At 39.2% G+C, this 50,711-nt stretch overlaps 4 protein-coding genes across 6 annotated transcripts; 2 read left to right on the forward strand and 2 right to left on the reverse strand.

Annotated features, from left to right (window-relative positions):
- The first annotated feature begins 4,182 nt into the window (after positions 1–4,182).
- On the forward strand, positions 4,183–11,327 carry LOC131242501 (uncharacterized). 2 transcript variants are annotated; one of them, XM_058241193.1, is made up of 4 exons: positions 4,183–6,481; positions 7,458–7,744; positions 8,436–8,552; positions 8,686–11,327. In XM_058241193.1, exons 2-4 carry the CDS (start codon positions 7,466–7,468, stop codon positions 10,198–10,200), a joined length of 1,911 nt encoding a protein of 636 aa, XP_058097176.1. In that variant the 5' UTR covers positions 4,183–6,481; positions 7,458–7,465; the 3' UTR covers positions 10,201–11,327. The 2 variants fall into 2 exon arrangements, with proteins under 2 accessions (XP_058097176.1, XP_058097184.1); XM_058241201.1 differs by lacking the exon at positions 4,183–6,481 and adding an exon at positions 7,002–7,154.
- A 2,927-nt stretch (positions 11,328–14,254) lies between these two features.
- LOC131242517 (phosphoglycerate kinase, cytosolic-like) lies at positions 14,255–24,553 on the forward strand. Its single transcript, XM_058241212.1, has 6 exons — positions 14,255–14,634; positions 18,454–18,531; positions 18,653–18,913; positions 19,927–20,244; positions 23,534–23,692; positions 24,160–24,553. The coding sequence occupies exons 1-6, from the start codon at positions 14,440–14,442 to the stop codon at positions 24,364–24,366; spliced, it is 1,218 nt and encodes a 405-aa protein (XP_058097195.1). The 5' UTR covers positions 14,255–14,439; the 3' UTR covers positions 24,367–24,553.
- Positions 24,554–31,236: 6,683 nt separating this feature from the next.
- On the reverse strand, positions 31,237–31,804 carry LOC131236786 (uncharacterized). Its single transcript, XM_058234260.1, has 2 exons — positions 31,647–31,804; positions 31,237–31,444 (listed from the first exon to the last, which is right to left on the reverse strand). Exons 1-2 carry the CDS (start codon positions 31,737–31,739, stop codon positions 31,325–31,327), a joined length of 213 nt encoding a protein of 70 aa, XP_058090243.1. The 5' UTR covers positions 31,740–31,804; the 3' UTR covers positions 31,237–31,324.
- Positions 31,805–34,672: 2,868 nt separating this feature from the next.
- On the reverse strand, positions 34,673–47,589 carry LOC131242523 (14 kDa zinc-binding protein). 2 transcript variants are annotated; one of them, XM_058241224.1, is made up of 6 exons: positions 47,432–47,589; positions 47,240–47,341; positions 38,081–38,167; positions 37,731–37,878; positions 35,004–35,121; positions 34,673–34,915 (listed from the first exon to the last, which is right to left on the reverse strand). In XM_058241224.1, exons 1-6 carry the CDS (start codon positions 47,500–47,502, stop codon positions 34,848–34,850), a joined length of 594 nt encoding a protein of 197 aa, XP_058097207.1. In that variant the 5' UTR covers positions 47,503–47,589; the 3' UTR covers positions 34,673–34,847. The 2 variants fall into 2 exon arrangements, with proteins under 2 accessions (XP_058097207.1, XP_058097216.1); XM_058241233.1 differs by lacking the exon at positions 38,081–38,167.
- Between the last annotated feature and the right edge of the window lie 3,122 nt (positions 47,590–50,711).

Consider the following 50,711-nt stretch of genomic DNA (forward strand, 5'->3'; position numbering starts at 1 on the left):
AAATTGTACAGATTTTATGAAACGTGCTATGGCTTGAATCCATAGTCAGTCCTATTTTTGAGAGCAGTTGGCAATTGAATCCAAATTTTCCATTATTTTCATGTCCGTAGTGCGAAAAGAGGGCCCGACTCCAAGTTGTTCAGTAATAGCGGCGTTGAGTTTCTCGACCCTTCGCCTCAACATCAATCATGACTGGGGGAGCCATTATCACTTAAAAGTAACAAAAAAGAAAATAAAATAAAAGAAATTAAATGATAACTGATTTCTGATGTGTCAGGATTGGATTGCTCACCAAGACAGAGCATATGTTGGGCAGGAAAGCTATAACAGGGGGGTGTATGAGAGAGAAGTTGTAGTTAGCAAGATGAACAAAAGGTAGGGGCTCCGTGCCTAGTAACCTTGTATGTGGGAGATTTGAGAGGGGAAGGAAGAACCTTGAAACTTCTCGGTAGAGAAGTTAATCGAGGATCTTGAATCCTGACCCTACTCCGGACAATTCAAACCACTACAACTTGATTGACTGGGTGTATGCCTAAGGTTGGGTGGGTTTGAAGGCTTATGATTAGGGTTGAAAGTCGGGCAGGTTCAACCCGACCGACTTGTGACTGACCCGACGTTGGGTTGGGTTCGGGCAGAATATTTCGGGTTCGGTCTCGGGCTTGGGCCGTAGAAACACCAACCCGACAAAATTTCGGTCGAGCTCGGGTTGAAGTCTCGGGTTGCCCGACCTAACCCGAACCCGATAATTATAATATAAATATATAATAAATTAACAGATAGTCTTCATTGCACATCATTTCCCGACGAGGGATTTCTCTCTCCCATGCGGCGCCGGGTTTTTCCCTCATGCGCCAGATTTTTCTTCCCCTTATTACATTAATATGGGATGCGGATATAGTGCGAAAGCCTTTCGCGTAAAGATCCTGTGCAATGATGTGATCTGGGGTCCACCGTGATATTTATGAAAAATCCAACCCGTCCACCCATTTTTCTAGCTCATTTTAGGACATTGGACCAAAAAAGAGGAGGATCCAAAACTCAACTGGGCCATAAAATATGAAACAGTGGGAAAAGGAATTTCTACCATTGAAACCTTTCTAGGCTCTGCCTTGATGTTTATATGCCATCCAAACCGTTTATAAGGCCATTTTTACCGGGATGAAGTAAAAACACTAAAAACTTATACCTATGAAACTTTTATAGCCATATAAATATTTCAACGGTGGTCACTAAATCTCCACTGTTTCCTCTCATGTGGCCCATTTGAGTTTTGGATCCATCTTACTTCTGGTTACTTGTCCTATCACTTGTCCTAAAATAAGCTTGAAAAACGGATGGACATGTTTGATTTCTAATAAACATGGCAGTGGGCCCCACCCAAAATCCTTATAGAGAAACTGATTGCGGAAGGCTTTTGCGGGAAATCCGCATCTGTTTGCATGCTCGGCGGCAGTGGAAATGGATTGGCTATTCCCAATGGCCAGTGGTCGATGCTCTATGGTCCCCAACATGATGTATGTGTCTCATCCATGCCGTCCATCCATTTTTCTAGATGATTTTATGGCATCAACCCAAAATTGAGGCAGATCAAAATCTCAGGTCGACCACACCATGGGAAAACAGTAGTGATTGAAGATCTACCATTAAAAATCTCCTAGGGCCCACAGTAATGTTTATCTGACATTAAACCTGTAGATTAGGTCATAGAGACCAAGATGAAGGCAAAAAACAAATATCAGCTTGATACAAAACCTTTGTAGCCCCAAGAAAGTTTTAAAAAGTTTTTAACAGTGGGATTTCAAGGATTTCAATCAACATTGTGTGGCCCCATATGAAATTTTGATCTACCTCAGTTTTGGGCCGATAGCATAAATTTATCTGAAAAAATGGATGGACGGCATGGATGAGACACATACATCATGTTGGGGCCCACAGAACACCTACCACTAGCCACTAGCCATTGAGTAGCCAATACGTTTCCACTGTATAACTTCTATCTATCCTGATTGCTTGATCCACCTTGTGACTTTTAACGTGTGGTGGTTCTTTGGCCCCACAATGATTGCATTTTACATCCGTACCATCCATCAATTTTTATGGATCATTCTAGAGCACGGCGCCAAAAACGAGGCACATTCAAAGCTCAAGTGGACCACACCACAAAAAGCAATACGGATTGAACAAACTACCGTTGAAACTTTCCTAGGGCCAAGCTTGATGCTAATTTTTCATCTGACCTGTTCATGATATCACACACACCTGGAATAAGTTAAAATACAAATATCAGGTTGATCAAAGTCTTCTATGGCCCCAAAAAGTTTTTAACGGTAGTCATTTAATCCCCGTTGCTTTCTGTGGTGTGGTCCACTTGAGCTTTGGATGTGTCTCATTTTGGGGCTCATGCTCAATAATAATATGTAAAAATTGATGGACAGTGTGGATGTAAAACCTAAATCACTACGGGCCCTAAGAAGTTTCACATGTTAAAAGTCATGGTGTGTAATAGGCAAACTATTTTTGAGAGAGAAATTCAAGCGTACGAGTGAGAGAGGGAGTCAAGGAGCTCGTTTGCGCTGGAGAGAGATTGAGAGAGAGCATCTCACAAGGTATGTAACTATGTATGACCATCAATCTATTATTCTCTCTTTCTCTCTGCATCATACAAAGGTTGGTTTGATTGTTTTTCTTTCTCTTTTTCTTTCTTTCTTTCTTTCTTTTTTTCCCCCTGCATTTGAAATTATTTTGATATTTTTCATGGTCATAATCAGCATATGCACTCAACACATGTAAAGATTTAGTTTTTTTTTGGTAATCATATCACGAAATATAAAATGCACATGATTAGTAATATTAATGACTTATTTTCAACATGTATCTTATGTACAGATTTTTATTTTATTTTTAATTCTTTTAATATCAGGATATATAAGTAGATGTCTGGAATGGGTAATATCAGGATATATAAGTAGATTTTTTTTCTTTCCAAAAGTAATCATATATGTACAACTTGGATCTTCTATTTTTTGGAGGTATGTTCTTGTATTTATAGTTTCTACTGTGCTTTCTTTCTTACTTGTGATATTATTTGAAAATTGATATGTTGTTGATATTTGATAATGCTTGATTGTTAAAGGAGTAGTTGTCTTATATTTGAGCTTGTTTGTTTAGAAAAAATAAAGTTCTTTGTGATAATTAACTACATATATAATTAATAAAATCATATGTACAAAAAATAAGGCATGTATTAAAATATAGTAGACTAATGTAATAACAAAAATATTAGCATGTATCAACCCGACCAACCCGACCGAGCCCGCTTGGGTTGGGCTTGGGTTGAGAATTTCCAACCCAAAGTTGGGTTGGGTTGGGTTAGGGTTGAGGTATAGTAACCCTGGCTTGGGCTAGGGTTGAGCACCAACCCGACCCAACTCGCCTGACTTTCAGCCCTACTTAGGATGGATGGATGAGGTTGAAAGGTTAGGATGGATGCTGTAGAAAATGGACTCTCTCTCTCTCTCTCTCTCTCTCTCTCTCTCTCTCTCTCTCTCTCTCTATGGAGAATCTCTCCCCTCTCTCCTTTGCCTAGTTGAGAATGAAGAGGTGAGGGGCTATTTATAGTTAAGTCAATGGCATTCTAGCAAATAGTGGGAAGTTGAGGGGTAAAAATCCTTCTGTCTATGTGGAGAATCTCTCCCCTCTCCCTTGCCTAGTTGAGAATGAAGAGGTGAGGGGGTATTTATAGTTGAGTCAATGGCATTCTAGCAAATAGTGGGAAGTTGAGGGGTAAAAATACCACATAGCATATGTTCTGGTTGGTTGTTAGACCTCTTGTGGATATGTGCACTCATAGATTGGCTGGAGGTGCGGTAAAAAGGAAGCCAGGGGCATGCATTTTGTCTGGTCGATATGTGACACTCTAGCGGAAATATAATTTCTTCTAGTGATCATATTAGCTTGGAATCATCCCTATGCACCTTTGTCTGGGGACTCGTGAACATCAACACTGTGGAATAGTTGACTTTCGGGGTGGTAGCGGAAATTAGATTTCTGTTATTTAGTTGTTCTTGAATTCCCATGCACCATTATGGGGTGTATGAACAACCTTACGGGCTTTAGAGTTGTGAAAATCCTCTCTCTCTCTCTCTCTCTCTCTCTCTCTCTCTCTCTCTCTCTCAGGTGGATCGGTGCCACTGCTGTTTATATTGGATGAACCAGTTGATATTTGCATTATCGCAAGGACCACCAGATGGATCTTGTGGCCGCATTAACCAATCAGACCATAGATTAGATCCAATTTGACATCAAACACAGATCTGCTCTAGAATTGTCATCAGACCAATCTGGAGATTCTGGACCCCCAATGTGGCCTGGATCTAAAATATGGATGGTTAGTTCCAACAGATCTTTGATCAGTACCCTGGGATGTATGTAATCTAGTGGCATGATCTTCAATCAGCCAGATCATGTCATCACACAGGACCCATTTGATGACGATGTGTTGCCCAGATGCAAGCAAACCTCTTCGTTATGTATTCTTCCCCAGCATTTACTGGGCTATCACACGCCTCCAAAGAGCTTTTCTTTCCTTGAACCACCATCACTACTTCGAAGGAACTTGATTTTTGTTCCTGATACCACTTACACGTTGATATTTATGCACATCTTTCTTTGCAATAAGGTAGAACTTGTGCCACGCCGTTGCCTTGTGGAATTCGCTAAGAATTTAACCTCCTTGTCACCAACTTTGATCCCCGATAAAAGAGATTTTCCAACGTTGCTTATGAGACTCAATGTTGCCTCAATCAGTCCAAATTGGGAAGTGTGGTGTCAAAACTCTTTGGTTGGGCATTCTCCAGTACGAGTTTATCATACTCTACTTCTTTGGAGGGCTTCCTTGTCACCACATTATAAGGTACAAACCTCCCATTTTGCAACATCATGGGTTAACCTGCCTTGCATCCATCAAGTTTTAATGTTCAGACCTAGTCAGGGATATGCATTAGTCTTTCCTATGCTTCTAACTATGCATCGAATTTTATTTTGTTGAAGTTAGGGATTGCATTGTATCGGTTTGTTTACTATGAGCTCCTCTAGCCTTCAGAGGCCTTTCATGAAATGTAGAGGCATCAACAGCCATTGAAGAGTTTACTATGCATCAAAGTCTAATTTTGTTGAAGTTCGTGATTGCATTGTATTGGTGTGTACCGTGGAACATGGTATGGCAAATCGATTACGTAACAGTAATGGAACATTACGCTTTATGGGGCCAAAACAGCTATAATGGCAGTTATAGAAAAATGGCCCATGATGGTCAGTAATGTGGTTGAAATAGATTTTTTTTTTTTCAAGGAAAAAAAAAGGGTCGTAAAGGCCATTACAGCCCGTGTCATAATGAACACAGTGGTGGTCTTTATGGCCACCATTATGGTTATGGAATACCTTGCTATGTACTACTCTTTATTTCTAGTGGCCCTTCATGAAATGTAGGCAATGTTTTAAATATCGTTATCGCATAATGTATCGCACCCTTGGGATATGGATACATATTGGTTATCGCATGAGATATATCGGTTGTATCGGGTAACGTATCACTGTTGTTGGGAAACAAGGGAATATTGGGAAATTGGTTGATTTTTTCAATGGAACTTCAAAGATTGTTGAAAAAGACATCAATACACACTTAGAAATCAAAACATTACCAAAAAAGGCACATAATAGGGGTTTCCTTTGTATGGGGTCCTAATATATGCGCTTTCCAATTGAACTAATGTAAGTATATTCGAAGTCTGTTCATATAATTTATAAATGTAAGAAGACATATATGGAAACACAAGCAATACATTCAAAAGCAAAAGAAGAATCACCAGATCAGGTTACATGTTTAATTTTGCGTTTAGATAAAAAGATTGCAATTGATTCATGAGAAATTGAGAAATTTCGATTTTTCTCAATTTTCCGCAACTTGACCCATCTCCCCTAAACCTCGAAATTGAAGTTTCAAATCTATGATTTTTCATGGAAAATATGAAGAATCATAGATTTGTAACAATTTGACACTTGTTTAACATGATTTACACAAAAACATGGATTGGAAATCGAAAATGCTCATTGGATTGAATAGGTGGGATATATTGGCACTACCTGTGCATTTCATATCACACAGGTGGGATATAAGATATATCGTGGGATATGTTGGCTGATATCGTTGATATTTAAAACACTGAATGTAGGGCACCAACAGCCATTGAAGATTTTATCCTGGGAGCAAGGAGTTAGAGATTTCCACTAATTCTCACTCTCTTGGTTTTCTGAATTTTAACCTTTCTGTCTTGCAGTGGTGAAGTGTAGATTATATATTGCAAGAATCTGGTACCTAGCTGGTGCTCTTGTTGACGCTTTTGGGTCTAGTAATTTCTAAATGTTGTGGACTTCTACAAGCTGTTTTCTGCTTTAACTGTTGCTCCTACTCCTGCTGATTCAGGTAAGTACAGGTTTGATGGATAGATGGTCTTTTGCACAGGTGTAGTTTTTTCTGATCCTGATCTTATGATGCCTATTCCTGGTAAGAGCTTTGCTTTTGTAGCTTTTGTCCTGCAGTATAGATGTTATCCTATTGGGTGCTTTACCAATTGTTTCGATCGTTCTTCTTATCGAATTTTCATACTTATACAGGCATGATTATCGTTAACTGTGAATGATGAATACCTTGTGCTGTAAGCTTTAACCATAGATACTTTCTCTTATTTTGTTCTTCTTGTTGTTTGACGTGCCGTTAGTACTTTGGTCGGACATAATAGGTATTAAGAGTCTGGTTGCTGTTTTTTTCTCTTACATTTATAACAAGAATTTATTAATGACCAAAAGAAGGATAAGTAGATTTGCAAAATGCATTATCATTTTTTGATGAACGAAATCAAAATTAGATAAGAGGCAAGAAAGAATTTCTTTCTTTCTTCTACCTTCTGTTTTTTTTTGGGGGGAGGGGGGGTGGAATGTTTGATCACAATGTGTTTATGGATTTACTATTACTGTTTGGAATATTTATTACTGATTTTTATCAAAAGTTCATTATGTTTTATTTTTGACAAGGCACATTCTTACATCACACCATGCTTTGTATGTTCTCTTGATAAAGACAAGAGTGCTGAAGCTTGGTAATTACATATTGCCTCTTATTTTCCTTTCCTTTTTTCCTTTTTATTTCTCCATGATTTACGAGATTGGGCTTGTAGTAGGGGATTCTGGTTCCTGTCACATTCTAGACTTCAGAAATATGGAATTGCGAGCAAGAAACCTTTATTGTGTCTAATACAAATATGGATTCTATTGGAGGATTTTTTTTTATTAATTTATTTTATTTATTTATTTTTTTAATGCATATGCAGTAGTGCACTTGAGACAACCTGTAGATGTACCAGATGCAATTATTGTTATTTAAATTGATGAGTTGTTTGCAGGGAAAACAATGGAATTTGAAGTAAAAAAGAATGTTGCTCGGGGTGGTTCATTTGTGGGTGCAATATTCATGTCCAATCGCGCAACAAAGGACGAATGTTTCATTCGGAGGATTTTTGGCCTTCCAGCTTCTCAAACTTCCTTTGTGAAGCGAGTTAAGATGGGAATGATGTTATTTCTATTCGAATTTGAGGAGAGAAAGCTATACGGGGTGTTTGAGGCATCCTCTGATGGTGCTATAAATATAGCACCTTGTGCATTCAATTCATATGGGAAATTTTCTGCACAGGTACGAATTGTTGGATTCGAGTTCCTTGTTTGTTCTCCTCTTAATTGCCTTTTCCAAAATAAGTTTGTTTTTCTTTTAGGAAAACACTTTCACACCTTACGTAGGTACCTACTGGGAGTAACTCTGTAACACGGGGAAACAAATCTACGTGCGTGAAATCCACCTGGTCCATCGGGTACAACACCCCTTGTTTGATCTTGATCCCAAAAAATAGGCTGATTAAATACTCAGGTGGGCCCCAGTTTAACATTATACAAAAATTCTTATGATATGGACCACCTGAGTTTTGGAATACTTGGATTTTTGGGTAATCCTTTCATCCTGATGAGGCACATGAGATGAATGGCTTGGATGGCATATAAATACCATGGTGGGCCCTACAGAAAACTAATGGTCGACATCCCATACTAACTTTTTCCCATGGTCTGGTCTATGTGAGTTTTGGATCATTATGATTTTTGGGTTCAATGGTGAAGATGAGGCAGCGTACCTGATGGACGCAGTGGATCTCATGAAAGTTCCACCCACATGGTGCTCGGTTAGTGGTAGGTTCCTAAGCAAGGTTTCTGTTCGGTACCTATGCTGGGTACTCTAGCGCAGTTCTTTCTTTTACCATGTAACATTTGCTTTGGCAATTCTCATCTTCCCATTGTTCTTTTACATCTGTCTTAGCTTTCTATTGTTTTATCAGATCCGATTCAAGATCATCTGGCATTGCCGTCCACTATCCGAACATGAATTCTGTGAAGCTATAAAGGATAACTACTACACACACAACAAATTCCACTTTTGTCTTTCTGATGAGCAGGTTTACCCTTCACCTAATCTATAGGATTACAGGAAACTTTTGTCAAATTCTCTGTCATTGCAGCTGCAGGTTAGCAACTGATTGTGTTTTCTCCACCTGTTTCTCTTCCCCCTCTTTCCTCTCTGGAATGCAGGTCCACAAGCTCCTTATGTTGTTTTATGAAAAGAGGAAAACTAAAATTCGCTCTTCATTTAGCTTTGGAACAGGCAATAAAGCAATGAAACAATACCAGAATTATGATGTCAGTAGTCTGCGAGTAACTGTAATGAATGATAGGGTTGAGAATGAACCTCACATGGACATTGATAAAGAACCAGTTAATTTGAGCAGGTATTCTGATTCATCTAGGCACTATCCTAGTCTCTCTCGGTATCATAAAAAGTCCATGCTGAATGCAGAAGGCTCTATGGGTGAAGGTGAACAAAGGTTCTCTTCAACTGTTCCTTGCTCATCTCAGCCCCTGACATCAGATTCCAGGCCTTCGACGTCTCATAAAGATGGTTCTGTTACGGGCAATCTTCATGCTAGCACTCTCAGGTCCTATGGCTTTCCACCTGGGCAGTCGTATTTTTCTTCAGGTGTCGATCGTAATAACTGTACTCCAGTGAAAGAACATGTGTATTCCAAGAGCCCAGCCAGTAGTTTATTCCCTTTGTCTAGAAGACGCTTGTACCCAGCTCACAAGGAACCAGATGCATTAAATTCGTCTTCCACCGCTGACTACCTGAGCTTGGAAGTCACTGCTGATGGTGATGATTGTGAAGCCTTGTCCTTCCCTGACCACTTCGAGCCCTCTGGCAATGACATTCCTATATCAGGGGCTAGATATTTCGACGCAAGGAGAATGTGCTCTTCTTCCTTTGGTTGTGAAGGCTTATCATGCAGTCCATCTTTGTCTGAGCATTATGACCGTCCATTCTTAACATGCAGTCCAGGCAATGGTACGTCACGCATACGTGATTGTAGACATCCCTCAGAATCTCAGTCTGAAGCTGACTATAGGGAAGGGGTCAGCCATCATCCTCCAAGGCATCATGATGACTGTTATGCAAATGTTGTGAACTATGGTCTCCGCTCTGATACATTAAACAAAAAAACAAGTGTATTTTCTCGATTGTCTCTGCAAGATGATGGGATCTATGAACCCCGTGCAGATGCATCTGTGGATGAACTCATGGGACTGTTGTATCAGAGGAGAAAGAGCTGGAGGAACACAAGGAAATTTAGACCACGGAATAACGACAAACCATTTGAGAGTGTAGCTCCAATGGAGAATGAAATGAGTGGTTTCAATGCTGTGGAGGATGACAAGGACGGGGACAACGGAGAAGCGGCACAAGAGATCTGTGAAAGCCTAATTTTGAATTTTAGGCGCAGGAGTGAAATCCTTAAAACAAAACGAGGTGAAAGCGATAGTAGAGACCATTTTGAGGGCAGGACACAAAAGAGAAGGAAACTGATGAGGCCATCATTTGGTAAGGAAGAGCCTTTTGATGGCAGTGCTGGCAAGTTCCTCAACATGGAAGCACTGCCATGTCAGAACTTGGTGAAGGAAGTGCTGAAAAAAGCAAAGGAGCAGTTGTTAGAAACACTGAAGGTGGCGATGGCAAGCAAACTGACTCATCCCAAGATGATTTTGAGATTGTAGTCTCATCCACAATTGTTGGGATTAGAGAGGATGATGGGAAAGTGGAATGCATAAGCGGTCATGTAAAGGAAGACTGCATTGCTGTAGGGCTGTTGCAAGAAGAGCTCAGTAAATCAGTTAAGAATGGCAATGTGCAAGGGATATCTTTGGAATCAAATATCAATCAGGCATCAGCTGAAGACATAAGTGCAGGAGGGTTATCATTCGAGGTATCACCTGAGGAAGTTGGGAACAAGAATACAAACTTGCTGGTCCGTAATGGCGAAGATGGGGCATCGGTAGAAAAGGCGAAAGGGCCATTATCAGAAGAAATGAGTTATGAGGATGCAATTCCCGCAGTCAGTAGTGATGACCAGGCATCAGTCAGAAACATCAAGGGCGACAGAAATGCAGAAGTTGGCGATGAGAGTGCAGATTTGCCTGTTTATGATGGCGAAGCTGAAGGTGAAACTAAAGATGCAAAACAGTCATTATCAGAAGAGTTTAGCAATGAGAATGTGATTTTGCCAGCTAGTAAAGATGATCAGTCATCAGTGGGACATGTCGGGGGCAATGGGAACGGAGAAGTCAGCCACGAGAAGATCAATTTGCCAGTTTATAATGGCGAGGTCGAAGGTAAAACATCGGGGGAGTTCGGTAAAAAGGAAGCCTTGTACCTCGATGATGGTCTTGGTGAAGAAGCCGAGTCGGAGGATTACATCCCTCTTGAGTGTGACTGAATGTGCATGATGCTGCAAGTAACTCTGAGAAGTAGTAAGTTTTTTATGTTCTTTCTTGAAATTTGGGATTTAGCTGACAATCTTAACCACACATTTTGTTAAAAGAAAAAGAGGCAGGTAGGTCCTATCGAGTACTCTGGCAGGTTGGTGGTAGCAACAGGGTCTCTGAGCTTTCCTTTCTTCAACGGGATTGAGAGTGATGTTTTACATCTTATTCCAGACAGCTTTCCTTTTCTTTTTTCTTTTGTGAAAATAGGCATTTTCTTTCTTTCGATTTTCAGTTGATTGAGGTGATGGCCTTCTAAGTAGGCTTTACAGATTCTATAAAATTTGTACATGCTTTTGATGTCTTTGACATTTTGTATGTTTTGTCCCCTGTCCCTGTTTGAGAAACTTCAGTTTCTGGTATGTTTAAAATCTTGTTTCTGGCTGAAGGTTTAAAGGTATTGGCTCTTCAGACGTCAAACTGTTGGATTGATGTTCGGTACGGATCTGCAATCCCACATTTTCGGAGCTGTGTGGTCCAATCACCCGTCAGTCCAGAAGAAAATTCATAAATGAAGGGTTGGGAGTTACTTGATTGTTGCATTTTTTTCATTGGCCTATCCATTCTTGTGTAGTTAACCAATTCATTGGTTGGGATTATTTTTATTTTTTCACCTTATCTGGTCACTCATCATGAATGGGTCATGCACCTAAAAATCTATTCTGTTGGAAAATCTCAGGGGTGTCCATCTGCAGGCTGCCAGTTGGATGGTCGAGATCATCTGATGGAAGGAATTTTTGTGGTATGACCCATGCATGGAGTCCACTACATGAATGATCTGGTAGTCAAGAGGCGGGCCCCACTGTATTCTGTGCTGAACGGAAGATGCTATTTACCTGGACTAGAATCATATAGATGAGCTGTGCTTGCCAATGTACACTTCAAACAGCGTTGGCATGTGTTTGACATCCTAGCTGTGTATCAGGTGGGACCCACTGTTTATATCATCTAGCCAAAAACTCATGCATGTGATTAACCGTTACATGAACCTGCATGGTCGAGACGAATGGACGGTCGTAAAGAAACTATTTAGTTCTCTGACGGTCTCCGTTAATCTTGTTTTCATGTGGCGTACCTGATAACTGACCAAACTTGGTTTTTGGCCAGACGTTCTACGAGGTGTGTCTCACCTAATCACGACTTGGATGTCATAAATCAGGCTAACTTCGGTAGACCATGGGTACATTGATGGTCTCATTTGCTTACGTTGGGATGGCCAATTCATCAATCTGGACCATCCATCAGATTTCCTCACCGAGCTGCCATGAGAAGTTCACTCTGATAAGAGGATCTTTTCTATCCAATCAATGTTGTAGAAATGAACCATTTGGATCAAAGATCCAACGGTCAATGTGAACATGAGTTCAGATTACATGTCTCCAAGGAAACATTCTGATCAAATGATAATCAGCACTCTCCTCTGATCAATATGATTTTATCATGGTGGTCATTGAAAATTGTGAAAGCTAATGGACGGCCTGGATTAATGAATTTAAGTACCCATGTGTCATGTTGGCCCAGGGTAAGAACATCTCTGTGCCCTTTACCAAACGATGAATCCCTCATCATTTTGACCCATGTCCAAGGTAAAATTGACCAACGGCTTGTATTCAATGTGCATTCGCAGCCTACTTTATTTGTGCACAACGCAGGGCTTGGACAAGCTCAGTGAACATTAGGCCCCACCATGTACATGGCCTAGATCACTCACACGTGTACCTAATAGGGGTGCACACGGGTCGGCTCCTTCTGGTTCTAGTCGTTATTTCTAACTGTTCTAGGAAAATTGGAACCAGAATAAGACCATTTGCACCCTAAAACTAAATCAAAACTGGATTGTAAAAACCAGTTCAAATCCAGATTAGTTCTGGGCTTTTTATAATCTAGCCTAATTGCATGTTTTTTTTTTTTAAAATTAATCTATACCATGTTCATTCATATTATGATCCATTTGATGAATGGATTAGATATTGAACAAGGTGTGCAAAAATAGATTTACGAAAAAAGATCAAAGGGCGCACTGTAAACCATAAATCATGGTCTAGGAATTAGGGTTTTATTTTTTATTTTTAAAAATATTTATTGTTTTGGATGGACTGTTCCAAAGTTGGTTCCATGGTTCGATTCCACGATTTGGTTCGGTTCTACCAAACCGAGAATCAAACTAACTAATCGGTTCTTTAATTCTTTAATTTTTAGAGCGGGAACTAAAACCGGTGCACTACAAAACCCGGCCAAACCGATCCGATTTACGGGTTCCACGTGCACCCCCCGATAAGTACTTATTGTTTTCTGCCTTCGTAAATAGGAATCATATGATGCGTCGCCCAAATCTTTGCAAATTTTACACAGGTCTCAAGAGTCGTAGAAAGTGGGATTCATGGTACACTAACTAGATCAATGGTCAGTTGCGTCCCACCGTAGATGGACCATGTACTAAGAATCTCTCAGCTCTCTGAGCAACCAATCTTGGGGATTTTTTCAGTTGAATGTCGACCGTTAGTGTACCTCCCCTCTTAACCTTCAACCCCTAATTTGTATTTCAAGGATGCAATTTCTAAGTGCCTGTGTATCATCTGGACACTACCAAAGTAAAATTTTCTCTTATCATATAAAACTTTGATACTCTGGCAGTGTGCTAGATGAAACACGGGCACTTAGATATCGCACGTGGCTTGCAATTAATTCAAATTAAACTGCAAAAGTAATGGGTCCAGTTTAGATACATCACAAACCACTAACTACGACCCTTTTATTATCCAAGCATCGGATTGTGGGGAAATTATTGGACGGTTCAAATGAAAAAGTATCCAACGGTCCTATTTCAGCAAACAGCTACCACTCATAAGATAAGAGGTGTTATATTTGTTCAACTAACCTCATTTTGGAGTTCTGACCATTTACAGGCGGCTCCACAATTTATGAGTGCCCTGAGTATCAACCATGAGACCCGGTCAGAGTATCAAATAACTCTCCCTTATACATGACGAGAAATCTCATTCTCGAAATTTCTTGGGATATTTCAAATTTTGAGGTTTGATATTATCAGAAAAATCTGGTAAAAAATAAACTATTCAAAAACGTTATTAAATAAATCTTAGACACAATAAATATGTATTTACATGCCTAATTACAGATTTTTTTTTACTATTTTTCGAGATATTATCGTGATAATAACGCGATATTTGGAATATTGCGGTAATATGGTATACTGCATTTATCGAGATATTTTCAAAATCTCGGCGATGTTTCCGCACAGCCCCTCATGAAAAGTTCCCACCCTTTCGCTTTCATTTCAGCTGGCGAGTTTCTACACTCTCGAGGCTTCCACAGGTACTGAAAATCGCAATTTTCGAAAATCGCATTCTCTCTCTCACACACATCTCGAATCTCCTTTTCTCTCAATTTCGTTTCTACAACAGACAGATCTGCGGAGAAATCGACGGTTGATTCGAGAAGAGAGCGCGATCTCTAATGGCGACGAAGCGGAGCGTTGGAGATCTCAAGGGAGGAGATCTCAAGGGCAAAAGAGTCTTTGTTCGAGTCGATCTGAACGTGCCATTGGATGATAATCTCAAGATCACCGACGATACGAGGGTCCGAGCGGCGGTCCCCACCATCAAGTATCTTGTGGGATATGGGGCCAAGGTCATCCTTTGCAGCCATCTGGTACGCAGATTGAATTTTCTAAAATTAGTATCTTTTCCTTTTCTTTTCTTCGTTGATCGGCTCCGGTGAAATTTTCCTTTTTTATTTTTTATTTTTGTTAAATTTCATACATATCAGCTTAGATTTTTTATTTTTTTTAATCTTTATGCGTTCGTTTGGTTGTCGATTTTTTGTTTTGAGATGATATGATTTGAACGTATTGTTTTTGAGGTTTTATAGATTGTCCGGACGAATATATTCGGGTTTTCAGTTTGTTGAGGTGGGGCCTATGGATCAGTGATCCAACACATTGATATGGTGGGGTCCACTGTCTCGCCCATGTACGGAATATCTCACGAGTTTTTAGTTTGTTCAGGTGGGGCCGCGGTTCAGTGATCTGAAACGTTGATATGCTGGGACTAACTGTCGATCGCCCATGAACTGAGAACCCTGTGATCTTTCAGTTTGTTCAAGTGGCCCACCATGGTTCACTGATCCAAACCTTTGATATGGTGGGACTCGCTGCGGATCGCCCATGGAATGGAAATCCGACAGGCTTTCAGTTTATTTAGGTGGGGCCCATGGGTCAGTGATCCAAAACGTTGATATGGTAGGAGTCTCTGTGGATCGCCTATGGACTTGGAACCCACGGGCTTTCAGTTTGCTCCAGTGGGCCGATGGTTCAGTGATCCAGAGTGTTGATATGGTGGGAGTTGGGATTCGCTGTAGATCGCGCATGAACTGGAAATTCCACAGGCTTTTAGTTTGTTCAAGTGGGGGCCCGTGAGTCAATGATGTAAGCCGTTGATATGGTGGGACCCAATGTGGAAAATCCCTGCCGGGATGATGTTAGCTCTAGAATATTTGGGATTTAAGTGGTTGAATGTGAACCATTGTTGTATTGTCTTTCTTAAAAGTTTGTGTTGGCCATTTGTTGGAAGATTTAAGATTTTTCCATCTGGGACTTTTTGGTGCATGGACTGTTAATCGTGGGTCCCACAGACTGCAAACCCGAACAGTAGTATGCAATTTCTCATTCGAATCATTGTATAACAGTCTTGTTTATTTATATATTTATATATTTTATATTTTTGTTGTTTGTTCTCTTCTTTAAAAATAAAAAATAAAAAATCATTTGTTTCTTTCTATTCTCTTTTTTTTTTTTGAACAGTTTCTAATTTATTCTCATTTGATTATTATATCATTTTGTAGTTTCTAGCAACACATGCAAATGGTCTTAGTTCCAGAGGGTTTCAATAGAGTGCAGGGCCAACCCCATAGCTATAACATGGGGGTGGTTTTTAGCCATAGGATTGCTTCTTAGATGCAATCTGCTTGGCAACTGACAAGCCAACCAGATAAGTGCGAATCACGTTTGGTGTTGAGCTCCCTTTCCCTTACTAAAATTCTTCCTAACCCAGACATTTTTTATGCTCACCACCTTTACTACCTGAAGTGGTTTTAAATATCATGCGTTGCGACTCAGTATTGTCTAGGTCATGTTGGTTTGGGTCCAAAACTTACAAGTCACAACACCGATACAGGACCAGAACAGAACGAGTCAGGGTGAGTTTTACTGGTTTTGGTCCCCAGGCAAGTTGCAGTCTGAAACCCATTCTTAAATCCATTCATGAGCTAGATCCATGCCCTTATCATGCAGGTCCTACTGTGTGGATTCCCTAGCCCAAAATTAAGCTGGATTACACATCCGGTAGGTCACATGTGCACCGTAGGAATGGATGGATGAAAGAAATTGATCGATTGTTCTTGTTAAACATACATGTAAGAGATACCCAATGAGTGGACTGGCTTGAGGTTTAGGGTTCCCTACCCACCATCTTGAAGCACGAGGCACAAATGCAGTACTTATGCCAATGTGGCGCATTAAAAATAATAATAATAATAATAAATAAATAAAAAAGAAGAAGAAGAAGAAGAAGATCTGGACCATTCTTGTGTGGCCCTCATGGTGAATGCTCCTTAGTCCAAATATCTACTTCGTCCAGGCTGAAAGTAGACAGATGAATGGTTAGAATAATAATAATAACCAGAAGTCTACATTAAGGGTTCATTTTTTGCTCATCTGATGATTGCCAACCTGAATTTTAGGATAGGAAAGGAGACTATCTAAACATTTTGGATCTTGAACAGACATGTGACTTAGGCATGTGCAGGGCTCTTGCATTTGACGATTGAAAAAGAGGCTTCTGGAAATAGCATTCTTCCTTTTGGGACCGGAAAGACCACCTCTACATGTCTTTATAGGTTTCCTGGTTATTGTGCCACATCAGATCGCATCTAAAGCAGAAAATTGCCCCTGGGTTGTAATTATGGCATGCAGCCTTACTCTTTATTGAAACCCTTTTCCAAACACCTGGAACCAAGAGAGCATAATTCGTGCATAACCATTGTTCAAAATAATCTGATACCGAGTTGACTCAATGTCAAAGGGGAATGAAACGAGCCACCATGCAAGTTGCTCTTTGAAACCAGAACCAGTTGGGGCGATTTGTAGTGGTTTTGGTCTACAGGAACTGATATTTAAAACCACATGTAAAAATGTGTTTTTAGCACGGTGAGCTCATTAATGATGAAGCATCTTCCCCACAGTCCCACCACTAGAAGTGTTCTATTTTTCCGTAATTATGAGTAACAAAATTGAAGAGAGAATAAAGAGATAGAAAGAAGGGGTGTACCTTGCTTGAAACATGTAGCGAATGAGAATTGGAATGCGTTAGGAATATTTTTTGGAGGGAAACGGATCATTTTGTTGGGGGAGGTATGGGACATATATTAAAAATTGAGGGTGTCATAGTTCTCATAGAAAACATATCTGCCTCCAAATTTTCTTTCAGTGAAAGTGTGCCCGCTTCTTGATGGGAGCAAAAAGTGATCGCCTCAAATTTAGGGCCTGTTTTTGTAGAGAATCCGTAATATGGAAATGGAAAACCCCTATGGAATACTCTGGAAATTGAAAACTGTGGAATCCAACAGTAATACTGTCATTTTGTTATGAGTGTTACATTCCATGGAAATGTTAAAAGGTCAACAGTCAACCATGGAAAGATATATATATATATATATATATATATACATTTGACAGTTTTTTTTTTTTTTTTGGTGGGGGGTAAGGAATAGATTCCCCCCTCTTTTTTGGTTTCTCAGACAGAGGAAACCGTCACATCAGCTGAATTTGTATTCTTTTCAAGGGTTTTTCATGGTTTCCTCTCTAAACAAGCAGGCCCTACTGTCTTTTGTTCTCTCTTCCAATGTGGAACACCTAAACATCACATTCCAGCGAGGAAGAAATGGCCTGTGAAACAAAATTGACAACCGTGGTGATCTTAATTCTTGGGTGACATCACTTGCAAGTTCTGTATAGTTTTGATTTCCAAAATAATATTGACCTGGCCAGTTTACGGTTTCGTGTTATCATGTTACAGTTTATGATTTGAACCATTCTATGACCAAGCACTGGGGTTTCTTGATTTGAATGTGTAAAATCGATGTAATCATTGTCGATAAATGCTTTTCCAGTTACTTATTTGTTGTTGTTGTTGTTTGTTTGTCTTCTTCTTCTCCTTCTTCTTCTTCTTCTTCTTCTTTTTTTTATTTTAATTTTATTTTTTTATAAATGTTTCTGCATTCGAAATGGTGATTTTTTTCACTCACTTCCTTTTGTCATTTGTTGTTGTTTCTTTTGTTTTCGTTTTCGTTTTTGTTTTTGTTTTTGTTTTTTTTAAAAATGTTTCTGCATTCAAAATGGTGATTTTTTTCCCTCGCTTCCTTTTGTCATCGGATTAACTCTTGGGTCTGAGTTTTCTCTTTTTTGGGTTCCAGGGACGCCCAAAAGGTGTTACCCCAAAGTACAGCTTGAAGCCTCTTGTGCCTAGGCTATCTGAACTCCTCAGCATCAAGGTATTCTTTATTTTACCCTCAGTTCAAGTCAATTTTTCAGTCTTCGGTTTCGATATTTGCTTTGTTTATAAGGGGAGGATATTCCCTTCATTTATTCCTGAGTATTGTGCATGCTGGACAGGTTGAGATTGCTGATGACTGTATTGGTGAGGGAGTTGAAAAAATGGTGGCTGCATTGCCAGAAGGAGGTGTATTACTTCTTGAAAATGTGAGATTTTACAAGGAAGAGGAGAAGAATGATCCGGAGTTTGCGAAGAAGCTAGCTTCGCTTGCAGACCTCTATGTGAATGATGCATTTGGCACTGCGCACAGAGCGCATGCTTCCACAGAGGGAGTTACCAAGTTCTTGAAGCCAGCTGTTGCCGGCTTCCTTATGCATAAGGTATGGTTGATTTTGGTCCTTGTTTTCATCTTCTCATTCAAGTTCCGTGCTGAACAAACAACTATGAAGAATGCCCTACAGTTTGATATACAGTCCTTCCTGTCTTATCAGTCTCATTATTAATTAATCCCAGCAGAGCGTGCAAATAGATCAAGTGGCCTATTTACTGTCTTATGGATCCACCAAGGCTTTCTCAGATCTGACCATCAAAGTGTGACTGGGTCCTTGTTTTCTCGACTTTTGTAGGCTTGGTGGATTTGGTTTATTTCATATGGTTCAATACCTGTCACCTTTGAAAAATTATATAGAAATGAGAGGTTTGCTAATCGCATGTGTTTATAAGAAGTCCATCTACATGCCACCAATTGTGAAAACAGAGCATACAGGTGAGAGATTGGATGGGTCCTGCCTACCATGTAGATGGCCTTACACAAAAATCAGGCTTATCTGCTGATCCCGTGGGCCACATTTTATGAAACAAATTGACTGCCCAAAAAACTCAGCCAAGTATTTCTAAGCTATCTATTTGACGAGTAGAGACCAGCCTGATGCTTGGTCCCCGCCATGCATACAGCAGAACTTGCCTAATGGCTGTCTTGGATCTCTCACCTGTATGCAACTCAGGCACATGCTGTGACATGTAGATGGGCATGTGAGTTAGCAGACCTCATCAAAATGAATTTTGAATTAAATAATTAATGTGTTTCTAATGCTGGTCATGAAAATTTGCACTGCACTTGGAACATGACCGTGTTCAGTTTACAAATTGATGCTATGTGCTGGTTGTAGCTGGCAATTTTCAACTGATATTAAAATTGAACTTTGAAGGCAAAGGTTGAAAACTGACATGCTATGAGCCCAGCTTACCTATCCACCAAAAAAAAAAGAGGTGTAGCTGGTACAATTTGCTATGAGTGCTGGCTTTTAATGGATGCTGCCTCCTGAAGTTCTCATCAAGCTTAAGCATTTTCTCTTAAGTTTTCATCTAGCTTAAGCTCGTTCTCTTACTTCAGGAACTTGATTACCTTGTTGGAGCTGTGTCGAATCCCAAGAGGCCATTTGCTGCCATTGTTGGCGGCTCAAAGGTGTCATCGAAGATTGGGGTGATAGAGTCTCTGTTGGAGAAGGTTGATATTCTTCTACTCGGTGGAGGAATGATCTTCACATTTTACAAGGCACAAGGGCACTCGGTTGGGTCATCTCTTGTCGAGGAAGACAAGCTAAGTCTTGCAACATCACTTCTTGAGAAAGCTAAGGCCAAAGGGGTCTCTCTTTTGCTGCCGACTGATGTGGTTGTGGCTGACAAGTTTGCTGCTGATGCAAACAGCAAGGTTTATTCCTATGCCCTTCTATGTTTTAAATGGAGGCTTCAGACCAGTTGGGGGGTTGGATTTGATGAATTAAGAAAATTGAAGGAAAATTGTCTTCTTCTTTTTTTCATTGCACAGCTCCCAAAGGTACACAGGAGATTCCTGTACTCTGATACAGACCATGGCTGAAAAATCAGTCCAGCTTGACAATCCTTACTGATGGTCTAAAGGTATAAAACCACCCCCTATTTTGGGGGTTTGTTCTGATCGAGGAGTTAGGATCGTTCGAGCTGCCTGCTTTCAGGTTTTGGTCCAGATCTGGTGGGTCCCACAGATGAGTTATCTGGATCCTCAACATGTATACTGTGTCCCTATGGGAGATCTCATGTGTAGAAACTCACTTACATTCAAAATCCATTTTTCTTTTAGTTATGGTTATCTGATCTGGGTTGTGCGGATTGCAGAAGTTGAATTAGCTCTTATGATTCACTGTTTGATAAAAAGTTCCGTAACTTTTTCAAAGTGGTTTGATATCACATATAAATTATAATGCTTTGGATGAATCTGTTTTCTGGGTAACTGTACACATTTCAAACCCGAAATGTTTGACTGAACCGATTCTGAGCAAGTTCTACACATGTATTGGATCTGTTTTAATCTGAGATTGGCATGATAGTTACAAAGCCATGATTCGGGAAATTTTCTATGAGTATTTTTTTTTCCCCGAAAGATAAAAAATTAGACCATTTGAAAGATACAAATGATTTCACCTTTTAAAAAAATTAGACCATGTCTCTATATCGTCCCAATTATATTGAACGTCTCCAAAGAGGCTCTATGAAGCAATTATTCACAATTTCAGAAGATTTTGAGGAAAAGAAAAGGAAAAAGAAAAAAAAGAGGGGTGTGCCTCTTCTTCTTCCCTTTTTCCCTATTATGCAGCTGTGTACTGTCGACTGGGGATGGGGCAACTAAACTACAAAGAAAGAGGGTTACATGAAAGAGTTTCTTGGGTGTTCTTCGTTTTTCATCTTTTTTCTTCTTTTAATCACTGTTATGGGGCAGTAAAGGCTGTTGCGTAAAGGTAATGGTGGCAACCGTTACACGTTACGAGGTCATAACAGTTGTTATGTAAAAAAAAAAAAAACAAAACCTGTAACTGTCATTAATGCCCCATTACGCCTCCCATAAAGACCATAATAGGCCCGTAATGGTCTGTTACTTGGCAGATATAGGTCATTGTTTCAAATAAAGTTCGTAGCTTAGCGGTAGCGTACGCTACATACCATAGCTAAATAGCGTACGCTACAGGTATGCAGCGTGTAGCGTTTGTAGCATATGCTACAGTTTTTGTTTTTTGTTTTTTTTAAATTATTTTATTTTAAGTTTTGTTTGTTAAAATTTGTGTAAATTTCATATTATCAAAAAGCTTAAAATGTAAAGTTAAAGTCAAACTTTTGTTGTTTACTTTCACTTAAAATGGTGGCTATCCATTGTTAAAGTTGGTGTGAAACTCGCACACTAAAAAACCTTTAAAACTAAACTTAAAAGAAAAAAGGGCTTCGAAAGAGGGTATTCAAAAACCCCTCTTTTTATCGATGACATTTGTCTTGTACTTAATACTCTTACCCTATGGAATTTTTATTTCTTTTTCATACTTATGAGTTGTGACTTGTGGTTTCAATTAGACATTATTAATTAAAGTGGTTTGCTTAGAAAGTTGTTGATGTGATAATTATTTAATTGGGTTTATAACTTTCTATATGTATATTGCTTTTTGATAAATGATAATTAATAACTTGTTTGAACATGCTTGTACTCGAAAAAATGAATCATCTATATATATATATATATATATACATATATATATATATATATATATATATATATATATATATATATATATATATATATGGGAAATGTTACTATAAGGTTGACCTCATGGGAACTTTTCATGAGGTTGAGCTGAGTGGGCCCCACCGTGATGTGTGTCGAACATCAACACCATGCATTTGATGGGTCCCGTTTAGATTATAGGATATCTCAAAAATCAGCTGTATATGGAATTCAGGTGGGTCATACCATCTAAAAACATGTGAAGACATGCGTAAAACATATAAAAGCACTTGGTGGGGCCACTTGAGTTTTGGATGCGGCTTAAACTTGGTTTGACCCCTCATCCAAGTGGGACACAATGGATGGGCTGGTTTTGTGAACAACATCTCAGTGGACCTAATAAATTATTATGAATGTTTTAATGGGAGGGTAACCCCTCTCAACTGTTGTATTTGGTGTGGCCCACCCAAGTCATGGATTGACTTGATTTTTAAGCCTGTTGCCCACCATGGAATGGTGCATCTGGCTGATGGGGTAGATGTTAGACCTCATAGTACCATTTCCATATATATATATATATATATATATATAGAGAGAGAGAGAGAGAGAGAGAGGAATGCTCACCTGCGCACCTTCTTACGTGAGCACCCATGCGCACCTTTGCACATGTGTCATGGGCACAAAATCTGAACGGTCAACGTGATGTGGCACCCCTTGAAACCTCACAAATCCAACTTTCAGCCCAATACAAAAATCTGATGGCCATGGCAAAAGGAAACAGTTTCCTCCCTTGATTTGCATTTCTCTTTGCTATGGCCCACTAGAGTTTTGGATTGGGCTGAAAATTGGGCCCATAGAGTTTCAAGGGGTGCCACATCATGTGGACCCTTCAGATTTTGTGCCCATGACATGTGTGCAAAGGTGTGCACGGGTGCTTACGTAAGAAGGTGCGCAGGTGAGCATCTCTCTCTCTCTCTCTCTCTCTCTCTCTCTCTCTATATATATATATATATATATATTAATTCTCTTACTATTTAACATATTTTCCCATTTTAAATTGAAAAATAGAAGTGTTGTGTACACTATACACTACGAAGGGTTGAATGCTACGCAACACGCTACCGCTATTTAAAACACTGATATAGGTATTTCGGATTTTTTTTTAATGTTACGGGCCAAATATAGGTTTTTCATTTTATTTTTTTTCAACAAAAAAAAGAGACCATAACAGCCATTTCGACCCGTATCGTAAAGGTGACAGTGGTGGCCGTTGTGGCCACTGTTACCGTTACGGGAATACCTTGTTACCGAGTAATTTGTGGACTGTTTAAGGAAAATATTTTCCTTTTTAATTCGTGAAAAGAAGTAGATGGAGAACTTTTATTATGTGTGGCACAGCTCTATCATTCATTCATTTATGTAGAATTGTGTTGGGCTTTTTTGAGTAAGAGGAAAATATATTTGCGTGTTGCAGGTTGTACCAGCATCTGGCATCCCAGATGGTTGGATGGGACTTGACATTGGACCTGATTCAATGAAGACATTCAGTGAATCACTGGACTCCACCAAAACCATTATTTGGAACGGACCTATGGGAGTCTTTGAATTTGAGAAGTTTGCATTTGGAACTGAGGTGCGCAGGCAGTAACTTTGAGTAGAGTCTTTGAATTTGAGAAGTTTGCATTTGGAACTGAGGTGCATGGGCAGTAACTTTGACTTCATGATCCCTGCAATATGGAATCACTTCTGCCCAGTCAGAGAAACCCATAGCTCATACCTGCCAAATCAGCACATGTATGCGAGATCCTAGCTCTAACGGCAAACTCACAATGTATATGCCCGGCCCAAAAATAAGGCAGATCTATTCATCAGGCAAGCCACACATGTATGATTGGTTAGAAAGAATGTCTGGCCGTCCATATGCAACATGCACAAATGGTGAGTTGACCACAGCATCTACAGAGTGGAGCTATCCTGATGAAATGGTTTGAGTATCACATGCACATATGAGCCATGAGGGCGGGCCAAGTTCACTCCACATCTCTCTAACTATGAAGATAGATTAGCATCGCAAGCGAGAGTAACGTTCTATGTTTGCAGGAAATTGCAAAGAAGTTGGCGGATCTCAGTGGAAAAGGGGTGACAACCATCATAGGAGGTGGTGATTCTGTTGCAGCTGTGGAGAAGGTGGGGCTCACTGACAAAATGAGCCACATCTCAACAGGGGGTGGTGCTAGCTTGGAGTTGTTGGAGGGCAAGTCACTACCAGGAGTCCTCGCCCTCAATGATGCCACTCCTGCCCACTGAGGCAAGTCATGTTCCTTTTTTCCCCCCGGAATATGGCATCATCTTTGTCTGGGCTTTGGTAGAGGTTTTCATGCTTTAGGAGCATGCAGGCTTTGCTTATGTGCAATAACAGAACTTCCCCAGGTGTGAGGGATGAATTGCTTGGGAAGAAAATCAACTATTAATAATTTTATTAAGACCATGCCACCATATCTAATTTGTTCTTCATAGAAACCGTGGGCGGAGTTCAAAAACAAAGCTGACTTACAAAAATGCTGCAGCCGTGTCAGATGACTGATCGAACTGTTTTTCTATCAAGCATGTTAGAGGAATCCACGATACCTTCACCTTTTTCCCCCCTTCTTTTCGTCTGTCATCAACATACCCTCGTCCAAGCTTTCTCCATATTATCGTTGTAAGGCTACTATTAGGCGGTTTTGATATGACTGTTGAATTATTAAGATTGAGCGATCCAGTGGACCCCACTACAGTTGTGATCGATACAGATAGGTTTGAAGCGGGACGCTTGAACCGTGGTCACTATACACAATTATTAAGTCGGATATGGAAACCTACCGTGTGGGGACTTCAGAGGAGAGAAGTGTGATGAGTAAGCTTGTCCGCCCTCTTCTCTATAAATACACGTCTTGGTACTCTTATCCACACAAACAAAAAACCCTAGTCCTATTGAAAGGTTTTTCCCAAAGGATGTAAAGTGTGGAAGATCAAGATCTCCTCTCGACAATATCATGGCATTAGAAATGTTTTCCCAACAAGGTACGTGTTTAAGATTATAATTTAGAATCTTCATTATTGATATGCATAAATGATCCATTAATTCCATTATTCAGATTATAATCCTTTCATAAGGGGCTCTTTGGGGTGAAGGATTAGAAGCCGGGATTTTTGTAATTCACATGAGATCTTCCAATTTGGTACGTGCGGGGTATCCAAGACGGGCAATGTGGGCCATAACATAAGATGGACTGGCACGAGAATCAGTCTTATTTGGTCATTCTACCCACATGTATAGATGGATGCGTAGACTTTTGGCAATTTCTTCTACATACCTTGTTTTTGTACAAGGGTAGCCTTATCGATGGACAGGCATGATTTCTGTGCTTGGTCACGCTCAAAGAGGAGCCCACCTTATGCATGCTCAGACGACTTTGCACGTGAGACGGTTGATACATAAGCCAGGAGATGTCTGGGAATTCACCATACCTAAGGGTGTGTTTGGATGCACTATTGAATTGAATTGTAAATTTATCAGTGATTAGTCTACAAAGGTGCAAATACCCAAATTGTTACTCGTTCTTCAATAGCTTCATAAGTAGTGTTTGGGCCCCAAACAGCAATTACATTACTTTCAAGTTGATGCTGGAGAGAAAACAACTGCAATTTCAGGTCTGCTACTTTTATGGATGCTGTAGATATGCCACTTGCAATGAATGTGAACCAGAATTGGTTTGCAAGAGGTGGAAGATGGGTGAATAGGCCCTTTTGAAAAGGAAGCTGATCGATACTTAACACATGTGAAATGCATTTAATAATCAAACCATCCAAGGCACCCAACCTAATTTGGAGAGCTCAAGATATTAATGCCCATGTGTTGGTCTGGAACCCTTCTCGTGCAAATGTCAAAGGGACGGTTTAGATAAAATAGCCAATGGTCCACAGTAACTGGCCAAATGTGGCCCACCTGGTAAGTGAAACTGGCCTGACACCTGTATATGATTGTATTTGGTAGTGGATTAGGTGCGCCCATGGGGCCACTTTAGTCTTTTTTTCCGTGTCGTTTTAGGGCATGAGACGAAAAAAACGAAGCAGATCCAAATCTCAGGTGGACCATTCTGAGGAAAACAGTGGTGATTGAGCTTTAAAATCTTTTTGTGGGCCACAAGTTTTGGATAAGCTGATATTTGTTTTTTCACTTCATCTAGGTTTTTGTGACCCCATCAACAGGTTAGATGGAAAATAAACACTACGGAGACATCATGATGAGCCCTAGGAAGTTTTTAAGATTTGGATGTGTTTCATTTTTGGGTTTGTGCCCTAAAATCGGGTTTGTGCCCTAAAATCACCTGGACGTTGTGGATATAGAAGATATACATCAAGGTGGGCCCACGGTAAGGGTTGCACTTAATCTTCTCCCTTTTACTCCATTCGTGCTGTGGATTGAGTTGCAGGAGTCTACTGAGTATATGGCCAACGCTCTGCCTCATCCCAAAGCGAAGAGATGCTGCAAATTAGGGGTGCACATGGAACGGTAGAACTGGTAAACCAGACTGGAACTGACCAGACCACATGGTTTGGTCCGGTTCCGGTTCCAAAAATCAAAGAATCGGGTAGTTTGGTTCGGTTCTTGGTTTGCGGTTCTATAGAACCGAACCGGACCATAAAACCGAACCCGGGAACCAGACCCCTTGGTCAATAAATATTTAATTTTTAAAAAAAAACATAAAATACTAGACCATTCAGCAGATGGATCACAACACGAATAGATACTGGCAGCAAAATCATTAAACAAACCATGACAAGATTAGTCAATGTGAAAATTTTCAGTAGAGGAGCTTGGGCTGGATTATAAAATAAAAAATCATACAATAAGGTTGTATTATCAAAAGCCCAGAACCGTATAACTGAACCGAATTTTTACTGTCGGGTTCCAATTCGGTTCCAGGGTGCAAATGGTCTGGTTCACGTTCTAATTTTCCTGGAACCATTGGACCGTTTCGGTTCCAGTTTCACCCCAAAACCGGACCAAACCGAACCGTGTACCACCCCTACTGCAAATGTATTCGCCTCTTTTGCCACACCATGCAGTGACCGTTCATCTGTAAGGTCCCAGTGTGGATGGCCCACATGGAAAAACCTCACTTACGAGAGAGCAAACCGTCTTAAGAACATTGAGTTGGAAAGCACGGTCCAGAAAACAGTGTCCACCTCACCTTTGGATGGGGCCAGGGACTCTGATCACTGATATTTTCCCGTGTGGTCTTGCAATGAATGGTCAAGATCATCACGTGGTGATGCAGCTTAGCGAACCTCCTTGACAAATATAAGACGAAAGTATCTGGTGCTAGATGCCGGTACACGTGGAATAAAAATGTGGCCGTTGATCTATCAGCTACTAGCATGGGTGGGCCAATAAGTTATAGTGCTCTTGGTTGCAGGGGACACTAAGAGAATCCAACCAGTCAATCTTGACCACCCATTAGGTCCAGTACACACTTCATTGGCTACCATGCAAAAAGTATATTGAAGAAGCACACTTTGACCATTCAATTTATAGCCTATAAAATGGACGGCCTAGATCCACTTTGACCGTTCAATCGATGGATTATAAAATGGACGTCTCAACAATTTATACCGTTTATTTTGGTCATCATATTTCACTTGTGGTTCCAACTAATCATTTTTGCATTGGTTTGCATCCCAAGTTATAAAATGGTTGGCCACGAGGAAACTTGGCCCACCTCAAAAAATCAATGAGTCACTAAGGCCTGTTTGGATACCACCAAATAAGTAACTTTTTCTACTTACAATTGTAGATAAGTAACTTATTTGAGATAAGTAAGTTTGGTGTATGATCGATTACAAGTAGCTCTTTTATTTAAAGATAATCACTTCCCATTTCGATCAACAAGGCTCATTGAGTGTGCTCATTAACCTAATTGACTCAATGCAACTTTTTTTTTTTTTCCCACACGCGCTCACACCCCACACACTCACACCACAGTGATTTTTCACCACAATTGGTACATGAACCCATGACCTTGTGTTGAAACTCTTGTGAGTCTACCATTGAAGCATGAATAAGGACCCAATTGACTCAATGCAACTTGTGGTTACTTGACCCGGTTGGATTGATGCGGCCTAAGAGACTCAAATTTCGCAACCTCTATCACTGAAGGGACCCCGGTCCTCGTACCACCAGCCGTTGATTGTCTTAGGCCTTGTTTGGTTGCCATTCCATTCTTGAACAAAATAAATTTAAAACCTATTTCTATGAAAACTTAGATTGGTCTATTTTCGTTCTACAAATCTAATTTTATTAAAAATGTTGTTTGGATGATACTATCTATTTGATTCGTTTTTCTTACAATGCTGTTTTGACATCTGATTGAAAAAAATTATCTAATAATGATGCATTAATTAATGCCGCTATAAAAAATATCACCTATGATCCCATTTTCGGCATACATGAGTAAGGGCCCGTTTGGCCAGGTAGATTAGGAGGGATTGAATGGTATTAGGGTGGATGGCATGGATTTCTAGGTAATGATGGTGTTGTCAGTGGATTGTCTGGAGATCCATGGGATTACTATATCCCTGGATTGCTACATCCAGTCCGTTTGGCGCGCCCGGCCAATCCCGAGATTAAACCTTCTCACCCCTTCCAATCACTCAAACCAAACACGTCCGCAGGCAAATTTGAAAAGATTAGGGTGGATTGGATGGGATTTAAAGGTAATGATGGTGTTATGACTGGATTGTCTTAAGATCCATGGAATTGGGATCAGATCACCGACTCTGTTTGGCACGCCAGGCCAATCCCGGGATTTGACTTCCAATCCCTTCCAATACCATCCAATCCCTTCCAATCCGATCGGCCAAACGGGCCCTAAATGTAGTTTGGCGGTTTACCAAACATGCCCTTAGTTTTGTTAAATTATATCATTAACTATTTTATACATATATAATTTATATCATTAACTACAAATTGTTATTGAAAAAAATCCTCATAATTCTAAATTTATCAAAGAATTCTCTCAATATGCCTTTTGCCTGTGCAGTGCTTCTCCAAAAAAGAAGTTACCAAAGTCCCTTCACATATTGTTTTTCTTAAAAAGTTATTGAAGTAAAAAAAATTTAGGGCTCACATGATATGTATATGCAACCTTTCAAACATATGCACCCAACCATGATAATCAATTGAACCAAAAATCTTTCTTATTAAATTACTTAACGGGTTGTACATCAAAAATGATAATCAATTGAACCAAAAATCTTTCTTATTAAATTACTTAACGGGTTGTACATGCATTTTGATGCTTTTAAGTAATGTATATTATTTTCTCTAGTATGGCTCACCTTATGTAAATATCATAAGGGATTAAATCTATTGGACAGGTTGGATACCATATACTTATCAAGTAGGCTCCAAAAGTCTCCACTTTACTATTTTTTAAAATACACACACACACACACACACACACACACACACACACACATATATATATATATATATATATATATATATATATAATTTTAAAAATATATATAGTGGATATTATAGTAATTCCACTTCTTATAAAGAGATTGCTTAGAAGCATTATTTGGTAAAATTCTAATTTTTGAGGAGGTTTTCAGTAAAAACCTCATAGTTATAACTATTTTCGATATTAATATCTATTTTAGATATCCGGTGAGTTACCTGAAAGAGTAAAGGGGGCGCGGCTTGGTGGGATCCTTGACTGTGGGGGCCGTGATGTACGTGTCTTATATCCACGCTGTCATCCCAAAAAGGAAGCAGATCCAAATCTCAGCTGGACCATAATACAGGAAACAGTGACAATCGACCGTTAAAAACTTCTCGTGGGCCACAAAACACCTTTCAACAAGTTCGATGGCGAATAAACATTTCGGTGGCCCCATGAATGTTTTAATGGTGGGGATTTAATCATGACTGTTTCCTGTGTTATGGTCCACCTAATATTTGTATCAGCTTCATTTTTGGAATCATGCCTTAAAATGAGTTGTCAAAATGGATGGACGGTGTGGATGTAAGGTACACACATCAAAGTGGGCCCCACAGTTAGGGATCCACCCAAACCACGCCATGGGTCTTTGATTCGACTTAGATGCGGCTGGACATTTGAGTCTAGTAGAGCTTTCGGGTTTTCAAACTATGATTTGATCATTTGATTGGTAGTCCATAAATGTGAGCTAGACCTAATGGACGGTTTAGATGAATCATCTCCATATTTTCAAATAAAGGTCGGACTGCAGAGGGGGCTCAACATTTTTGGGGGCCTTGGCTAGTCATAAAAATGAGGCTTTTTAGTTAAAAAAATAAAAAAATTAATAAATTCAAAATTAAACCATAAATTTGCTTCTTGCCTTTTTAGATGCAAAAGTACTAATTAAACTTTTGTATTCAAGTTTACCCAATAAATCAGTTTCGATAGATAAAATTGTTAAACCGTTTAATCTATCTGAAACATAATTGTTCATAAATAATTTTTTATAATATATAGTTTTGAAAAACTTCTTTCTACAGATGCAACGGTAACAAGTATGGAAAGTAGTATTTTATATGCAATAGAACAATTTGGAAAACAGTCTAGTTCTTTTATTAGATTAAGTATTTCAATTGGAGTATTAATTTCGGTTGTATTGTGCGATTGTTTTGCTGTTTAATAAAAAGAACAATCCACTAATAATAATCTAATTAGACATTGATGTGCCACTGTACCGTTAGAAAAATGAAGTTAGAATTTAATTTAGAAAATTGATGTTAGAATTTAATTTTTTGAGAACTTAATTAACAATAAGGTAGGTAGTTGTGATCCTAAGTTTTAGGAGAAGAATTTATTGAGAATGATGCTATTATTTTGAACAAATACGATGGAGTTAAACTGTTATTATTGATAGTGCTAGTTTCTAAGATTTGTTTTTTTATTTTCAATTTCAAATAAAATTTTTAATTTTGCTATAATATAGGGCCTTCATAATTAGGGGGGGCGCAATTGCCTCACCTGCCTACCCCTTTGAGCCGCCCACTACATCTTGTAGTGCTACCATTGGATATCTCCAAAGAAAGAAAATTAAAAGTTAAAAATAAAAAATACAATTGGAAGAAATCTGCTAATTAGAAAAGTAAAAAATAAAAAATCATATTAGGTGAAATTCGCATGCTTGTTGCTTTTGCTTTTTCTTTTCAAGAGAAATAAAGAAAGGAAACAAAGTCGAGTCAATCTCTACTTCCTTGTTGTTTTTCAGCTTTTCTTCTAGCTCGTCGCTTTCTCGAGCTCAGTGAGGACTTGAATCCACCACTTTCAGAATCCGATTCGTCCAACTCTCTAAATGATTTCTGCCCAAAATATTATGAAAAAGACGATGAAAAACAAGGATTTTTTAACCTAAGAGAGAGAAAAAAAATACAATTAAAAGAGAAGGGTGTGTTTGGTTGCACCAAATTCAATGAAATTTCATGATATTTGGTGGAACCGAACACACTCAAAAAAGAAAACAGAATTCAAGTGAATTGGAAAGAGAAAAATAAGAGAATTAACCTCTCTGATCTCAGCGAAGCTGACGGCGTAGAAGACAACAGCAGCAGCTGCAAAGATTCCCAACACAGGAAGTGCGACTTGCATTGCATCCATTCTCTCCCTCTCTCTCTCTTTTCTTCTTCTTCTTCTTTTTTAATTTAATTTAATTTATTTTTTTCTGTCTTGAGGGAGCTTCCAACGCATTGGGAGATGATCGTCGATAGGCTATAAAGTATGAAAAGATAAGAGGGAAATCTTTGATACTCTGGCCTTGTGACGGATGATACTCAGGCACTGAAAAATTGCACACTTGCTGTACGATTGATTCAATTTTAATTTGAAAATATTATCTTATCAGTTTAGATTTAGATGCATCGTTAACCAAAAATGGTTCTTTGGTTATCTAAACCATCGGATTGGCGGACATTTATTAGACGGTTGAGATGAGAAATATCTAATCGGTCCCATTTCATCAAACAAGAGTCTACGGACCACAGGTTAGGATTGTTCAGCCAATCTTATTTTGGAAGTTTGAAGTAGTGATAGTGAATTCCATTATTTAATTCGTTTAATTTGAATTAGTGTATATCACATGTAAGATTTCTAAGTGCATGTGTATCGAGCATTCTACTCTGTCAGAGTATAAAATAAGTCCCTGTAAGGATAATTGAGAAGTGGCTATGAAGAGTGCACACGTTGAAATAAGGCACACGTGTGCAAGATCAGAGTCGCTCATGTGGCAATCCCAACTATGTAGATGGCATATCTGCAAACCCCGGGCTATACGATCATTGAGTGGACCCCACCTGTGCAGAATAAATGAATGTGGCTAAGGAAAATTGACTCGTGGTTTGAATTCTGTGTATCCGTGCGGCCCACCTCCTGATCATACTTTCCCCATTTTCGGTGCATCAAATCTGAACAATGAAGATTTGCCAGAGCCGACAGATCTTTGATGCATTTGTCTCCTATCCATGAGTTTGGAACCGTTGATTAAACTCAACAGTCGTTTTGCTTTGCACTGTGGCCCACAAAGCATTTGGACCAAATACTAACAAAGAGGCACATGTGGTAGCATGTAGAGGGGCTGTCCATGTACGATTCCTTTTCGTAACCCACATACATCAACTGTACACATAATCCAAGCCACTCATCAAGCGGTTATTCCAGTAATACCCATGCAGTGGGCCACACATTCATGCAAGTTCGTTAGGGGGCATTTGGCGCAGGGAATTAGATGGGGTGGGATAAAATTGCATTTGGTCCCATGTAAATTCCATCCATCATTTGGGGAAGATGAGAAAGGTTGGGATGGAATTGCATTTGGTCCCATGCGAATTTTCCGTGGATTTTGAAATCCTCAAAATCCACTATACGTGTGGGCCCCACATCATGCATGTGTTTATCCATGCCTTCCATCCACATACATTCTGGTTATATATGTGTTCAAGTGAACAACGTTGTGAATTTGGTCTGTTGATTACAATTCCATGGTCCACCAAACAGGATTTTGCTTAATCCAATGTTTTTCCATAACAAGAAATTTATACCAAACATGGGATTGGATGGCTAAAATACCATAGTATTTCAGACATGCAATCACTGGGCAATAAATATGTGAATCCCATCTAATACAATTCAATAGCATTTTAATCCACGAACCAAACACGCCCTTAGTGTCTTTTGATCATCCAATGAATCCAGTCGCCCCATTTTAGGGCTCCAAACAAACCATTATTGGGGCTGTCAATGGAACAGGCCTGGAGCTGACTCCACCCGGAATTGAACTGTCAGAATAGGACCGTTCACAGAGCTAACATGGCCGGTTGGTCTCATTCCACGGTAATATAGTAACGAATTGCCAACTCAGCTGAGTCAACTTGAACTACCTAGGGCTGCAAAGTTCAATCAGTCTATCAAGGTCCTTGGATCAGGTTAGTTCAGGTTGGAAATAATCACATGTATTTGGGTCGGTTTGGGAATCATCACATCTATTTGGTTTGGGTCCTCTTGAAATACGGCCAGGCAATTATTTCCAACCTTAGATAGTCTCTCTCTCTCTCTCTCTCTCTCTCTCTCTCTCTCTCTCTCTCTATTTAGCCATTTTTCAAGAAAGGTATTATGCTTATTCTATTCCACTTACTGGAGACAGAATGTCATTCTTTTTCTCGGTTTCAAATGGATTCATTCAACAACCCATGGACCATTATATCTTCGGGTAGTAAAGGTTGTTACCTAAACGTAACGGTGGCAATCATATACACTACAAGGTCATTACATCCATTACTGAAAAAATGACCCATAACGGCCATTATGAAAAAAAAAATAAAAAATGACCTGTAATGGCCCATTGCACCCCTGTAAAAGCCATAGCGGTCCATTATGGAGTTAAAAAACAGGTTTTTCAGGTTTTTCAATTTGAAAAAAAACATAAAAAACAGAGACCGTATATCATAAAAGTCACAATGATGGCCATTATGGCTACCGTCACCGTTACGGACTACCTTGCAGGGACAGTGTCTTCCCAGATAGCCTGTTCCAAACAACTTTTCTTGCATCCAAACGGTGCCCCAATGTATGCTCAGTGCATTTGGGCCTTGTTTTGGTTGGTTTTTTTTTCCGCCTTCTTTGGAGTCATTAGTCAACTTTCAAGGATACAACTAGATTTCATGGTTTTGTTACCTTTGTATCAAAAAGGAATCTCTTGTTAACAGACTTTTCCCCTTGGACACTACACATGGGATTCCCATGCACAAAGCTCACGCTCACAGGCCTTCATCTGGTTAGTTTCAAGGACAGGCCATAAGCTAAAAGTGACAATGGTCTGATCATCCTAACTGCAAGCTTAGAAACTTCCAAGGACTAGTGATGGAAAGAAAATGACAAACCAACGTCACAAGTTAACTGCAGTTGGGACCATCTTGCCACTGTGATTTTCAGGGTACATCCTCTGTTAGATGAAAGGTCTTATCTTCCACACGAACACGTAAGGAGTGTGTGGGCCCATGCCAGTTGGTTGGTAAAAGAAAAGAGGTGCCACAAAAATCGACCATCTAGATGGGCAGGAATAGAAACTCTTAAATGAAGAAATTTGTATAGTAAATGATTGTAGGAATGGAAGATAAAGATCTGAGAGAGAGAGAGAGAGAGAGAGAGAGAGAGAGAGAGAGAGAGAGAGAGAGGAAATAAAATAAAAAACCTCAGGGGCAATCAAAGGGATTTTCAACCAGGTGGCCACTTCATCGGTCTCTTGCCGAGTATATGCAGATGAAGATGATAAACAGATTGACCTGGAATGACAAAAGACTGTTAAGCATGGAAGAATATCACTTGTGAGAAATTCACAATCAGATGAGAGATCATGATGAGTTTATATACATGCATCTGGACCGTTGTTGATGACAACACGAAACCCGTCCTGGATACCTTCCTTCTCCGCCACTATTTTAGCAGCGTACAGAAGATGACCCAAGATCTCTGCATGTCTTGGTTCCGCCTGAAGAAGTAGAAATGCCAAGGAGCATGGTGTTACAGTTTCAAAGAATATACCAATTTAATGCCTCAAAGCTTATACATTACTATACAGATAATGGAGGAGTTTTACAAGACAAAAAACGCTAAACAAAGCACCAAAGTATCAATGTTTGCAAGTCATCAATTTATGCAATGGATTCATTGAGCTCCGACCAAAAACTCAAACAGGACCTTCCTGTTCTTTACCATTATACCAAGAAAAGTGGGAAATGGAATCCAGCCTAATCTAGTTTCTTTGTGCCACCTTAAATGGAACCAGATGTTTTCTGATCAGGTTGTAGAAACAGTTCCAATCTGGCGGTGCTTTCAAACCGTTGTTGAAAGGTGATCCTTGCATGCATAAGGCTCTCAAACTCATAAACAGGATGCGCCTGATAATAATACAGACAACAATGCTACCACAAGATTTCCTATGAGAAGGAAAGGATGGGGATCGCAAGTCTCATCTGATAAACTGGGATGTGGTGTGAAAATCAGAAGAGGGAGTGCTGGCATTGATCGACTTAATGGCAAAATTGGGCATTATTATCGAAATGGTAGTGGCAGTTCAGTAATGAATGAGAAGCCCTATGTAGGAAAGTAACCACAATCAATGATTTATTTATCAGTATCGCATCATATGTGTAACCCTTGAGATGCAGAAACATATCAGTTTCACATGGGAAATATTGCATGTATCATGGAATGTATAGCAATCTGAGGGAAACACTGGCGATACATTGGGATAATAATGGAATTTTTCAATGAAACTTTAGGAGATGTTAAAGAAATGATTACGAACTTAGATCTCAAAACATGACAAAAAAATTAACTATGCCTAATGGGCTTCCATTGTGTAGGGGACCAAACTAAGCATTGTCCAACAACAGTGATGCAATTATATCAAAATGAGTTCACATCATTCAAATCTCATAGAATACAAGTAACCAAATACAAATAATATATCTAAAAACAAAAAAGAAAAGCAAAAATACACCTCGGACTTGTTCCTATTGGAGTTACGAGGCAGCCAGAAGTCGTCATCCCTATTGGAGCAGCTATAATATTGTCGCTCCACATAACAACAGTACTGTGCTCAGCTCATGAGCTAATGATACTAGTTTATATGCTCTCTAACGTATCTTTGGTACTCATTCTCTCAAAACTGCACCAGTCTGCCCACCAGTGGATACTGGGTGGACACCGTAACTGTGACCACCAGCTGTGGCTGCAGCTGCGTGCCTCCACACACTTATGAGTATCCTGGATTTCTAACTATTTTCTTCTTAATCTATTAAAAAACTTATCTAAACACATTTAGTCTATGAATTTTTGGATTTCAACAAAATTTGCTCATTTTCATCGAATTTAGCAGAATTTTTATATCAATGATGCAGCATTTTTATAAAGAATCCTTGCGCGATATACTATGAAATTGATACATATTGTGATATATCGCAAGATACATGCCCCCCCCCTGCGAATCTCGTATTGTTTCCTATGATACCAATCGTATTAGCCAACACCATCAGCACATTGAACACTGATCCTAACAAACTACAACAGTAATTTAGCAGAATACAACTGTTTTCCCGCTCAAATCAACAAGAAACAGAAATTGGCAAAATAATCAGGGTTCCGAAGCTGTTGGAATGCAGCAATAGTTTCCCAGCCTTAAGTGAAATCCAACTCCCACAATGTCATGCAGGATGTTACTGGAACACAGAGACACTTCCTACGCGTTTCAGTGCTCTTCACTTGTGGTTTAGGGCTCAAGTGTTCCTTTCCCACTTCTCCAAATATACTAGTGCTAAGTTACTCACATCAAAAGCTTGATGCTAGTAGTAGTTCAATGGGAACCCTGGACAGCCAGGACGGGGGGTGAATAAGGTATTACCAAGGCAGAATCATTCCCCTCTTTTCAGGGCCACTCAGCATTGGTGATTCAAACAAAACTACATTGGAAGTGATAAGGACAGTCTAAAGCTAATCCATGATCATTGTCGAGGGCGATTCCAAGAGCATTATTACACAGGTTTCTAGGTCTAGGCCAACTCTGGGGCAGCTGCAGCAGTTCACTGTAAATGAAATAAAGGTTTGGTCTATTTGCCCAAAAAAGAAAAAAGAAACAAGGACAGATCTCTCCATATTATGTTTCTTGTAATATTATTCCAGGAAAGGATAACTCTTTGGCCCATCATTTGGCCAAGGAAGGAGTGGCCTGGAGTTCCTTGTATATTGGTGACACTTATCGATTACCTTAACGGATAATGTCCCCATTCTCTTTGAATCTATATCTGGTGATTATTGAGGAAAAACACAAAAATGTCTTATATATTGAGAAAATCTTGATGCTCCCTTGATTTTGTTGCTCCCTAAATAAAATTTTTTTGTCATTCATCACAAAGAAAGAAAGAAATACACCTTCCAACTATGTAAGTCCAGGAGTGCTTGAAGACTAGCCTAGATGCTATCTTTCAATTTATGCATATACAAAGAGAAGATCTCCTTCAAAGAATATGCACCATCTTGCCGAGCTCAACAAATAGTGAGAAACAAAATGATATAGAGAGAGAGAAACATAATGAATACCTTGCTGAGTTGTGTTAGTCCATCCCTGAATTTTGGAATAACTAAAACATGAACAGGAGCCTGTGGACTGATATCCCGAAATGCCAACACCTTCTCATCCTCATATACTATGGTCGAAGGGATTTCCTTTGCTATGATTTTGTCAAATCTGTAAGGAGAAAGGAAAAACTTTCATTCCATAGCAAAGCTGCATGACGGAATTTAGTGTGAATCAAAACACATCCGCTCATAAGCATCCAAATTTGAGGCTAAAAGAAACTAATGTTCTCTGAAACACTAAGATAACTACTGAAGCAACATCACCGATATAGGAGACAAAACCAGCATCTCTAAGTAAACGTGAGAACTACATGGTTGGACCTCCACTGTCCGCACTGGCTGCAGCTGCTTTGGCAGAAGCTTCTTCATCAGCAGCAGCACTAATGCGATGTATGGATCTGAATTGCAGAATTGGATGTGTAAGAAAGATGCTGACAAACTTCAAGCTCATACTCCAAAATCAGTTCGCAGAATAGAGAAAATCTGAATAGTTTTGATATGAATTTAACAACACAAATATACTATTTTATTTATTAGTATTTTTATATATATATAAAGTTAAAAACTTCCATGCATCTTCAAAATCCCAAAATAAAACAGTTGGCTTAACAAGAATCAGACTGGAAGCAGCAAGAAGAGAGGGAGCAAAGAAAACTTGAGTTACAGCCTTACAGGGAGCCAACTCCAAAGGTACCCCAAGGAAAAGAAGGTTTTTCAAGTAAAACCAGATGCTCACCTCACCACTATATATACACATTCACCTAGTAAAAATCTTCATATAACACTCAAGTTGATACATAAACCAAAGGCAAAACCATCAATGTTCATGCACATCTAAACCATATGTTTCCGTGTGTAAAATGAGTGAGATGCATACACTTGCTTAAATATATGCATCTCGCACTTTTGACATATGATACATGAGAACCTGTTTAATTAATGAAATGATAACAACAAATCATACATGGATACATGCGATGTGGGTCCCACTAAAGACACATGGAATGTGGATCCCACTAACACCAATAGACATGACACATGGAGCAACCCCATCTCACTTCGAGACAAACAAACTAATGTCAGTGTGGCGGCACACTTAACAATCCCCATTCAACGCAATCGACATAAATCCCTTGAACACAATGATAAATAGAACACATGTAGGTTGCTTTTGAACCTTTATCATTTACAATACATGCATTTCTATTTTTTATGATATCAACATTACAAACTAAAATGCCATTAAATTCAAAATAAAATATAACATATATCATTTCTCTTCCTATCGTGATGACATTTTGAATCGATAGATCGGGCACTCATAGCTTCCAATCGTGATGACATCTTGAATCGACAAATCGGGCACTCAAAGCTTCCCTTCATCAATTTGATTATACATTTGTCACGGAAGAGGAACGTGCATGACAGATATAAGATAACGATCCCCGCAGAAAATTCATCTTGAAATATTACAAACTTGCTCCCATCCCATCCATAACTCTTACTCCAGACATGGCCCGCTCTAGCACTCTAACCAAAGATCTCGAAACTGGGAACATAGTGGACCATTTGGACTAATCCAAAGAGGGCCAACTCTCTGCAAATCCGAGCCATTAATTCTCCATGTTTTGCAACATTGAAAGTGTTGATACATGGACTCCTACAGCGATCACCAACTCCAGCCCAGATTCCCTGACCCTCACAGCCATGTAATTGGCCCAAACAACCCATGCAAGCCGCCAACCCTACATGGGTCCACGGATCAACAGTCACATGTGACATCATAAAGCTGATATGGGCTGTTGACACATCAGGCCATGAGTAATAGCGAAGATTGTTGATGAAACTTTCACTAGATCTTGTTAATGCATCAAGCCTATGGAATGTGGGTCTCACTAAAGATTAATGTGTCAAATAGCATATGCAGTACTGTGCGACCCATGGGGGATGTGCACATATGCGATCCCACAATCGCATATGCTATCGCACAAGCCCCCAAAAATTTTGAAAAAAAAAAAGGAAAAATATATTTTTTAAAAAAATTATAAAAAACTATGTAAAAATATTACAAGTGTAGACAATTTTTCAAATAGTTTTATTGCCAATTTCATCAAAATTTTGTTATATTTATTACATCAATTTGACTAGTACTATTGGACAATAACAAGTTAGCTAAGCAGTAGCAAGTACTTGAGTGAATGCATATATTCAAAAATGTGAAGAAAAAAAAAACTTAAAAATTGTATTGATGTAATTTCAAAGAATAATAATTCAAAATAGAAATCCATTATACAAATTCAAAATTGGCTCAATGCCATTGCCGTTGGTATCCCATATTGTGTAACAAGAATATACTATACATATTGATCCTTAATCTATTATGGCACATGTCCATCATCAATGGCATTATCATCATTGCCATCATCATCAATATGATCCTCATAACATCTCTGTCATCATTAGCATCATCATCATTGCCATAATCATAAAAAGTCCCCAAAGGTCATAAATATGACCTTTGGGAGCACATTGCACAAATATGACATATGCATTCATGTACTTTTGTATGCAACCACATAGTCCCAACGGTAAAATATCGCATATGCTAGTATGATATACATTTGAAAATTGGCATATGCGATTGCAATTGCATTTCACAATACTGCTAAAGACCAGTGGAAAAAACACACGAGGCATCCACCATTTCACTTGGACAAACATGCAGACTTGTGCCAATGTAGTGTCACACCTAACAATCACAGTATGATTATCATCATCGCCGCCACCATCGTCGTTGGCATCATAGCTTTGTCCGAGGTCCCAAGTATTTTAGGTCGTCAAGACTAGACCTGTTTCACCCATCATTCCTAAGGCCCTATCCTTTATAATCATAAGTGGAGAAGCCTTCACAGGCCATGACAATAGAAACATTGGTAATGTCTTCAGTCATAAGATAGCAACTATTTGGTTTCACGGATGAGAAATTCCATCATAGTCTTGCCACTATAGTCATGCACACATTCAATGTATGAATCTGTCAATCCAAAAGATTCGGAATACTCCACCATTTTCCATTTGAGAAGACAGATAAATAGAGTTTATCCACTACCCAATTAGTAGGGTTGTACTCAAATCTGACAATGCTCAACCTGATTTAATCATATCTATGCCCATCCCCTCCCCTCACACTCAACCCAATTTACGTGAATTTAAGCCTAGATCTTGGGCCAAATTAATAAATTAGTCAAAGTTGTGCCCCTCCATTCCTCCCTTACCCTCCCACTCAGCCCCATTTAATTAGATTTGTCCCTAGATTTTGGGGCCAAGAAATAAACAGGCCCCTTCCCTCCCACTTCTTTGTCCTTTTCTCTATTTATCTCTCCCTGTCTTTATCCGTCTATCTATGTTCTAATCACCAAAAGACCCTACCAACGAGGAAGAGGGAACAGAGAAGAAGAAAAGCAAAGATGAGAATGAAGAAGAGGAGGGCATGTACATCCCATCTACAGCTCTAATCTTTTCTTCAAATTATCACTTGGTCTATCATTTCTACACGTGACTAATCCATCGTTGGTATACTGGGGCAACGAACGATGGACCAAGCTCCTCAAACTCCCACATTCGAGATTTAACCACTCCAATGTGAGCTGCTTTAGTTTCAAGCTAGATTGTTTTCCTCCACCACCACCAGAATGATACATGAATCCAAGTAGATTCGAATCTGCTTCATGCATGATACTAGGATCTGAACCTGACAGGATCCAAATCTGATCCCTAAGTTAGGATCTAGGTATAATGGTATCAGCCCTAACCAATTAGTATCCCAAGAATCACACTAGCCAAGCTATGCTAACCATCCAGTTTTGGGACCATACCATAGACCATCCTTACTTTAACCATCCATTACGCCCACCGATCCGAACAAAGGATTGCTCTCTCTCTCTCTCTCTCTCTCTCTCTCTCAAGAAAAGCCCAAAGGCAACTATACCAAAAAGCTCAAACCCAAGTGAAAAGGAGAACAGCACCCAACAATTAAACAGCACATTCTGAAACATCTAGCTTCACCATCTTACGACCTCCGTAGCTGACCTGCAAATATTCCAAAAGCATTGGTCATTCCGTTCACCCCAAAGAGTCAAGGATTGGCCAACCAAACTAACCTCCATTTCTCTACTCCTCTAGGACATCCCCTGCATCAGGAACAAAACCTCAATGGTCCCCAGAAAAATGCAAGAGACTTTGAGGAGGTCAAAGAAGCCCTCCCACACTGTTCTAGCAAATGGGTGGTGACTGAATAAGCAATCCAACCAATTCAGTGTCATGTAAGCATGAGCTACAAGAATTGATAATAACCATCAACCGCTTCCAAAGATTGTCAATTGTGAGCACCATATTCCTTCCCACCAACAAAGCGAAAGCCGCAACCTTAGAAGGGGCTCCATAGTGCCACACAAAACAAAGGATTGCCTTGTCAATCTGATTTTTGGGTAATGCTCCAGCCATAGCGATAATGTTCAAAACATCATTATTGTTATATGTACTAGAAACATGGGATGCATAAACATGTATCAATATACTGATAATATTGCAGATACCAGGGAATCTATCGCTATCTGATGGAAAGACTAGGGAAACGTCAGGGAAGAGGTAGAATTTTTCAGTGCATCTATCGTTATCTGATGGAAACACTAGGGAAATGTTAGGGAAAAGGTAGAAATTTTCAGTGAATCTATTGCTATCTAATGGAAACACTGGGGAAACATTAGGGAAAAGGTAGAATTTTTCAGTGAGAACTTCAAGAGATGTTAAAGACACATGATTACACATTTAGAACTCAAAAATTATTATAAAAAAAACAATTATACGTAACAGGTTTCCATTGTAAGCACGTGTTGTTGGAAAAGAATATTTAATTAATGGATATGCTTTTAATGCACTCATTTTAAGAAATAATGCAATAACTTCAACACATATCATGTACAAATTTAAAACACAGCTAGAAAGAGATCCTACCCCCACAAAACAGGAAAAAAAAGGGGTTTTTATGGCTTTTATTTTATGGAATTTCACAAGCATTAACATTGGTATCAGGAATATTACAATAATATCAACGATAGCTTCGCATCGATGATACAGTGTATTTATTTCAAAGGCTTGCCACTGATATCTCACGATTTGAAAATATCACGCGATATGGGCGATATTATTGACAATATCGTACAATACAGTGTATAATATATATATATATATATATATATCGTTGCCCTACAATACAAATAATAATGGCCAATATTATTGATAATATCAGCGATACCAGGAGCACTGCATAATGTGACCCATGATTCTAGATAAGCTACATACGCATCGCGTGGAAAGAATGAGATTATCATATATATATAAACCCTCTGTTCTAGGAGATTTTTATTGAATCCCCCATCCTAAAGTAGGGCCAATCAGATTGACAATCTAGATCACTGAAGCATGGGCCCATGTGTACAAATTGATGCATCAGTACCTTATAATTCCTCTTTTGTCAAGTCCCCTATATAACTGAACCATGGCCTCCTAGTTGTACAAAATAAAACCAGTAAACTAAGCTTATTCTAGGGTCCTTTTATTGCCAATTCGAAAAGGGTCTTTTGCACATAGCCCCTTCCTTTTCACTATGTTATAAAAAAACCTCCATTTTACTTATTTGTTAAAATAAGAATAAAAAATCCTCTCCTTTACGGTATTCACTTGCAAACTACATCAAATTACTTTTAACCAAAATTTCAAAAAGACGCTTTTACCCTTGTGCATAAAGGGGAAAGTCATCAAGTAGGCCCCTAAATTAGAGATCCAGACCTTTCAGCCAGTATTTTTCTTCTGATTATTAGTTTGTAAACCTGTATCTTAGATTAGAAAATCAGTAATTAATAATTAGGATTTGTTTATTATCTTTTGTACGGCTAATCCTAGATTAGGAATCTACTAATTTTAGCTTGTATCTCCTCTGTAAGAGGATTTCTTTTCCTTCAATGGAATATTGAAAAACTATCCACTTTATATGGTATCAGAGAGTCACCATTAAAGCCTCTTTGCTATTCTTGTCAGAATCTGGCTTCTCATCACTGGCAACTCTTCTGCCACCACACAAACATCTTTCGTTGTCACCACCACCCACATTCAACAGAATGGTGTTGCCGAATGCAAACATCAACACATCCTTAAAGTTGCATGTGCCCTCCGCTTTCATGTTCACTTTCCCCTTGACTTTTAAGGAGAATGCATCCTTACTGCCACATACCTTATTAACTGCATGCGCACCCCTCTCCTTTCCACCAATACTCCATTTCATGTGCTCTTTAAGAAACCCCCCTCTTACAACCATCTCTATGTTTTTAGATATCTTTGCTATGCTTTCACAATTGCAATTCATCGGAATAAATTGCAACCATGTGCCAAAAGATGCATCTTTGTTGGTTATCCTTTTGCTCAAAAGGGATATCGAGTTTTCAATCTCAATTCATGCGAGGTTTTCACAACCCACGATGTTATTTTCCATGAGGACAGTTTTCCTTATGTTGATATATCCACAACACCCCCAATTCTCCCCATACCCCTACCAATTGAAGAGTCACCATCAATCCCTACATCTCTCAATCCCCCATTCCGCTCCCTCACCCGTTGCCACGGTATCTTCATTTCCCAATATGTCTTTACCAAAGGAGACATCCTCTTCCACACCCGCCACTACATCCCCTCCTATCCCACCTCAAGCAGAACCCATCATATCCTCCTCTTCCACCCTTTGCTGTTCCAAACATCATAGATGTCCTCCTGCCTGGCTTCGTGATTTCAAGTGTTCTCTACTTCACCAAAGGCTAGTCCTTTTCCTTTAGCTAATTTTCTCTCTGATGATAATTTTTTCCCCTCCACATAAGGCCTTTCTTTCTAGCATTTCATCTCTTGTTTAACTTGCAAGTTACTCTCTAGTTGTGAAAGATCTTAATTGTTGTGATGCCATTGGCTGCTGAAATACCAGCACTTGAGCAGAACAATACATGGTCACTTACTCCAATACCAGCTAAGAAAACTCCCATTGGTTGTAAATGGGTTTATAAACTCAAGTTTTGTTCTGAGGGCACTCTTGAATATTATAAAGCCCGTCTTGTTGCGAAGGGCTACACCCAACAAAAGAGCCTTGATTATTATAAGATGTATGCCCCGGTTGCAAAGATGGTTACTGTCCGATGTCTCCTTGTTGTTGCTGCCATTCAACGATGGCCTCTTTATCAATTAGATGTCCACAATGCCTTCTTACACGGCAACTTAGAAGAAGTTTATATGCCTCTCCCACCGGATTTTTCTCGACATGGGAAGTCTCATGTTTGTCGCCTTGACAAATCCTTTTATAGACTCAAACAGGCCTCCAGAAAATAGTTCGCTAAGTTCTTTGGTGCCTTGAAAAGTGTTGGGTATATTCGGTCCAAGGCCAATTACTCCCTCTTCACTCAGCATAACAGTAACTCTTTTACTATCATTTTAGTCTATGTTGACGATATCATTGTCACTAGGAACAATGGAAAGCTCATCGTTGATTTGAAGCTTTTCTTTTTCTTTTTCTTTTTTTCTATTCTTTTTTTTTTTTTTAAGATAATTAAAACCTTATTGAAAACGCGAAAAAGGAAAACAAAGCACAAGGGAAGGGGTGCCAATGGGGCGACCCAAGCTCAAAGAAGAAAATCGATACAACAATCCCCCCTGAAATTAGAGTAGGAAGCCTATTCGATAACCAACGCTTTCGCCCTTGAAGAGATGACACTCCTTGGTTTGGAAATGTTGTTGAAGCATCTTGCATTCCTTTCTTCCCACAAGGGCCCACTAAACCGCAAGTAAGGCCATCTTCCATAGTCTTGTCTTGCTCTTTCCTAACCCCACTCCTTGCCAAGCCAGAAGCAAAGCATCCACTAATTTAAAGCTTTTCTTACAAAATCAATTTCACAACAAAGACCTCAGATCACTCAAATTTTTCTTGGGAATTAAAGTTGCTCGCTCATGACAAGGCCTCTACTTTACCCAACGAAAATACACTTACGATCTTGTCTAATGTCGGTTCACTTAGTGCCCGTCCTACCGACTTGGTTACGGATCAAAATTCCAAAGTCAAGGATGAAGAAGGGAACCTTCTCACAGATCCAACTCAATATTGTCGTTTGGTTGGATGTCGTATTGATCTCACCATTGCTAGACCAGATCTTGTATATTTCGTACAAATCTTTAGTCAATTCATGAGCAAACCATGACGACCACATTGGATGCTACCCTTCATGTTATTTATTTCCTGAAAGGATCTCTAGGCCAAGGCTTGCTCATGTCTTATCAAGTCCCTTTCTCCTAAAAGGCTATTGTGATTATGATTGGGCTAATTGACCCATGACACGACGCACTCTCAACGGTTATTTCACTTTTGCTCAGCAATTCTCCTTTATCATGGAAAACAAAGAAGCAATCTATGGTGTCTCGCTCCTCAGCTGAGGCTGAATATTGCTCCATGGCAACTACCAATTGTGAAATCACTTGGCTTCTTCATCTCCTTCACAATCTTCATGTTTGCAATATTCAATCGACCTTACTGTTTTACGACAATCAAACCGCCCTTCACATTGCCACCAATCCCGTTTTTCATGAAAGAAACAAACACACTGAGCTTGATTGTCACCTGATTCGTGAAAAGATCCGGTCTGGTTTAATTCGACTTCGTATGTTCCATGCAGAGTTCAACTCGCCAATTTATTCACTAAACCATTGGGCAAGGAATCCTTCTACTGGTTGAGCTCCAAGTTGGGCGTTCTCAATCCTCACTCTCCAATTTGAGGGGGAGTATTAGATTCTAAATCTGTATCATAGATTAGAAAATCTGTAACTAAAAATTAGGATCTGTTTATTGTCTTTGTATAACTAATCCTCAATTAGGAATCTATTAATTTTAGCTTATATCTCCTCTATAAGAGGATCTCTTCTCTTTCAATGGAATATAGAAAATATCTCCACTTTACACTGCTTCCTCTTATTCTTCTTCTTCTCGAGACAGGCAGCAATAGATGAATCAAGAGAGAGAACGAGGGATTTAGAGAAGGAGCAAGAGAGTGACATTTTGGAGAGGGAAATTTTTGGGGGATGGAGATCAAGAGATCTTTGGATTTGGAAGATGGTGAGGTAGGGTAAAGTATGGTTTTTTGTTTAAGTATGTTGTTTAAATTGGGGGCAGAATGGCCCTTTTCTCTCTAAACCAAAACTAGGTTGATTCAAAAGCCACCAAAAGGAGTGTATTATATAATGCTGAAAATTAAGGGGTTAATTACAAATACTGGAAAGGGAGAGGGTTATTTACAGTATAGCAAATGGAAAGGTGGCCATATGAAAGGGAAAAAAAGAAGAGCAGGAACTGAAATTTGAAATGCCATGTAACCGAGAAAAGCCAATACCTGTTCGAATGGAGGAGAGGAAGAATAGGGATTCTGCAATGACTGTTCGGGAAACCGAGAGATGTCTTCGCAGTCGTGAGAGCTCGAAGTGCATGAGAATGCCTGGATCGAAGACAGATACAGAGAGAGTTTTAAAATAGAATAGATTCCTGAGGAGAATAGATTCTGAAATAGCAGTAGAAAGGGGATGACCTTAAAAGCAGGAAGGGATTGGCTGCCGCTGCTGCCATGGATTTTGAAGCAGAGAAAGGAAAGGAAATCATCTTCTCTCATCAATCCTACAACCCTTCACCTAATTCTTTTGAAAGACTTCTTTGAAATGCGATGAAAGATTAGATCGGAGTGGTTTTGCCTCTGTCGCGACTAACCATCGAGTGTATGTCGCCTCCCATTGTGGCTCACGTATTGAGGCTCGTCCGATGATCGCAACCGTCCAGGTTGGAAGCGGATTTCGTCCTGCCCCCACCTGAACGATGATCCGTCCAGGCAGGGCTCTGCGGGGCCCACCGTGATGTACGGGTTTTATCCACTCCGTCCATCCATTTTGAAAGATAAAGTTTTAACCTGAGAAAAACGAGGCAGATCTAACGCTCAATTGGACCACAGAATGAGTATTCGCTCGCCATTAAAAACTTCTTGGGAGTTGCAGAAGTTTTGGATCAAGCTTATATTTGTGTTTGCCATTCATCCAGGTTGATGTGACCTTTGAACGGGTTGGATGAGAAATAAACATCACGGTGGGCCCCATGAATATTTTAACGGTTGACATCATTATCACCGCTGCTTCCCCTGGTGTGGTCCATTTGAGCATTGGATCTGCCTTTTCTTTGCCTGATAAACTAAAATGGTCTGGAAAAAATGGATGAACGGCATGGATCAAACCCATACACCACGGTGGACTTCAGCTGAACCCTGTTTGCACCCATTTCTGTCGGTCCAGGTCGTGATGTGCATACGCCACTGCGAGAGTTATATCTTCAGTATATGAATTTACAACCATAAAAAGAAAATTGGCTCCCATTCAACTCTAAAAATCAAAGGTTAATATCATGGTTGTAATCGTCCATAAATGGTCAGAAAGAGTACTTCTACGTGTTTCCAAACAAAAATTACGTGCGAGCCGCTACGATGTATGTATTTTATCTACGCCCATCCTTTATTTTTTTTTCAGATTATTACAAAATGAGCTTTAAAATAAGGCAGATCCAAGGCTCAAAAAAGCCTAATCAAAAAATATATAGTGGATATGTAACACCCATTGTTGAAAACTTCTAAGGAACTAAAGAAGTTTGGATAAGTTGATATTTGTATTTTACCCTCATCCATGTTTGTGCGACATTTACGAACAGATTGGATATCCAACAAATATCATGGTGAGCCCTATATGAGTTTTAGCAGTAAGTGTGGTCCATTTGAGTTTTGGATATGCCTCATATTTTGGATAATTTGTCCATGTCTTTGGTACGAGCATCCCATGTAAGTACTGGAGACTGCTCTGATTGATTACTCATATGACCATAAAAAATAATAACGTATAAATCACGGTGGGCTGCTAAGATTTTACCACCTATACACAATAACAACATTAGGCAAACCGACTTAGTAGGAAAACAACTATTGAAGTAATCATCATCGAATCAAGCCTCATTTGAGAAGTCATACTTTAAAGTGAGAAATATCAAAGGAAGTAATAATTATCCACTTGCATTTATTTATTGGGGATTATAACAAATCAAATAGGCCTTCAATGGAGCATGATTATGCTAGAAAAATAAGAAATTTTGTACACAATGGAGGATAGAGGAAAAATATAATGAGATGACCAAATATATCAAGTTTAGGGTTGTACACGAACCGAGTGAGTTTGGTTAGCTCGCTTGACTCGACTTGAAAAAGCTCGATTCGACTTGGTTCAAAACTGTATTCGAGTTGACCTTTTGAGCTCAAAAAAGTTTCAAACCGAGCTCGACTCGACTTGGATCGAACCCAACTCGAATTGAACTGGATCGAACCAATTCAGTGACTCAATTACTTTGATATTGATGTTGCTCACAAAGTGTTTGATGAAATGACTCAATGAAGTGTGGCTAGTGGTAAGGAAGGTATGTATATGAAACAAATACTCTCTTCTTCTTCTTTTTCTTGATTTTTATATTGCTTATAAGGTATTTGATGAAATACTTATAAAACCACTGTTGTTGTTTTACATATAGGGAGATTTTGAAAGTGCAGTTCATGTGTTTGTAAAAATGCTGCATAGGTGAACTCGGCTTGAACTGGTTCGAGCTGTTGGCCGAACTGAGCTGAGCTGGCCAGTCAGGCTCAAGGATCGAGCGGAGTTTAAGCCAGGGTCGGCAAGTGGCTAAGCCGAGCTGAGTTGTGCCTAGCTCGACTCGGTTCAACTCGTGCATGCCTCTAACCGAGTTAAAGGCTTGACTTAAATAGTCAACATCTCAAGACATATTTGCTGCCATTTTTCTATCAATTCTAGCAAGTGCAAATGTAAGAAATCTACAAATTGTCTTAAGGATACAATAAACTCTCAATCCAAATCTTAACTCAAAAAATTATACATTTAAGTGTTGAACAGATCTTTAGATTTGACACCGATATACCTTTAATACGTTCAGAAAAGATATAGCAAGAGGTCAGATTAAGAATACTTACAAAGAAGATGATATTATCTTAAGAATGAAGGGTGTATTTTTTGGATGATAGTATTCAGGATTTATAGTAATTGAAGAGTCATGGAGTTTTTCCCGAAGAGATGTTAATGTGCCTTTTCAAAAATTTCATACCCATTTACGGCAAATAATTATCTTCCATGAAATGACACGACTCTCTGTCTTATGATAATTATTTCTGTACCATCTCAGACAGAAATAGTTATCCAACAATATCAAATTGTAGCCACATGTTATAATCATCTTAATTGTTGCCGCATAAGCAACACGTGGCATAGGTGCCATATATACAACTATGTCACAATTACTCTCAATCGGATCCTAGTTCAATTCAAGTTGCCCCATGGCTCAAAATAATTTGAACAAGTGTCAAAAAGACTAAGGCTCTCTTAGCTCCATATGATTTATTAAGGAGATTTGAACCCTGATTGCAGAAGCAAAAACTTATTATCTCATTATCTGACTACACACTCTGTTTAAGAAAAAATAAAATAATTATTAATATATTTATTTACTTATTAAAATAAAATTTTATTTTCGAAATTTATATTTTATTAAAAAAAACACCACATATTACACTATAATAGCTTACCTAGGATGGTTGAAATCGAGGATTGGACAAATTTAAATTATTGAACATCTTGCCTTTTTGGACCCAATTGATGACCGCTTAAACTAGATTTTTTGGTGATGAGAGACAAAATGAAAGATTGCTCATGAGAAATCAATGTGTGCCGATTAGGCGTAGGCCCTACAAGGACAAAAGCATCATTTTCTCATGAGAATCT

This window comes from Magnolia sinica, chromosome 1, assembly GCF_029962835.1.
Source record: "Magnolia sinica isolate HGM2019 chromosome 1, MsV1, whole genome shotgun sequence".
In the NCBI taxonomy this organism is placed as follows: domain Eukaryota; kingdom Viridiplantae; phylum Streptophyta; class Magnoliopsida; order Magnoliales; family Magnoliaceae; genus Magnolia; species Magnolia sinica.

What these genes read in the sequence shown, in the direction of transcription:
- LOC131242501 (XM_058241193.1), top strand. Translation starts at nt 7,466, where the DNA reads ATGGAATTTGAAGTAAAAAAGAATGTTGCTCGGGGTGGTTCATTTGTG. An exon ending in ATGGGAAATTTTCTGCACAG is followed by an intron (nt 7,745 to 8,435) that starts GTACGAATTGTT and finishes TTGTTTTATCAG; the next exon opens with ATCCGATTCAAGATCATCTG. An exon ending in TTTGTCTTTCTGATGAGCAG is followed by an intron (nt 8,553 to 8,685) that starts GTTTACCCTTCA and finishes TCTGGAATGCAG; the next exon opens with GTCCACAAGCTCCTTATGTT.
- LOC131242517 (XM_058241212.1), top strand. Translation starts at nt 14,440, where the DNA reads ATGGCGACGAAGCGGAGCGTTGGAGATCTCAAGGGAGGAGATCTCAAG. An exon ending in CTGCTGATGCAAACAGCAAG is followed by an intron (nt 20,245 to 23,533) that starts GTTTATTCCTAT and finishes TGCGTGTTGCAG; the next exon opens with GTTGTACCAGCATCTGGCAT. An exon ending in AGTTTGCATTTGGAACTGAG is followed by an intron (nt 23,693 to 24,159) that starts GTGCGCAGGCAG and finishes CTATGTTTGCAG; the next exon opens with GAAATTGCAAAGAAGTTGGC.
- LOC131236786 (XM_058234260.1), bottom strand. Translation starts at nt 31,739, where the DNA reads ATGGATGCAATGCAAGTCGCACTTCCTGTGTTGGGAATCTTTGCAGCT. An exon ending in GCTTCGCTGAGATCAGAGAG is followed by an intron (nt 31,445 to 31,646) that starts GTTAATTCTCTT and finishes TATTTTGGGCAG; the next exon opens with AAATCATTTAGAGAGTTGGA.
- LOC131242523 (XM_058241224.1), bottom strand. Translation starts at nt 47,502, where the DNA reads ATGATTTCCTTTCCTTTCTCTGCTTCAAAATCCATGGCAGCAGCGGCA. An exon ending in CCTCTCCTCCATTCGAACAG is followed by an intron (nt 38,168 to 47,239) that starts GTATTGGCTTTT and finishes TCTGCAATTCAG; the next exon opens with ATCCATACATCGCATTAGTG. An exon ending in CAACAACGGTCCAGATGCAT is followed by an intron (nt 34,916 to 35,003) that starts GTATATAAACTC and finishes TTGTCATTCCAG; the next exon opens with GTCAATCTGTTTATCATCTT.